At 42.5% G+C, this 72,089-nt stretch overlaps 1 protein-coding gene across 1 annotated transcript; it reads left to right on the forward strand.

Annotated features, from left to right (window-relative positions):
* Window positions 1-1,904: 1,904 nt before the first annotated feature.
* Window positions 1,905-40,240, forward strand: LOC309601593 (alpha-2,8-sialyltransferase 8E-like; the record flags this gene model as incomplete). The annotated part of the gene is given in 9 exon segments (XM_082334697.1): window positions 1,905-2,035; window positions 13,479-13,586; window positions 26,124-26,216; window positions 28,659-28,745; window positions 31,326-31,470; window positions 33,749-33,861; window positions 38,699-38,791; window positions 39,776-40,056; window positions 40,059-40,240. Coding segments are annotated over 9 exon segments (1,233 nt in total).
* Window positions 40,241-72,089: the final 31,849 nt, after the last annotated feature.

Below are 72,089 nucleotides of genomic sequence, written 5' to 3' on the forward strand. Positions count from 1 at the left end.
TTGGAGAAAAAAGGCTTCATCAGTAGGCTCCATGTCACCTTCTTGGAGGAACACCCCTTGGTTCCCTTGAGGAATTTCTCCGATATTTCCCTGTTGGCTCCTATTACCTCAAGAGCGCCCCACTTCGACAGACTTCGACTGTGCTGCAGTGTCTCCAGCACACCTCAGATCAACAGGCTGAGGGCCCCTGATAGCATCCCATCCCCTGCTAGTTAAGTGATACTTGATCCTCTGGTGATGGAAGAGATCTTATTTACTGGGTTCCTGTGCTCTGGTGTGATGCTGACTGGAGTATAGCGTGATGTGGCCTGGACTCCCTGTATGTTACCAGTGTCATTGTAGCTACATTGCCCATTGCAGGGTCAATGCCTACATGACTAGCAGTCAGTGCTGTACACAGCACATGAAGCCCAGTCATGCTCAGCAAATCTGTGTTTGCAACACAACTTACTGTAATGTCCTTTTCCCCAAGCCCTTCTCACAATCTGCAGGGGCTCTTTTGTTGCCCGTTGCTTGCTTAAGTGCAGGGTGTAAAATAATATTAAAAAATGTAAATTGTTCTCTGCAGAGGCCTGATGCTTTCAAGGAGGCCTGTAGTTGACAAGTCAAACTCTCAAAGGGTCCCTGGGAAGGAGTGCTGGCATTGCTCATTCGGCCCTTCTGCATATACCATGTGACTATTTTCACTCACAACAAATATTGCATGCAACCTTGAGCATCCTTTGAAAATTTGTCGATAGACATCCTATTTTTTTATGCTTGCACAGAGCTGCTCTGCTTCCAGTTCTGCAGTGTTATTTTAAGAAGCTAAGGGTTGGAGGCAGATTTTGCTCCTAGTGAAATCAGCAACAAAACTCACATTGATTTCCCTGTGAGCTGAATTGAGCCTCTCCTGACAATGGGGAGATTTTTAGAGGAGTTATGATGGCCATGGACAAGGTCTTGTTGCTTTGCCCTTTCAAAAGAGAACTGTTTCTGGTGGAGGAACAATCAGAATATTTGTCTCTTTAAATGAATGGTTCTTAGAGCCTGCACTGAGAAGCTGTCTCCCTTTCTGCAGCTGTGAGGCTACTCAGAGCCTCCAATAAATCAGCATGCAGGAACTGAGAGCTCTGTCCTTGAAAAGATGCACAGCAACCTTGCTAATGCTTACTCTGGAGGAATAACCAGGGGAAATATAGGAGCCCAAATAGTGAGCGGTCTATGACTAAAGGCACTGCATTCCACATGCAAATGCTACAGTACCGAAGGCATGGTACAGACGGCACACAGCTACACAAAATGCAGCTTTCCTGCTAGCCTGACCAGATTGCTGCTGCTGTTTTTTGCAGGGGACTGAATGAAATCCTCATGATAGTTACATGCCTGTTCAATAATAGCACACCCCAGTCACATCTCCTTGCAAGCACATTTTGTTGGAATCACTGAGCAGAAGCAAAGAAAAGCTGACGACTGTGTTTCCAACACAGGTTGCCGGAGCCCTGTGTTTGCCATTGGCTGTAGTTTTCTGGTTTATTTGCAGCTTCCCCCATCTGGAATATGAAAATGGGATTGAAGTAGATAATTGCTAGCAGTGGGTTTTCAAGAAAGGCTTAGAGGGAACAGAATGCCTCTTGCACAGCACAGGCTGCCTGTGCTGAAAGAGCTCTGAGAGATGATTTTAGATGTTACCCACATCTGAATCTCCTGGAAACTTTACCGTGGAAGCAAGCCATTGCACACAATCCTGGAGCTGACATCCAAAAGGGGCAAGGAAGGGGCAGCAGGGCCAAACAATGGGATACCTTGTCCTTGGATTGCTCAGAGAAAAGCCAGCAAGCGTTCCCCTCCACTTTCCAGCAAAAAGGGCATGAAAGCGACAATGAACTGAATTTTACCCAGCGGAGCTTCAGTGGCTTTTAAGGATGGGATACCCTGACCCTTCGTCAAGCAGGGATTTGCTGGGAAACAGAACTTTGTTCTTCATATTCATCTGCACCTTTGCTGTGGTCACCTTGCTGCAGCAGATCCTCTATGGGAGAAACTATCTCAAAAGGTAAGGGGGATTTGAGGGAATAGGAAAAAGTCTGATTGGGCTGAATGGAGACAGAGATCCAGCCATACCATTATAACGGTTCAAACCACTTCTCGGTGTTGTGCTGACAATATTAATATCTTGTCAATCTGGGAAGGTGCATCCGGCATCTGTAATGTCTGTTAGATTATTAATAAAGGAGAATGTTAGGCAGAATATAATGATTTGTGTGTTTCTTAGATTGTGTTGTAATCCTCAGCTATTGTAAAAATCTAGGTCTTTCTTACTTAACTTAAGATAGACTGACTTGTACCACCTGAGTATTTGCTCCTGATCAGACCCTGCCATATAGGCTTTTCACCCTATGTAAGTTCAAGCTGAAATGGCTTGAGAGGTTGAATTAAGGTAGCATGCTCATTGCCTAAACTTTAATGTCTTTAGAAAAAAACATGCAGATAAAATTCCTAAAATCAAAGTTGCAATATTAGTGTTCCAAATAACAGAGAGAGCACTTTATTTTTTCACTGCTGTATTCTCATGAATTTACTGCTGAGACTGCTTTGTTGTAGAGCACATCAGTCTTTCATCTGAAAATGGTACTGCTTTTTTTACAGCAAACACCAGTGGGGATCTTCAAGTGTTTAACCTTGACCCATGCAGAGTTAATTTTACTTAAATCTAATTTGAGGTGTTATGGCTTGTATGATTTTATAAAGGGGAATGTTTCTCTTACATGCTTTGAGGTAAGTGGGTTTCAATAGTGTAGGCAGCTGCTGTGGAATTTTTTACCGGAATTTAGCTTCATTTTGTCAGAAGAGATCCAGGTTCTTTCCTGGTTTGCAACTCATGTAGCTGTTTGCCTTGTACCAAGAGCAAGCAAAATGCTGACAAATCAGCAAATGTTTCTTGCTGGGGGGAAACAGCAAGCATGACATTAATATGTATAGACAGGAGTGTTGTAGTTTATCCACAGAGCAATTTGTGTGCCTTGCTTAGCAGTGAGGCCTTGGCTGGGGGACTCTGTCTGGTTTTGGGCACCTCACTTCCAGAAAGATGTGACTCAGTTGGAAGGAGCTAAAGGAAAGCAGCAAGAATGAGCAGAGGTGTAGAAAACGTGTTTGTTTGGCTTGGAGAAAATTGAGGGGAGATATGATAACTGTCTTGAAACACCCAAACTATTTCTGCCAAGAGGAAGGTAATAAACACATCATCACAAGATGACAAGAAGTCATGGGCTTAAATTGCAGCAGGAAAAATTTGGCTTTAACCATGAAGGGAACCTTTTAAAGAATAAGGCTACCTGAGGAGGTATAAAATCTCCATCTTTGGGGGCTTCAGGAACCTGTTAGGTAGACAAGGGTAGTACCGAGCTGCCTTGGTGTTGAGAGGATGTCTTTATGACCAGTTCAGGTCTCATCTTGCCTTATTTTCTCAGTTTTTCCCATTTGTCCTAGAGGCCTTGCAGCCCTACCAATACTTGCTTTTCTAAGTTGAAATGACTGCAACAGGATTACAGCAATGAAAAATAAATCCAAAGTATAGATTGAAATGAAAAATAGCAAAGTAGAGATAAAATGGTGAGAAGATGCAACTAAAACTCTTCCACTGAGTGATCTCTGTGGCCAGTCTCTGTCCTGCCTCGTGCCCTGGGAGCCTCTCCTGTCATCAGCGGGCTGGAGGGAATGCAGAAAAGGGTGATGTCCGATTCCCAGGCTTGCTAGGAGAAAATCTGGTTCTAAGCACTCTGCCATCAAAGAGACTCAAGCGGGGAGATGTGCATACATTTTGTCACTTTGACTGGAAAACACTTTATTTTTTTATTCCAGCTTGTAATGATTTGTTTCTTTTCCTTTTTTTATCACATGAAAGAGTCTCAAAGAGGGTTCCCCCCCACTCAATGCAGGGAAAAAGCACTTTGACTCCTTTCTGCTGGGAAGTGGTAGTTCCCATCTTTCATGGTAATAAAAATGCAGGATGTGGCAGTCTCAGGCTGTCAGTTATTAATGATAGAAAGGTGATTTACATAGCAGCCTACATCATTACCATAATATTATCATGAAGGTACTTTTTAACTTTTTCTTTCCCTCTCTCACTCTCATGCCCTGCAGTACATTATGGTGACCGTTCCTGGGCAGTTTGATTGCCAGTCCGCTCCGTGCAGGGGTAGCTGTAACCTTTAATTAGTCTTTTCTTTCACAAACCTCCTGTGTTAAGTCCCCTGTTAGAAGCTGATGCTGGCTGTGAGGTTCCTTGGACGTGTTATAGCTTGCACCTCCAGGGACCACGGTGGAGCTGGTGGTTTTAGAGAGCATCCTTTGCAGAGGAGAAGTGGGATATTTATAACTTTGGTGCCGCTTGCCAAGCTGGAGCTTGGGGACACTGCCTAAACCTAAAGCCATTTACTCACTAGGATTCAACATGCTGCTTGTTTTATGATAGCCTTTGCTTGCATCCCAACATCTGCAACAATAACAGGCCTCTGGGCCTCTTCCCAAGGCAGCGGGAAGAAATTCCCCAGTGTATTTAGAGAAACCTGAAAATTGTCCTGAAGTACTATTCCAGTAAATGTACAATGCTTTTAAGCCTAAATATAACACAGGGCTGGCTTGTTTTTCTGCAAGAAGATGGTGGAAATGGGTAAAGACCAGCAAGGCAGGGGGAATCTGACCTAAAACAAGCAGCTTGGGCACAATGCAGGGGACAGCATAGACTAGGCACTGGTCCCAATAAGCAGTGTGAACAAAGGTACCCTTTTCTGGGAGAAAGATGGAAAAGTTAGCTGTATGGCTATAAGCTGTGCCATGCCACTTGCCCTTACAAGCAGGGAATGGGCTGGTTTTATTGCCATAAAAGCCCACCTGAAGCTCTCTGTGGAGGGTACCATGGAAGCTTGTGGTCCTGAGTTTGCCCACGGCCATGCTCCCAAAGCCTGGCTGTGGGGGTGGCAGGACTGCAGGCAGGAGAGGATGCTCCAGGAAAAAAACTCTGCTCAGTGAAATTTGATAAGGGGCCCAGCCTCCGGTCAAGTCCTCTCTTTCCCCTTAATAAGATATTAATGAGCTTCTGGCATTGCTGGAAGAAGGGGAGAATGTAGAGATTGAATTTCTAGATATTCACACATTTTTTCACCCACCATATAATGTTCTCTGCTCCTTCCCCTGCTGTTTTGTACCGTGTCATTGGAAAGCAGAATCCTGCCCACCTTTTTTTTCCCTTTTTCAGTTTTCCCGCAGGTGGGATGGATGTGGGTGCTCTCAGCAAGGCCAATGCCTCATCCCCATAGTATCAGCTAAAGTCCTAACGAGAGAGTTAAACTGCAAGCTGGAGAATGACATTGGGAACCTCTGATCTCTGTAGCTCCTGATCCTGAGTAAAAAGGATGATGAAATGAGATATAATTAAGGGACTTTAATACAGATCTCTGGGGTAATTATTTTTATTTTAGGATTAATGTGATGATTAAAAATCCGCTGCATTGATCTGCTAAAGTAGGTTAAATGCTGTGGACTTCTGCTTAAATCCAGAGCTGCCACTTGCTTTTGTATTGACTCAGCTTTCCAATGCTCAGCTTTCAGCTGAATTTTCTTTTGAATCAGATGCTCAGCTGAGGGCTGGCCTTTTATTGTGAGCTCTTGTTTGGCCAGCAGGGAATAATCCTGGATTACATCAGGAAACTGCCACTACAGTAAAAAATGTTGAAATGGTCCCTGTCTTCATCTCCCAACTTATAGCATGGGAGAGATCAATAGGACAGTCCTTGCCTGCTTTGGCAAGGGAAAAATATCAGAGCAATACTTTGCTATATACCAATATTCTATTGGCAGGGAATTCACTAAATACTGTTTTTTTAACAGCCTGACTTCTGCACAGGGTGAGAGTCAGCTGAAGAAGGGAATCTGCCCCTTTAAAATTATTTTTTTTTCAGCCTAGTGAGAACACATTTTCAAAGCTATTAAATACTTTAAACAAAGATTACCCTGGGGTCTGTCAGAGGGGGCACTCAAAGAATCACACAGCAAGAAACAGCAAACCCTCCCATGCAGGCAGCCTGCATTATTTGAAAGCTTTGCATCTTTTAAATGAGAATAAAACATCACTCCTATGTGTGTGTACCCTATAATTAATACCAGACTCTCATAACTTGAGGTTATACCACCATTTTGGTATTTCTGAAGCAGCTTTTATTCAGTAGTTGCAAATCAATCCCCAGACATCTTTACCCCTTTCCTTACCTGCATAAGAAAGATAGCTTATGATAATTTTTTTTTTCTGTATAATAGTGGTTATAATCCAGAAGCTTCCCACCTATGTTTCCAATTTTTCTCTTCATGCTAGTCAAAATATACTCTTCCACCACTTCATTACTACCATTTCACTCTAACATGTAGAGCCAAGCTTGTCCCTGGTATAATACTGTATGGCCAAGTGTGTGGTGTAACCAGACGTGCCCATTTCCCACATCCTCCATCCATATTTGGCTTTTCATGTGACCCATATTATTTAATTTCTTTCTTTTGTCGTGAATATACCATTCCTGCTCTCCCACATATTTTCATACATTTTCAAAACCTTTTCTAAGGGTTTTCTCCCAATAAGATAGCAAGCAATCAGCTCAGCAGTTACCCACTGTCAGTCAACTTGCAAAGCCATAGGTCATTGAGATAAAGATTGGTCTCTATTAATGCAGTGAGCAGAAGTATGTATGTGTATGTATCCAGACTAAAACTTGCATTTTGCTAATTTTACTGGAGAAATAAGTATTTTTCTATACTGGATTGGTCAGATTCAACTCTGCTTCCACTGAATGCAAACGTGAGTTTTATTATGGACTCACATAAGAAGGGGAGCGTCCTGCTCAAGTACATGAATTGGCCCCAGAAATGTTTTATTTCTTTGTGCTATACCTGGTAGGGTTAGGCCCATGGTTTCTCCACTGAAAGAGGCCAATGCACACATGGTATTTTTCTGGCATTATAGCACAGGTGAATTGGACCTGGACTGCTACAGGTAGATTTACATTTCTTTCTTTCATCTGTGCTGTGTCTTTCTAGATTGCTGTGCCTTGAATATTTATTTCAAAATGGATTGGAGTGTTTGAAGTGATATTAAACTATTCAAATAAGCATTTGCCTTTCTCTTGTCATCTAACTTCATTGTCTTCAGGGACTGAGTCTGGCCCTTTTGTCAGGGAAGGGGAGGTTTTGGACACAGAGGCTAGTTTGCCTTGACTCTGCTGGGTTGGGTTTGATCTCAGTGTCTCATTGTTACCTAGTGGATGCTTTACTCCTTTCGAGCCCCTCTGACGTCTTTTCAAGTGCAGTGTAAATAAACTTGCTGTTTCTGGCTTGTGCAAAAAAACCTGGATCCTTTTTTTTCTCCAAAACTCCTCTTATTGTTATCTCTGTTGGCTCCTATGTTTGTCTTCACTTGTGCAGCAGTCTGTCACATTGGAGACTCCTGATATCCTCCTTTCTTACCCAACCTCCTCTTACTCTCTGATCTGAGTGTTTTCAATCATCACTCTCATCTGCAGGTCATTCATACATACCACTGTTTTCATTTTATTTTCCATACACCCTGTGGACACAGTGAGTCATATTTGCCTTATTTTGCAGAAAGAAGGAACTGGATCTTCAGCAAGATTAACCATCTGACTTTCCTATACCTCTGTGACATTCCTGTTAGTAGGCTAGGGGCATCACTTTCCATTTTCAAAGAGAGTAGCGTGATCATTTAACACTGAAGTCTTCAGTTTCTCCTCTCAAAGACACAGGAATTATGAAACGGGGAAACTGAGGTACAGGGAAAGTAAGTGATTTTCCACTGACTTTAGGAAGCCTATACATAGCCTGGACTGTCTGTTTGTCAGGGCAGGGACTGTATATGGCTTCTGTGTTTGGGTAGTATGTAACAGTGTAGTGCAGCACCATGACCATCATAGAAATATGATTATAAAATTATTAATGATGTATACAGAATTAATGTATATAGCTTATTACTTAAACAGGAGCCGGAGTCACAAAAGCTGGGCTTGCTGTCACCTCCTAGTGGCCTCTTTGCTAGGGAGAATGCATATAGAGAAGGAGTATGAGAACTGCTAGAAAGAAAGAGCAGGAATAGTGAGGACAAATAAGAGAGGGAGCTCAGAAAGAAAATGAAGTAATTTGCCTTGCTCTTGGGGACATTCGTGTCTTCCTTTCACCCCTTCAAAGAAGGAGTCTATAGACTCCTCAGTGCTTGGTTAACGGTTGGACTTGATGATCTTAAAGGTCTTTTCCAACCTAAACAATTCTATGATTCTATGATTCTATGACTCCTCTGCTTCCCCTTGCTTGACCATCTGTGGTAGGCCAGCAAGCTGAGTCAGATTTTGGCTTAGCTTCACCGATATAAAATGACATTGGTTTCTGTCTGATTTTGCTTGCTTTTGGGTTTAGTCTGCCTCTGGTAGATGCAGGATGGGGGTAGTGGTAGCTGTCACCTTGAAAGATGAGTGGAAATAGCCTTCTAGCTGGGATTAAATGAGATGAGCTGGTGATTTTTGGGGAATGGGTTGGCACTGGAGTGGCAGGTGCTCTTCCATGCCCTCTCCTCGCACCACCTGCATGATGCCCCCATTGCCACTCAGCCCTCGTTACCCATAGGTGCTGATCACTGTGTTACTCAGCTACTTGCACCAAACTGCCCTTATGCCTTGAAAGCATGTGGGTCTTTCCTGAATAAATTCTGCTGCATACATGGTCATGGCCTGCTCTCTGGTTAGAGCCCAGACAGGACCACCAGCTGTGCTTAAAGTCTTTTGGGTCTTCTCCATTTATTAGCTGTGGAATAGCTCCCTTTTAAAAGACTTGCCTTCTTGTCCGAACTGAATTTTCACCTTGCCTTCGCACTTTAGAAAGGCAATGAGACACCACTGAGGTGGGATCTCAGTGTGATGGCAGCATGGATATGAAGCTTCTTGCTGCGATCTATCCACTTGTTCATTCTTTCCTTATAGTTAAAAGCCTCATAATTGTTTGACAACCTCTGCTATTAAAACCTCTGCTTGTGCAGTTGTTGTTTCTTGTTTGGATTGTGGCAACAGGCTTTTTACTTTGCTTCCTGCTGCTTCTTGACAAGCCCTTCAGAATTACTGCTGCTTTGTTAATTTTCTGTTTTTTTCACCTCCTCACACTGTTCTTACATTACACCAGTGTTTATTTGACCGCATGCTAATTCAACATTTACAGTTACCAATTAGGATCAAAATATTGCTTTGAGATTTACCTGAAACTCAAGGTCTTTATTGCGAAGACATCCAACTTAATGGAGTTTCTCTAACACAAGGCACAGCACTGCTCATACTCTTATTTGTTAGGGGTAAGTCCTGTGATTAATGATGTCCATGAACCTTGATGAGAAATTTGCTTACAGTGAATGGGCAAAACATAGCATCTCTGCACTAAGAGTGCTTCTGGTTATTACATCTTTTATAAAGTCTTCCCTTGTCATCATCAGCATCACACGTTGGGGAAATGTAGTAATTTTAGAAGGAAATAACATTAGGGCAAATTGAGCAAATGGCGAAGTTCCACCATTGGTAATCATTGGTAATGATCCCAGGCTTAAAATTAGCTTTTCTTTTTTTTTTAAACACTTTGACATGAACTGTCTAAATTACATAGGAGACCTCTATGTCTAAGTAATTTCCTCTGCTTTCCTTCCTTTCTTTTAATCTTTCCTTACCCTCTTTTTTGTTCTGCTTCTTTTTCTCTTCCTTTTCTGTGTTTCCATCCTGCATGTGCTTTTCTATTGCAATTCTGATTCACAGAAGCTTAATTTACCGCTTCTTTGTTTACCTGTTAAAATGTAGTTAGTGCTGAGAGTGAACGTGTTAGAATTTAACTACCATAATATGCCAAAGAAATATACTGATGGAGCAGTTCATGTCTCTCTTCTATTTTCTCAGGCTGTTTGCAAATTTGGCCAGACAGCTTTTATGAACACTTACGACTCACAACTGAGAGGATTAGAAAATTTTATATTTTTAAAATTGAAATCTCCCAACTCAAGGCTGATTGAAATCAATGGTAAAACTCTCAGTAATCTTGTTAGGAACAGAATTAATTCAGGTCAGTGTTTTAAAATGTCTCATCCTTGATTTCTACTCAGTCCTAATACTACAAACCATTATTCATGGGAGTTGTTCTTACTAGGAGGAAGAGGTTTATTGTACCATCGTTCCAGAAAATGCAATGCAGCAGCTTGGTCTCAGTCTTGCAGACTCACAGTGAGACACACAGTCCTATGAGCTGTGTAATGTTTCTTTGGTGGTGTGTTTTGTGTATATATGTCTGTGTTGTTAACCTCTGGAGTACCTGTTGGAAGAAGAGCACTGTGTGGTCCCCCTTCCCTGTCTGGCTCAGGGTCGGACACTTAGCTTGCTCCTGACCCTAAGCTCAGCTCACAACTTTGTATTTTGTCCTTACCATGTAGAAGTGTCATACCCAGACCCTTGCTTGCCCTCATTAGATATTTTTGTACCTCAATTAGATCCCCCATTCTGCCATTTCAAAGCTAAGTATTTTAAGCTGTTCATTATAAGAGATATCTACCATTCCTCAGTGTTAGTCTTCCTGATCTCCTCTTGGATCTTACCCAAAATGTGCATGTCCTCCTTTAAACTTGGTGCCTCAGCTGCAGGACGCACTGTTCCCAAAAAAGGCTTGATGAGAGGAGGGCATTAAAGAGTGGTTTTATAATTTCTTTTGCTTTATGGACAGATTCACCCCCCTCTGCCTTTGAGCATTTACTTAGCTTTCCTTCCAGCTGTTACATGTGGAGTGAAGAGGTACAAAGGGAAGGGACTTTACCAAATGTTTTAATTCTTCATTTCATCTGCCTGAATATTGGCTATGCTTTAGGAGAGTTCACCTCTGAAGGACACACCGACACCAGCTATTTATCTGGATTAATGCTCTCTATTTCAGTTTGCAAGTAAATATCTAAGCCCAAAATATCTAATTTAAATCCAATTTAAAAGTATAATTCCAACTTGGTTTCCCCACACTTCTCTCTCTCCCCATGTATCATTCAGTGCTGCCCTTAGCAATTAAAACATATTTTTAAGGTCATATATTTAGATGCCTTTTACAAAGACATACACATTCAAAAGAAACATGTTTCCATACCAGTTACAGTGTGGCAAAAAAATGTGTTAGACTGTGGTACATGGGAGAGAATCACAAGTGTTTATTTCAACAAGCCTAAAAGTGAAGGTGTCTTACTAAAAGTCAGAATTTTCTCATATTTTCTTCACACCAATATTCTACTTGGAAGTCATACCTTGGGCAGCCTCAGATGATTAAAAACTGTTAGAACAATATGTAGAAGGTATGGGACGCCCTGACAAGCCATAGCACTGCATTACCCTATAGCCATTATAGCATAACCTATACACCCTTTGATGCGATTCTCCAAATTTATCACCAAAGTAGCTCTCTCCAAGCTGAATGTAAGATGTAAGTGTGCGATATCATCTTATTATGCTTATGGCAATCAATCAGGATAGTCTCTTCCACTTGTTCTAATTTTTTTGAAAACAGGAGAATTGCATTGATGTATTTAACTAAGAAGTAACCAGAATGGGTCTGCTATGAGCAAAAATTTGGCTTCTATATTTGAAATGTTCCCATGTTTATACTTAAAAAGTTTTTCTTTGAAAAAGCAAAATTTGAGCACTGGAGAACATGCAAGAAATGAAAATCCATTTGAAAGATTCAGAGGAAGATTTTCAATATTTTCATAGTGCCTTTTTCCCACCTTTTGTGGTGGGAGGCAGCTTGGGAGGGGAGGGGGCAGTTTAGGAGGCTAGCTCTTTCCTCAGTTCAGTGTTGAAATGGCTCCCTAGCTTCTTTGCAATCCCTTCTCCCTCAAAATGCCTTTACCAAAAAGTCTGTTTTCAATAAATAAATAAAAAAAAACAAACAAAAAGATTAAAAGGCACAAAACATACGAGAATAAACTTCTTAAATTCTTTCAAAATATCTTGGTTTTAGGTCAGAAAAACGTTTGTGGTGACATGCACTGCAGTTCACTTGGGTGGTGAGATTCTTCTTTCATGTGTGCCCATGCTACAAGCAACCCTGGGCTCCCTGTACTGCTGATGGAGGAAGAGTTTGGGGGATGGATCAGTTCACCCTAGGGTGAAGGCCAGCCTTTGACTGGGTGAATCTTTCCCTAAACTAACTGTACTGAGCCAATCTCTATTGATTTTTAAGAACAAAGACAATTAGCTCATGTGGAAATGCCTGCACTGCAGATACTTGAAGTTAGACAAGGTTGTCTTAAAACAACTATGACAACAAGAAGTTATGTGCACACATTTCCACAATACAGAACAAATAAACTCCTACTATATGTTTTTGGAGCTGTTTAGAACTACTCCCCTTTCCTGCTGCAGGAAGCAAAGAGGCCTTATTTTAACGCCCCATGTTGTTCCTTCTTAATTTCCTATGCTTATAGCTGCTGCCAATTAGACTAGAGGATGGATGTGGTCTGAGAGATTCTCCAGTCTTTGTAATAAGCCTGTTGACCAAGAAAACTAGAGGGGTTCTAGATGCCCTTTCTTTCGGGCAAAGCGGGCTGGCAGATTGCTTCCTGGCTGTCCCCACACAGCCCAGCTGGGAAGTTAACTTTCAGTATTGGCAGCACCAAATGTTCACAACGCAGCTGCCAGGCTTCTGAAATCATGAAACTGGGTTAAAATGGAAAAGATTAAAAATAATCTGCAAGATTCTTTTTCGTTGACTTCTGAGCTTTTTTAATGTGAGATTTCTACCCAACTATAGGTGTCGTTTCCAGAAGACTGCAGGCATCATGGGTCTTGGAATGAATTTGTGAAAGTTTGGAAAACAGGGAGTTATGATGATTGTGATATGCATTGGCTTAAAAAAATGTCATCTTCCCAAACAGAGAAAAGAATCAATACAGTGTGACTTAGAGAAGTCATCAAATGACAAATCCTTTGCTAGCATGGCCAACAAATCAGAGGAAGGACCCAGTGCCCACCATATTTAACAACTATTGTAGATGTAAAATTGAATTTTGGAGGGTTTACTTCTTTGGCCCTGCAGTTTTCCACCTAAGTCTCCAGCTTTTTGTACTTGCGTCTCTGGGAATGAAATTTCAACCTTGCTCCACATATATGTATGTTGTTTATGAGCACAGATGATTACAGGCCTTCCAATTTGGTTGGGGAATCTGGTGTTGTTTTCAGCCAAGGACTTGTAGAGTCTATGGGAACTGAAAATTAATTGTTTCCACTAGTAAAATGATGTCTTGTGGTTCTTGGTATCTTTTTATTGTTTTTGATGAATGTGTCGTAGTCACATTTCTGTGTTAAGAAAAAGGACATGAGAACTCATGCTGATAGACTTAACCTAATGAATGATATAAAATATCAACTGCCTCATTTTCTTGCTAGAGGGCTGCAGTTTAGCTGGCAGAATGGAGAGGAACTGGCAAATTGGACCGGCACCTTTAATTTCATGGATGATGGAGCAGTGAAGAGTGGCAATGACACAGGCACCAGGTACCAAAGCCCGAGGAAATGACTACAGAGATCTCTTTGTATGAACCACAAATGTGAGCACAGGCTGTATGAAAAATGAGATTTGCAGTTTGCTTTGGCTGCTCAGTACTGCTCCCCATAGCACAGAAGATGCCAGGGATGCCCAAGTGCTGTGTTGTTGTGGTTTAACCCCAGCCAGCAACTAAGCACCACACAGCTGCTCGCTCACTCCCCCCCGGTGGGATGGGGGAGAGAATCGGAAGAGTGAAAGTGAGAAAACTCATGGGTTGAGATAAAGACAGTTTAATAGGTAAAGCAAAAGCCGTGTGCACAAGCAAAGCAAAGCAAGGAATTCATTCACTACTTCCCATCGGCAGGCAGGTGTTCAGCCATCCTCAGGAAAGCAGGACTCCATCATGTGTAACGGTTACTTGGGAAGAAAAAAGCCATCACGCCCAATGTCCCCCCCTTCCTTCTTCTTCCCCCAGCTTATATACTGAGCATGATGTCATATGGGATGGAATAGCCCTTTGGCCAGTCTGGGTCAGCTGTCCTGGCTGTGCCCCCTCCCAGCTTCTTATGCACCTGGCAGAGCAGGGGAAGCTGAAAAGTCCTTGACTAGTGTAAACTCTGCTCAGCAAGAACCAAAACATCAGTGCGTTATCAACATTATTCTCATCCTAAATCCAAAACACAGCGCTCTACCAGCTACTAGGAAGAAAATTAACTCTATCCCAGCTGAAACCAGGACACCCCTTCAAGACCTTGGGGCCATTTTGGAATATGTCATAAGCATCCATGCAGTACACACGAGGATGACTTCTGTGTCCTCGCCTCTCCTGTTTCCATTCCCCCACCAATGCTATGTGTCAATATGTGACAGTGTGGGAGAGTGGGACTTGGGCGGGCAATGTCCCAACATGACAGTATTGATGCACACAGAGCACACTGGAGAATCTGGCCCAAGGCTTTCTTTATAATAGAATATGTATTCCAAGAAAACATAGTTTAACTTGAAATCTTTCCAGGGCCTAGTAGGGGAAAAGTGTTCTATCGAGATAAGAATGGAGTATTTCCTTTATTTACACTATTTTGAAAATATGAGAAGCACTGATGTGCCATTGCACTTTTTGTACTTATTAATTTGTAGTAGGATCCTTTTGACTGACACTTATCTGAAGGGTCATGAAGAGCCATGTGCATAGTCAGGAAACTGGCTGCAGTTGTACCTAAAGTGCTCTGTGGCTATTGCAGGTCATCTGCATAAATCTGGGTACAGGCATAGGGTGAATATTTGGGGTATCTTCCTGGAACCTCAGTTGTAGAGGTTAAAAATCCTGAGTCATGTAGTATCAAGTTCAATAAGTAGCAGGGTAATCTTAGAAAGACTGTAAGTTAAAGAAAAAATAAAATAATTAAAAGAAGCTTACATTTAATACCTATGTATAAATAAAACTCTCTTTGGATAAATTACATATTTTGTTTAAAATATCATCACAGTATATTTTGGTAACCGTATGCCACTACAGCCGTGGAGTTGATAGCATTTCAAAGGCAAGTGGAAGTACAGAGTCTGACCTGCCAAAAATCATCCAGTCTCACTGAACTGCAGCAACGCTGCAATTCCTGTTATGGCTCTTCGTTGTAATGTGATCCTGTATGAGTGCTACCCGTCACTCGGCTGGTTTAACTAGTTAAGGTTCTTTATAAAAAGAACCAGCTTAAGCTGCAGTTTTTCGCTCAGAGCAAGGAAAAATGGTTCATTCTATGTATGTATGTATGTATGTGTGTAGCTGTCTGTCTGTCTGTCTCTCTCTCTCTCTACTTTTGTTGCCTTTTTTGTGTATGCATCTATAGTCTGTATATGCAAAGTCTTCAGTTTAGGCACTTGGCATATAAAAGAACTGAATGTGGCACAAAGACAGATATCTTCTTGAAGACATGAGAGAATTAATAAATATAGATTTCCCCCTCTAGGCACCCTTGACAGAGACGATTGAACCATCATTGATTGCAGGATGGGGAACCAAAACCCTTGACTGCAAAATACATACTAGTTGTGAGGCACTGAACGACAGTACTATTCTCAATCTGTTTAGCCGCTTCAAAGACAAAGAGGTTCAGGATGCAAGTGTTTTTTATGCAAACAGGCTCAAACTGCACAAGTTAGGTATAAATTTCAAAGGTTATAATATCAATAAAAGATGCAAATTTCAAAGTCCATGTTATGTTAATGACTGTGGAGCTGAAAGATGAGGATTTTGAGTTAGGGATAAGTCTAGCTGCAACATATATTGCACATAAGTGTGTTATAGATATTATTTATCCATTTGTCTACTGTCTAAAAGCTGAGAATACAACAAAATAAAGAAGAACTGTATAAATATGGAGGTGAGACTGGAGATGAGACTGTGTGGTGAATAACTGCAGAGCTATGTCATAAATTGTTTACTGTTTACCTTTGATCACCTTTCTTACTGTGTTATCACTAGATCTCCTGAGAGTCTTAATCTGACACCCAACTTCAGGCTGTTGATATCAATTGAAAACAAGCCTTCCTCTAATGAGTAATTCTTTCCACCAAATGGAAAACTTGCAGATTACATTTTACCAACCTGATTTTACTTGTATATATTTACATGTCTCCAGAGAGATGTCTAAAGTGCACAAAACTAATTATATATCAGCATACGCACAGTAAATACATTTCACTGCATGGCTCTGCAGTTTATTGTGTGTTATCACCTCTTGTGAAAGGTTTGGTGTTTAAAGATATTAACTGAAATAGATATTAATATGCTTTTCATTAGCTTATATCATTTATATATCTATGTATATAGATACATGTTTATTCATACATATGTGGTATCAACCCATGTATATTCTATAACTACTCTTTATCTTTTAATCAAGTAACTTAATACATGGTGTAGAGACATTGACAACTCATTCTGTAGGAGTGATTTATTAGATGAAAATGAAGGATTTCCAAAGCAAAGGCACACTGAGAGAATAAGCGCATTAGAATTGCAAGACAGCCAGACTTCACAAGAGTAGTGGCCATATCAAAACCAATGAACAGTGAAGATTAAATATGGCATGAAAAGGATCAAGTAAGACAGAAACAAAGAATATCATGTTATCTGATTTCAGTATAAACTGATTCAGACCTTAACTAATGTACGAAGTTAAAGTGTAGCTTGCAATTGGAATGTTTTTTACTGTCCAGGGCAGTTCATTACACAGTTTCGGAAAATGAGCCCTACTCTGCAGACAGCTCCACTGTGCTGGAGTAACCAAGCTAACCAAAGCTTTTCATCCCAGTGCATAAGACACTTCTTCAGGTTGCGTAGAACCAGTCCATGGAGATAAAAGCTAATATCATGAGCTCAGCTCACTATGTGGTACAACTGAGAGTGTGGATCATGTTTGTGGCATCTAATATTGCTGTGGGTAGATGCCCAATAGCCCGCTGCAGTCCAGGAGAGCTCAAAGGGTCTCACTTGGTACCGCTGTTTATAGAGTCACGAGATAATTGACTTCAAGCATCAGTAAATTTCCATTTTACTTTCATAGCCCATGTTGAAGATTACTAAAGTTCTCAAAAACTCTTAATAAACATTTAGTAGAAGCCTGCAGGGCTTGGTTCATTTATTCTCATTTCTTAGTCACTGGATAATGTGTATTTTTGGAAAGATCTTTGTTTTTCCTGCAGGGTATGTGGAATCCTTCCTGCGATACTCTGCTCTCTTGCAGCATAAGTGCTGCAGCCTCACTGCAAACAGTGCAGAACCGGCACTGCAGGAACGAGCGAAATGGGAGGGTGGCTTGTGCAGGAGAAAATGGTCTTGTTTAAAAGGTGCCTGACAATTACAGTCAATTATATTTTAAAACCTTTGTTCAATATATCAGACAAATCAGTGCCTCGATCCAAGTGTCACTTGAAGGCAGGATTGAAGTCTCAGGCTTTTTAATTCATGTAGCATGATCAAGAAAAGCTTACTTTTGATCAAAGCAGGAGCAGCCCAACTGCAGATGATCAAAGACCTAAGAGTTAGCTGGTGTACTGGGAAACCAAATCTGTCTCTCACTAGCAAGCTCAGTAAGTTGCTCAGCTGGAAGTGAGGTTGCAATGGGAGACATGAAGGTTAGAAAGGAAGAAAGTCTCAGTTAGTCAAAAATGGAAAATTACAGAGTGAATAGCATCTCATTTCTGGGCATTCAGTACTGAGAGCCATAAAAAGAGAGTCCTCTCTGAGCACTTGCAGCTTGTGTGGTGTTCAGATACATGATTTGATCCTGGAAAAATGTAGATTTGAAAGCTACAATTGACCTGAATGGACATAGAGCAGTGTGTAGTGCCCGGTATCCTGGGAAAATGCAATCCCACATGCAACTGTGCGGTTTGTTGTGACTCAGTTGTAGTTGTGTTCCCTATTATAAAGAATCATGAATTCTTGTGTTGGTTTTCTCATAGACTTCTGACCTTTGAGGGATAAAAGTTATTTAGATTTCAGCAGGGGAAGCGAAGGCAATGCAGGGAGAGGACATTCTGGTGGTGACATATCAACTCTGTTTTATGGATATAAAACATGAATGTCATTCTTATAAATCATAGAATCATAGAATCATAGAATCATAGAATGGCTTGGGCTGGAAGAGACCTTAAAGATCATCTAACTCCAACTCCCCTGCCATGGGCAGGGGCGCCACCCACTAGACCAGGTTGCTCAAAGCCCCGTCCAACCTGGCCTTGAACACTGCCAGGGACGGGGCGTCCACAACCTCTCTGGGCAACCTGTTCCAGTGCCTCACCACCCTCTGAGTAAAGGTTTTTTTCCTAACATCTAATCTGAATTTCCCCTCTCTCAGTTTGAAACCGTTCCCCCTTGTCCTATCGCTATCTGCCCTTAAAAAGAGTCTCTCCCCCTCTTTTATATAAGCCCCCTTTAAGTATTGGAAGGCCACTATAAGGTCTCCCCAGAGCTTTCTCTTCTCCAGGCTGAACAACCCCAACTCTCTCAGCCTGTCTTCACAGCAGAGGTGCTCCAGCCCTCTGATCATCTTTGTGGCCCTCCTCTGGATCCGTTCTAAAAGGTCCACATCTTTCTTGTGCTGAGGGCTCCAGAGCTGGATGCAGTACTCTAGGTGGGGTCTCACGAGGGCAGAGTAGAGGGGGAGAATCACCTCCCTCGACCTGCTGGCCACGCCTCTTCTGATGCAGCCCAGGATGCGGTTGGCTCTCTGGGCTGCTAGTGCACATTGCTGGCTCATATCCAGCTTTTCGTCCACCAGGACCCCCAAGTCCTTCTCTGCGTGGCTGCTCTCAATGAGTTCTTCTCCCAGTCTGTACTCATGTCTGAGATTGCCTCGACCCAGGTGCAGGACCTTACATTTGGACTTGTTGAACCTCATTCGGTTCATATGGGCCCACTTCTCCAGCTTGTCCAGGTCCCTCTGGATGGCATCCCGTCCTTCAGGTGTGTCAACTGCACCACTCGGCTTCGTGTCGTCCGCAAACTTGCTGAGGGTGCACTCTATCCCACTGTCTATATGTCATTGATAAAGATACTGAAAAGCACTGGTCCCAAGACAGAGCCCTGAGGGACACCACTCGTCACCGGTCTCCACCTGGACATAGAGCCATTGACCGCAACTCTCTGGATGCGTCCATCCAGCCAACTTCTTATCCATCAAATAGTCCACCCTTCAAATCCATCTCTCTCTAATTTAGAAACAAGGATGTTGTGTGGGACTGCGTCAAAGGCTTTACAGAAGTCTAGGTAGATGACATCGATTGGTCTTCCCTTATCGACTGTTGCAGTCACTCCATCATAGAAGGCCACCAGATTGGTCAGGCACAATTTGCCCTTAGTGAATCCGTGCTGGCTTACTCGGATCACCTCCTTGTCTTGCATGTGCCTTAACATTGCTTCCATGAGGATCCATTCCATGATCTTCTCAGGCACAGAGAGGTCCTCCTTCTTACCCTTTTTAAAAATAGAGGTGATATTACCCTTTTTCCAGTCACCAGGGACCTCACCTGACTGCCATGACTTTTCAAATATGATGGAGAGTGGTCTTGCAACTACATCAGCCAGTTGCCTTAGGACCCTGGGATGTATGTCATCAGATCCCATAGACTTCTGTTTGTTTAGTTTTATCAGGTGGTCTTGAACTTGCTCTTTGCTTACAGTGGGAGGACCTTCGCTCCCCCAGCCCTCTCCTAGAGTTTCCGGTACTTGGTAGGTGCAGGAAGCCTGGCTGCCAGTGAAGACTGAGACGAAGAACTCGTTGAGCACCTCAGCCTTCTCCATATCCGTTGTCACCAGTTCCCCATTCATGTTTATCAGAGGGGGGACACTCTCCTTGGCCTTTCTTTTCTGACTAATGTACTTATAGAACCCCTTCTTATTATTCTTCACATCCCTTGCCAATTTCTGTTCCATCTGTGCCTTGGCCTTCTTGATCCCATCCCTACATGTCCTAGCCATTTCCCTGTACTCTCCCCAGGCTACGTGTCCCTGCTTCCACTGGCTGTGCATTTCCTTCTTACGCCTAAGACTGAGGAGGAGGTCCTTGTTCAGCCACACTGGTTTCCTTCTTGCCCTGCCTGATTTCTTACACAGGGGGATGGAGAGCTCTTGCACTCTAAGAAAAGTGTCCTTAAAGAGTTGCCAGCTCTGTTCCATTCCTTTTTGTCCTTAAGGACAGTTTCCCAGGGGATCTCATCCACTAAATCTTTGAACAGCTGAAAGTTTGCTTTTCTAAAGTTCAGGGTCCTGACTTTGCTCTTTGCCAGGCCCATGTTTCTTGAGATCACGAACTGAACCAGGGCATGGTCGCTACAGCCTAAACTGCCTCCAATCTTCACCTCTTTAATGAGTTCCTCTGCATTGGTGAGCACCAGGTCCAGCAATGCTTCTTCTCTGGTTGGTTTGTCTAATACCTGGACCAGAAAGTTATCTTCAGCAGACTCCAGGAGTCTCCTGGATTGTTTGCAGCCTGCTGTATTGCTTTCCCAGCAGATATCGGGGTGGTTGAAATCACCCATCAGGATGAGTGCCGGTGAGCGTGATGCTTCCTGCATCTGAAGCAAGAAGGCCTCATCAACAGGCTCCTCTTGATCAGGCGGTCTATAGTAGACCCCAACCACAAGGTGACCTTTATTGGTCTGATCCTTAAGTTTTACCCACAAGCTCTCAACTAGCTCATGGTTGGTTCTCAGAGGCAGCTCTTCGTAGTCTATCCATTTTGTAACATACAGGGCAACACCCCCTTCCCTCCTTCCCAGTCTGTCTCTTCCGAATAGCTTGTAGCCTTTGATTGCCATGTTCCAGTTGTATGAATCATCCCACCATGTTTCTGTGATAGCAATCAGGTCATAGTTATCTGATTGCACCATGGTCTCCAACTCCTCTTGCTTGTTACCCATGCTGCGTGCATTAGTGTAGAGGCACTTCAGCTGGACTGCTGGCCTTGTCACCTTTTGGGAGGAGCCTTCACTAGTTCCTTTGGGATGATTTACAGGCGTTTCCCTGCTGCCTCCTGAGGCGTTCCCTCATTCTTCCCTGTTCCTCTGAAGTACATCCCCTCCCCTCGCTGAATCTAGTTTAAAGCTGTCGTGGTTTAACCCCAGCCAGCAACTAAGCACCACACAGCCGCTCGCTCACTCCCCCCCGGTGGGATGGGGAAGAGAATCGGAAGAGTGAAAGTGAGAAAACTCATGGGTTGAGATAAAGACAGTTTAATAGGTAAAGCAAAAGCCATGCGCACAAGCAAAGCAAAGCAAGGAATTCATTCACTACTTCCCATTGGCAGGCAGGTGTTCAGCCATCCCCAGGAAAGCAGGGCTCCATCATGTGTAACGGTTACTTGGGAAGACAAACGCCATCACTCCGAACGTGTGTCCCTCCCCCCCTTCTTCTTCCCCCAGCTTATATACTGAGCATGACGTCATATGGGATGGAATAGCCCTTTGGCCAGTCTGGGTCAGCTGTCCTGGCTGTGCCCCCTCCCAGCTTCTTATGCACCTGGCAGAGCACAAGAAGCTGGAAAGTCCTTGACCAGTGTAAACTCTGCTCAGCAAGAACCAAAACATCAGTGTGTTATCAACATTATTCTCATCCTAAATCCAAAACACAGCACCATACCAGCTACTAGGAAGAAAATTAACTCTATCCCAGCTGAAACCAGGACAAAAGCCCTGCTGATAAGTCCAGCCAGCTTACTCCCCAGAACATTCTTACCCCACCTGGTCAGATGCATCCCATCTGTTGTCAACATGCCCCGCCTCTCGAAGGTACATCGGAGATCATAGAACCCAAAGCCCTGACCGTGGCACCAACCACTCAGCCAGTCATTCACCTGATCTATTCGCCTCCTTCTTCCTGGGTCCCCGCCTCCTGCTGGGAGGATAAAGAACACAACCTGCGCTCCTGATCCCTTCAACATCTTTCCGAGGGATATGAAGTCCCTTTTGATGTTTCGGATTCTCCTTGTTGTAGCCTTGTTCAACCCTATGTGAAAGAGTAGGAATGGATGATAAAGTTGAAACATAGCCCTTTTCTGTAGCAAAAGGAGTAGCGTAGTCAGGTGTGTCACTTGTCACTAATCAAGAGCATAAATCAAAATAAACTGCACTACACCCTTGCTTCTTAGCTGGATATCAGTCTGAGGAAGATGATGGGGAGGACAGTTTCCATTTGTGCTAATTAAGCTTTCTGACAGACAAATGTATCTTCGTTCACAGGGAACTACATGGTTTAGACTGGGAGTTAATAGGCAGAAGCAGCACTCGGAGCCCAGGGAGTGGGTGAGACTGATGCTTCCTCTGGGAGAGCGTGGGGGGCTGGTCTCCAAACACTCTCAGCAGGACCAGACCCTGCTGAGCAGAGGAGCTGGGTTTAAAGGACATCTGGGGGTTGAGGGAACCCATGTTCCTTGTGCTAGAGCCTGGTGTTATGCAAAAGCTGTATTCTGGGAAAATACAATGTGAAGCACTTCTGCGGGAAGAGGTTGGTCAGTGCTCCAGGGAGCTGCCTCTGCTAACTTGCCTCGGTGTCTATAGCAGGAGGAGGATTGCTGTGAAGCAAATAAATAGCATGAACAGTCCTGGGAGAAAGAGAGGAAACTTTTTTTTTTTTAGTCTATTGACAAGATACTGTCTTGCAAATTCCTTAATGCTGTTGTAGCATCATTAATGCTTGCAACCTAAGTGCTGCAGCATCAGTAGCATTAACCATTAACGCTAAGGAGGCTTAGTGTCTGGCTGTCTGCTTCAGATGTGGTTCAGGGCTTATGAATGACAGCCCAGATGATGATTATTCAGTGGCTCAGACACACTGAGTTAGTTTCAGTCGAGCTCACCCCATGGCCAGTAGCATCTTCTCCCCACTCGGTGCAGAAGTGACACCGCCGTCAGTGTCCCCTGCCTTTGCTGCAGGAGGCACGTGTCCCATTGGCAGTGTGTCATCCAGCCCGTTTCATGGGTCCTCCCTCTGCACTTCCACAAGGTGCCAAATGGTGAATTACGACACTCCCAGTGACTCTGCTGGAAAAGCTGGAGCTATTGTGAGAGTTAGAGACTTGCAGGACAGTCCTGTGCTTTTTGAAGCTGTAGGCTAATGGAATAACTACAAATGCAATGCTGCCTCATACATTTCCTTTCAGATCCAGAAGTGGTTTATTTTTACCTAATCCTTTCCTCCTTACCCTTCTGCCTCTTTGGTAACACATCCTTTTTCATTTCTATTTTTGGTTTGTGGATTGGGTAAACGAGCAATGATCAAAGGGAATCTCTGGGACTCAGGAAATTTCATCTCTGTTTCATAAAATGACATCTTTGTCTCCAGTGCCACGGGCTGAAACCAGCTTTCCCACGTGATAGCATGTGCTGTTTGACATCTGAGCTGCAGTTCTCTAACTTAGCAGCAGAGCCAGAAGTGTGCAGCAAAGATAAAAATACATGTTAATCTAGATTTTTGCCATTCTTATCTGTCCTGAGGCACATACAAGGTACTGAAATCCAGTGTTAGGTGAAAGGCGAGGATGAAGCTGATAGCCATTGCTATATCCCCCTTACGCCCAAAGAGGTAGGAGTGGTGTGTAACATGCTGAGTGTTGCATGGGATGTATATCTGCCTCTAGCTATTGTGTAGAACACGCACATTCAGGGACCCGGTCTTGTCTGACTCAAAGAACCAAAGTAAAGAATGGATACCACAAAATACAGTAAGAAAAATGAGTATTGCAGGAGGACAAAAAAGTTGTCTGGACTGGTAGCCAGTGGGAACTCCTTCACCCCTGTAAAATTCTGTGACCAGCAAGAAGTCCTATGGTGTTGACTCCACAGAGAGAAATTTCAGTTTAGTTTTGGAAATTTATCTGGAGTACATCTACACAGGGCTTTGGCCTGGTGCAACCAGGTGAGCTCTTAATCCAATTTCAGTTGGAGCAGCTTTCAAAATACACAAGTTGCTCAGCTCCAGCTCAACAAGCCAAGCACACAGGAGATGTGCCAGTGCAATGGATTTCAGCTACTCTTTAGTAAAGGCTGAATGTCCAGGTGAATGACTGAGTTCAAAGGAGAGCCCAAGCCTTTTGGTGAGAGACCAGATGAAGGTTCACGTTACATGAACTTTATCTCCCTTCTGGAGGCTGAGGAAGTCTTTTCCCAGATTTGTCAGTGATTATGGAGCGCTTTAAATACATAATTTCCTCTACAAAACTCATAAAAATATATTTGTTGCCTTGAAGACTATGCAAACACATTTCCAAATAGTCACATTTTTTAAAGATTTCTGAGCTATTGTTTTTTTCTGACAGTAATCAGTTTACTTCTTTATTAGGAATTTATGATGTTCTGCCACCTTCTAGGCATGGCCTTCTTCCTTTCAGTCTCAAGGTTTGTGCCTCTCACTGGATCACAGAAATGATTGGTTTGGGATTTGGCAAAGCTGAGGTGGCGAAAACCTCAGGGAGAGGTGAAGGAGACGCATCCTAAAGCAGCATTTGACAGGATAGAAATGTTCCCAGTTGGTAGCAGATTGCTTTGGGAAGCTCTTGGGCTTTTTCCAGTTGCATACTATATTCCCTTTCTCCCTTCTATAGGTTTGTCTCTTCCCCGCTTTATCAGATTGATTTCTGGATGTACTTACAAGGCAAAATTGAGAAGCTGTTTGTTTTTAGATGCTTCTGGCCTTTGGAGGCCCTGTTGGAGATACCTGGAGATGTTATTTTCTGGACACTCTCCCTTCCTACAGTTCCCCTGGGAGGTGTGAACGCTTAGCACTTCTCCAGAACAGATCAAACTTTGGATCCCCCAAAATTTTGATATTAACTATAAACATGAACTACTAAGGAAACTAACAAGGCTTTCCTACTTAAGGATTATATATTCAGAACTGAACAGACATTCAGGTCAAAAATGAATTTTTATGTTATTTTAAAATGACACAAAACCAAAATATTACATTTCCAATGATGGTTTAAATAAAGCTCTTCCAGGAATCTTGTATTTTTCTTTCATGCTGAAAATTCAAAAGATGATAGTTTGGAGTTACAGCGTCGTGAATTCTGAGATTTTAAAGGATTCATCAAAATAACTTGCTCTAGCCTTGGTCATAATACCTATTCCTCCAGGTCATCTCCTCGTATTTCTTCATTATGCTCATAACTGCTCTATGGGTATGTGCACTTCTTAGGTATTATTAGGTTTTAATACAGACTTCTAATGATAAGTGGTGAAACTGATACAGAGCTTGGTTTAAACCCTAAATCTGTTTTGTCATTTCAGTACAGTCTCATTGAATTCACTGGACAGCCTGGGCTTTCTCTGGCCCCTAAACATGAGTAGCTACCATTGTGTTTTGTTTTCCCTTCACTCCAGACTGATGGCTAAGGTGGAGGAATTTAACCAAAAAAGTAAATATTTATGTCTATATTTTAATTAAGAATAGCACTGTCATTTGTGCTGTGTCTGAGCATTCAAATCCTTTTGTTCTCAAAACCATCTCAAATTTTTTGAGAAGAAAATCCCAGCTTCCCTTCCCCTCCGAATATACCAAAAGCGTAAATCCCAATGAAAAGCTCGATTGCGTAGAGGTATGCAACAGTCTACACAGACAAGATGCAACCTCCAGCATTTTGCTTTCCACCTAAGAGCAAATTTAAGGAACTGATTTTTAAACTCTCAGCACATTCAGACACCCAAAGGATGGGAACAGTGTTCCTTAAGTGATTAGTGCTTTTCCCCTGACTTTCAGTGGCAGCTGCCATGTGCTGACTGCTGGAAAAGGTAGCTGGTCCTTGTTGGTGCCTACAAGATAGATGAACTCTTGTAGAGATGGGCAAACTGGACATGGGTGGCTGTTCTACAATCAGCAACGACATCTGTGTTTTCCTGTGAAGTAATAACCTGCCCATGGGCCAGACAGTGTAGTCTTGTTAGGCAGAAATCATAAATCACAACTTTAAGCAAATTTCCGTTGATCTGTAAGACAGACAAGTATTCCAGTCTAAGGCTTATTCGTAATCTTTTTTCTTGTCCTTCTTCAGGTATTTTGAGTTTTATGAAGGGCCTTTGGAATACAACTCTACAAAATGCCTGGAATTACGGCAGGACATCATTGAGGTGAAGGTTTTGTCTATGTAAGTATTAATGAATGTTTGCTAAAAGATTACTTCTCAGGCAGGATGAAAATGATAGCTTACAATAAGATTGTCAAAGATGCAAAGCTTAAGAGATCCCATCAATAGGGATCTCATTAGGGATTCCTGAGGTTCTCTTATATGTGCAAGTAGTCACATTTGAATTTGATCTGAGGTCCATTTGAAAAAACTGGAGGCATTTCACATACATTGAGGCATTTTGGTCAGGCCCAGTATCACTGTTTGTTTAGAATGAAATACAGTGTAATATTATTTGTAATATTATATTCCAAAAGTCCTCTACTGAGGGTAATTGAAGAGTAAGAACAGCCAGACTGACTCATAGCAAGTGTCCATCTAGCCTAAGGCTCTATCATTGACAGTGGCCAGCAGTGAAGGCTAAGAAATGAAGGAAAAAGGTTAACCCTTCCTGATAACAAATACTGTCATGGGGACTTGCTGAGTGGTAGGTAGTGACTAGACTACAGTAGTCAGAGTGGACAATAGATCTCTCTGTTAATTTGTTTAGATCTTTTCTGAGCCCATTTGTACTTTTGAAGTCCACAATTTCCTGCAGCAGTGAGTTTCACAAGTTAATAACATTCACTAAGAAGTAGGAAAATGCGATTCTGAGAAATAATAAAATATCTGTATTTTGTCTTTTGTGGTCCTATATGTACATCAGAAAACTAATGAGTTGAATGAGATGTATCCATGAAGCCATAGAGATGGAATCAGGCAAAAAAGTGAGGAGCTCATTGGACAGAGAAAAGCAGGGTATTTTTGTGTTACCCTTTTGCATTTTCAGCATTGCACTGAATTTAGGTGCTTAGATTATGCCTAATCCCTTACCATATCTAAACCCAGTGGTTCAGTAATCTTACTGACAATCCACAAGGCTTATTAAGGTCTGTAAAGTGCACTGAGAATCTCAATTGAAAGTGCAGCTATACAAGTGCATAGCATTAAGCAATCAAGGCTACAGCAAATACAATTTGTTGCTTCAGGTCTGCATGAATTTTGAGCATGTCTCCCTTGCTGACTTTGTGCACAGAAAAATGTAGGTTATGTCCTTGTCTTCTATATTTGGTACTGGATGAAGGATATACGAGTAACAACTTTGCACTGCTTGCTGACTTGCAGTGCTTAAAAATAAAAAGAAGGGGTGAGAATGTGACACTTCTGACAATGTTCTACCGAAGATGGGGAGTTTTTAATTGCTTTTCTGCATACTTATCAGATGGTACAGAGAATTACTCATTTCTCTTCATCTTATCCAATGGCACATAGAAGGTAGTGGACTCCTGCTCAACTGAATGGAGTTAGCCTTACTTTTACGATAGATGCCTTTGTCATTAAGCTCTTTTACTATGCTGGGTTCTTCTGATGTGCTTGCTTCTAACGTGCTACATTTCCTAAGTCAGCCCTTACGGTAATGGAAGATTTCCAAGTTAATGTGCTCTGGTGGGCTACAGAAAGTACAATATGACCTAATTTCTTCCTGTAAATTCCACAGCCTGGGAAAACCTAAGTTCTACTCACTTTAAATATATAAATATCTTAAAAGTCTTTGCTTTATTCAAAGAACTCATTAAGACCTTTCAGTCTTGAAGAAATCTCAGACTTCAAAATTTCCCAGCCAGATTATGACATTGCTCCCTAGCTCTAGATATTTGCAAGGCCTTCGTTATCTCTGTTGTCCAAATACAGAAGAATATGTATGAACTCTAAGGTAGAAGTGGTTGGAATGATATCACCAAAAATGTGTCATCCTGTATCAGCCTAGTGGAAGTAGGGATGTCATTTTTTGATGTAACTAAAAGTATATTTATTAACAGAGAGGGAGGGAGAGATCCTTACGTAAAGAGCTTTTCCTGTCCTCTTATCATCACAGATGCTTATCCCTATACGTGTGCTATTGCAGTTTATAAGATGGATTTACCAACAGTGCTGTTCTGTAGGATCTCACGGATTGAGATAACCTCACCCAAATATAATGGTAGTTGGCCAAATTATCTGAAGTATCCTCTTTTCCAATACCCCCTCTGCTGGGCCCTTCTGTTAGGTGCAACTTTTCCCCCCAAAGCCGCTGTAGTTGCCAGACACTCATTAGCTTCCCAGCAGACTGTGGACAGACTTTGGTACAGTAGATGCTTCTTGCTTGATATTGCATTTTTTATCCTGAAGAAATGGAGAATGCCTATCAGGGAACAGAAATCAGTCCCAAACATCTGAAAAGCTCCATTAGTACCTGTGTATACATGGCTTAAAGTTGCTATGTCTGAGCAGAAAAAGAAATAAAAATGATAAATTTTGCACTGGTTAGACTGACTGGTTTGCCCTATCAAAAGCCTACTGCATGGTACCCTGGCTGCAGCTGTTTTAGGAAAAGAAGCCCTTGTAATAAAGTGAATTTTTATTTTCTTTCTTTTTATCTTTTAGGGTGAAACAAACTGAATTGTTTGACAGATGGAAGAGCCTACAGATGTGCAAATGGGAGATGAATGTCACAGAAGCTAATTTATTCAAGTAAGAATGGTCCACATTAATGAGACTGAGTAAGGTTTACTTTAGTTTGAGTTTAGCTTCCTGTAGAGAGATCAAACCTTCATATGGACAGCAAGAGTAAGCATTATAACACTGTTACTGTTGGAGTACCATCCTTTTGAATAAATATGGACTTTTTTCTACTTTAAAAAAGTCAACAGCAAGAGTGAAAGAGAGCTCTTCTGGCATGCGGGACAGTCTTCCCAGGAAAAGCAGGGAATTTGGTATGGGAAAGACTTTTCCAGGTATGATTCAGGCAGACGTGAGGATGGAGCCAAGACTTAATGGCTGCACCTAATACATCAACCTAACTCTCTGGTGATGTAAAATGGTAGTATCATTGGTGAAATCACTGCAAATTTGGCCGACAAAATACTCAAATGGATTTTTTCTGTGGTGTATTAGGTACTGTCAGACCTTGTTTATCATTTCCTTTTTTTTAATGGCTTCTCAGCTATTACTCCCTGACTATCTAGATATTTTTTCTGCTCTCTGGAGACCTCTGCAGTTTGTTTCTGTAGTACTCTGTCTTTCTTCATGTAACTTCCTCTTTGCTGAAGGTCCTCCGTGGTCCTTTCAAGATACAACTTTTGAAATTGGTCTTGTGAAGGCAATAGTAGAATGAAGCCAAAACAATATTTGAATGTTGTATATTGGTATATTCAAGGGCCATATTTGAGTAGGTCTAGAGAAACTACGTTATTTCAGAGTAAGTGGAACATAGACTGGTTAAGTCTGTAAGTCACTGGCATGATTCAGAGCTGTTGCTTAGAATAAGGCCCCACAACTTTCTCCCAAATTCTCTTGCATAATTCCAGGAAATAGCTGTCATGAGTTAATGAGAGAATGTGAGAATGCATGTGCTGAGTTAGTCATTAACATCTTTAAAAATAACTAATTGTTAGTCCCCGGCTCATAGCAGTTTTTCCAACATGAGCTCCACACATATAAATTTTTTTAGGGATTTTTTAGTATATTTTTTTCTGGAAATTACTTGATGGGTAATTATCAGAGCCCATTTTGAAGACAGGAGCCATTCAGGGTTAGAGCCTCCTATCTTAAAGACTGCTTGGAGTAAGAGAACTAATGATTGTGCCCAGAGTACAAGGAGCACATTGAAGTATGGAGGCCAGCCCAGAGGTGGGAGCAATGAGAAAGGACTATCTAAAGACCATCAGGAGGACCATCTCTCTCTCAGGCCACCAACACCAGCACATTAAGCAAAGAACCCCTCTCCATCCTAGACAGTGCATTGAGAGAAAGAAGAGATGAAAGATTCCTGTCTCTGGCTATACCTGCCTGACTGATATATCACTGCTTAAGAAACTCCCACTGGCACCTAGATGTAACCTAACCAACCTTTGTTAGCTGGTTCCAGGAACAGCAATCGTGCTAGTCATGAAAAAAAAAGTTCAAAGTCTGCTTCATTTTTGTCTTATGGGACAGAGACTCCAGTGTGTGAATGTGTGGGGAAACTATAGTTCCTTAAAAGCAGACCAAAGTCTCTGAGTTTGGAGGTAGACTAGTAGGAGGCTAAAAGGTGGTGGTCTAACAACACTGAGTTGTGGGCTTTCGACCTTTGCCTGTTCTGGACCATCAGGTGAGATGGGGAGAATCCAGCAAAAGTTAAATGGCAGCTGCTTAAGCAGCAGAGAGGGAGGAAGCACAAAAATCACACTAGCTTTTGTATCCAGAGACTAAGGAAAACAATTTCCTTGACAGTCTTCCTCCATCAGATATCAGACATTTACATTAAGGAACGTGCCTCTGGAAAACCAGTTGGACATTAGATTAAAGAACAATATCTCTTTCAATTCCTTAATGCAGAACTAATGAAGGATTTTTTCATATCTCAAATATCACAATTCAATCCCACTACCTGCTTGTAATTATTTAATGATTTCGTTATTAGAAATTATTCATTGACATATTCAGTCTCAATTGCTACCTTGATCTGATCATCATATTGTGTCATTCTGCATGAGTCAAGTATATAATAGTAACTGGACATCAACTAAGACCTTTAAAAGTTTTTTTGTAATCAAAGCGTGCCATGCTCCACAGTAGTCTGGTAAGTGGGGTCTTTAGGTATTCCTGTGTTTAAGTCCCTGCTGTGCCAAGCTTCCACATCCCCAGATGAATACTTTAACCCCTGCGTTTCCTGTCCAGTGATGAGTAAATAATTTACAAAAAGTGGAAGACCTCTAAAGCAGGGAGGGACTAATTCATTAGGATGGTTTCCCCAGGATATTGGGGGCAGAAGCTCAGCTTTGGGGTCCGGAGCAGGGCAGAATTTTCACATGTATTTCCTGCAGCCTAGAAGAGACAGGTACAGGGATCTCATTTCTTCTGATTTTTTTTACCATAAGTTCCTCAATCAAGGAAAATTTCACTGAATCTGAAATTTTCTAAAGGAAAATCCAGCAAACCACCATTTTACCCCTCCTACAGCTAAAAAGTTTCTTTTTGCTGAAAAATGCCTTGTTAGAAGTGATAGCAATTGCAAATCCTAAAGCATGCTATCAGCTCCTTGATCTTATTTCTCTCTTTTTCATTTTACAGGTCTACTTTGTCGAGGTGTTGCAATGCCCCTGACTTTCTGTTCACCACCCAGAAAAATATTCCCTTGGGAACTAAACTGAAATATGAAGTGGATACTAGTGGAATCTTCCATATCAACCAAGAAATCTTCAAAATGTTTCCAAAGGTGCCTCATGCCTCTGTCCATTTGCAGAATCAACTTCACTCTACGTGCTGCATTAGATGCTATCCTATAGCCAAGCATTTAGCAGTTGGCTGTTTGACATTTCTACAAACTTCATTGCTTATACTTTGAAAATGTTTTTTTTTATGTGATATTTTAGTTGGTTATCCTATTTTCTAGTGGTCATCTGCTCTACTATGCAATATATATATATTTTCCTGCAGAATATTACTGACCTAGCAGCAAAGTGGCTAATGAAATAACTTAAGAAAGCTGAATAAAAGAGGCACTTACTGATCAGAATTTTTTAAAAGTACAATACTCACATACAATAAATCCAACATTTGGGGTAGGTCTGCTTCTTTAGGGGCATGATTATTTTATAATTCATATTCACAATGACTAACTATTTTTATACTTATTTCTGTTTGCAGATTATCTGTGAACAGGTTGCACAATTTTTAAATATATTCATCATAATGATCATTCAAAACCTTTTCAGCAAATAATCCTTGACCTGAGGGTCATTCAAAGTTATAACCAGTAGGCAATTCCCATTGCACATAGTGACTGATGTGCAGAAATGGGCTTATGTGACTATTGATTTATCATGGAGCACACCTCATGAATTTAAAATGGCATATTTGGAGGGGATAACTGAAATTTATCCCTTTCAGAAAGTCAGAAAAATATTCAAGTTAAGTACTTTTAAATTTGTGTCATTAACTTTGTCCTTCAGGGTCTAGCCACTTTTAATCCACTTGCTTTTGGAGCACTACTAAGAGGTAGGATAGTGCTGTTATCTAAACGTGCACATGGGAAACTGGGGCAGAGGAGGGGAAAGGCTCAGATCCAGGAAAGCACTTTGGCATCTGGAGATGTGCAAAGAATGGGTACATCTAAGTCCAGAAGTATTATCCTCAAAACCCTGCCCGATTGCGCAGATGAATGCATGAAAGACTAGACGCCTATGCTTTTGCTAAGTGTCCTATAGCTGCTGTTGTATTTATCCAGGTATGTCTTGAGGATGCTTTGCAGGCTCTATCCCATCCCAAAGTGCCTTTGGGATTCACTGGGCAGCACTTATGTGGCCAAAGCCACCGTCTGCCTAGGAGCAGGGCCGCAGCATGGCAAATGTAGGAGATGAAGGGCTGAAAGCATGGGACCAAGACTGTAAGGGCAAGAGCCTTGTGCTGAGTGTGGAGACCTGGCTTCTGATCTCCCTTTCAGGACTGCCGAGGCATTTTGTGTTAAAAAATCTCTGGATAAAGCACAGACAACTCTATATTGCCTCTCTGTTAGACAGCTGCTGCTTGTCTCAGACAGGTGTAATTGCATGCCCTTTTGCCTCATGGCTTATGAATGCTATGGAAATATCCTGGGAATAATCGCCTAGAAATGTCATGCCACTATCGCATCTCTGTAGTTTGCGGTATGAAATTATTGATAAAATATGTATGTACCAAAACGAGCGCTCTCATGCTTATATAAGCACATCTCTAAATATTCATAAGGTGTAGCATGGCTCAGTTCTGCGTCACAACCCTCTTACCCTAACGGCCCAGTTCTGTTCTCAGAGATGTGTTTTTCACTCTCTCTGGCTTCAGCAGCAGCTGCATGTCTGCATATGAAGACAGAATTTTGCCCGAAGATTGCAGAAAGATGCATCCTACACAAGTCCAAAAAGGTGCTTGACCAAAGGCTCTAGGCACTGCTGGTAGTACAAGTGCTAATTAATAATCATTAACACTATTAGTACAATTAGTGGTAGCAAGCACTAAAATTTGGGCTAGGTTCTGATAAATAGCTGTAATGTGCTGTCTGACTTAGACATCCTGGGCTTTACTAGCTGCTCTGGAACTATGCGTGCAGACTTCTCAAAAGCAGGACATCAGAGCCTGAAGAGCAAGCAGTTTGCAGGCAGCTCAGAAGGCAACACCTGGGGTACGCTAATTTTATGGTTCATGCCCTCATGTAGAAATCAGAAGGGAAAGCAAGTTTCTAAAATGACTTCTTCTGTTATTAAGTCTGGACAAAACCAGGTTATTGCTTTTTTTCCCTCCGAGTTAGTTGCCCATACTATCTTTAATTGCACAGAAAACAATCCCATCCATTTATATATACCATGGGAATATTGTGGGCCAGAACCAGTGTCAACTTCTTATGATTAGTGCATCTGCATCAAGATGCAGCTGCACAAAAAAAAAGGAAAAAGTAAAAAAGAGACTTGTTGCCTCCATGTTTTGGGATATTTAACTGTTTCCTTGCTGTGATGTTGCAGGATATGCCGTACCACCGCTCCCAGTTTAAGAAATGTGCAGTGGTTGGGAACAGAGGAATTCTGAAGAACAGCAGATGTGGCCGGGAGATTGACAGTACAGACTTCATGTTTCGGTAATCACCACAGCACTATTTTTCTTTTTGCCTGTTTTAATGACAAATAAAGGATTGCAAAGCTATTCTCTCTCACATGGAAACATGGGATTTGCCAAACTGGCCATATCAAGCCTGCTTCTTGCACAAAAAAGCGATGTTTAAAAAAAAAACACCTCACGGTATAATATTTATTTTAAAATTATGCTTTGAGGAATTATTTCTTCCTAACTCCATGTGGTTAATCATTGACTTACTGACAAAGTTTGATGTCTTCATTCAGGACATCCCCTGTTGCTCAGGTTGTGGATTTATCCTTCTGTGGACATTAGCCCAGGAGCAGTGTCCTGTGAATGTGGCCATAATTTTCTGGGGCAGTTCTGAACCAGAGGTGCAACCTCTATTGTGTGACAAGCAGCTTGGCCAGATGTTAATAGCTCCACGCTGTACAGCTCACGTACCTTGGAGGTGTGTTTCTGAAGTGGTGCATAGCTCAAGTGCTGGATAATGCAAGTTACAGTAATCAGTACCATAGACTCCAGGGTGTGCAGAGACACCTGAATAATTTTGAAGGTTGAGTGTCTTCATATTGTGCTCTCCACCATATGTGGAGTTATCCAGGTTTTGCATAGACTGGGATGTCCCACGACTTGCATCCCTGGATAACGGAGTTTAGCAGCACTTTTATCATCCTTAATATATATGGGAAAGATTTTTTATTATTATTGCATTGGGTTTGTGTGGCAAGGTTTTGGTAGCAGGGGGGCTACAGGGGTGGCTTCTGTGAGAAATTGCTAGAAGCTTCCCCTGTGTCCAATAGAGCCAATGACAGCCGGCTCCAAGACGGACCCACCGCTGGCCAAGGCTGAGCCAATCGGTGACAGTGGTAGCACTTCTGTGATAACATATTTGAGAAGGGGAAAAAGTTGCTACACAACAGCAATTGCAGCTGGAGAGAGGAGTGAGAATATGTGAGAGGAACAACTCTGCAGACACCAAGGTCTGTGAAGAAGGAGGGGGAGGAGGTGCTCCAGGCACTGGAGCAGAGATTCCCCTGCAGCCTGTGGGGAAGACCATGGTGAGGCAGGCTGTCCCCCTGCAGCCCATGGAGGTTAACAGTGGAGCAGATATCCACCTGCAGCCCATGGAGAACCCCATGCTGGAGCAGGTGGATGCCCGAAGGAAGCTGTGAGCCCGTGGGAAGCCCGTGCTGGAGCAGGCTGCTGGCAGGACCTGTGGACCCATGGAGAGTGGAGCCCACGCTGGTTTGCAGGCAGGACTTGTGACCCTGTGGAGGACCCACGCTGGAGCAGTCTGTTCCTGAAGGACTGCACCCCATGGGAAAGACTCACATTGGAGAAGTTCGTGAAGAACAGCAGCCCATGGGAAGGACCGATGTTGGAGCAGTTCGTGGAGGACTGTCTCCCATGGGAGGGACCCCACGCTGGAGCAGGGGAAGAGTGTGAGGAGTCCTCCCCCTGAGGAGGAAGGAGCAGCAGAAACAACGTGTGATGAACTGACCACAACCCCCATTCCCCGTCCCCCTGTGCCGCTGGGAGGGAGGAGGTAGAGAAATCGGGAGTAAAGTTAAGCCTGGGAAGAAGGGAGGGGTGGGGGGGATTTAGTTTTTATTTCTCATTATACTACTCTGATTTGATTGGTAATAAATTAAGCTAATTTTCCCCAAGTCGAATTCATTTTGCCTGTGATGGTAATTTCTGAGTGATCTCCCTGTCCTTATCTCAACCCACAAGCCTTTTGTTATATTTTCTCTCCCCTGTCCAACTTAGGAGGGGGAATGATAGAGTGGCTTTGGTGGGCACCTGGCGTCCAGCCAGGGTCAACCCACCACAACTATTCATATGCATGACTAATCTCTGTCTAAATCCTGTTAAGCTCTTTTCCTAGGTCATGGCACATGACAGCTAGCTCTGAGATTCATGACCTGTTCTGTAGAAAAGAAAAATCTTTTTAGTTATGTTGGCCTATTTTCTGATCTTAGGTACATTCCTGTCATTTTAGAATAACTGTGCATAAATCAATGAATTTCTCTTATTGCATACCAGCAAAAAATAGGTCAGATTTTGGCTCATTGCATTCTTAATTTAATTTGGCATCAAATGAGAAATAAAATTTTACTGGTCCTACCTTCACTATTCATTATTTTCAGACCCCTTGTGTCTGCCTCTTGTGCCCATTTTATAGAAAACTATTGCCTTATTTTAATTTGTGAAACAGTCCAGGCTTCACATAATTTGCTTCTTAAAAGCTTAGTGTACCCTATATACATTAAATAGTTATTGTAGGCTCCCTTCTATTGTGCTGGATCACAGCTATCAGTCTGGTTGAATTGAAAGGTACATGTTACACATTGAGGTGACAAACTGTTGAGTGGAAGTGGAAATATGGGCAGCAAATGTCATCATTTATGTATAAGAACTTTCAGCGGAGGTCCCTCTACCACTGTTGCTCTTTCTTGAACTGTACCACAACTGCATAAAAAGAGCAGATCAGATCAGTACAGAACTTAGAAATTGCTTTTGGTACCAGTAATTAATTAAATAGAGGCTTAAGTAGAACTGAAATATGAATAAGTACATCAGCATTTGTGCAAAAAAAACCCTGGTTCACCACCTCCAAAACATGTGGGACCAGCATTATGAGTAAGCGATGCTCAGTGTTTTCACACATACTAGTGTTTAAGAGCTTAAGGTCTGCTGACATCAATTTTAAAGTAAATCTTGTGTTTAAGGTCAGGTCTGAACACATCCACTTTCCAGTCTGACACCAGTTCACCAAACTGTCAGGAATCACCATCTTGGTCACCAACAAAACAATTCTTTAAAATGTTTCAAAAACTGCTTATGGAGCACTGCTATCATTCAGTGATACCTGCAGGACACCTGGGAAAATCTTTTATTGTCAGGAAGCTTGTGGCCAGCAGGATGCAACCAAGATTTTTCTATAAAATAAATTCTGATAGCAATTAATTATAGTTCAATAGAATGTATAAAATACACACACATGAATTGCATTTACTAGTTGTTACTGTCTATCTTCATCTACTGGCCAGAGTGGAGATCTGTGATGAAACATTGGGTGCATTTGTAGATGGGACTATTCTCTTTGCAGGGATGAATTTTTGAAGTCCTATGACAAAACTACAGTTTATGCAGATTGTATAATTTTTATAAGGAATTATCACTTTCAACAAATTCAGTCTTTCTTAATCCTGGTGGGAGTTTACTCTTTGTAAATATTGAAGCTGAATATTTGAAAACCTTTTCCAAATATAATCTAATGAGCACAGTGCCCAGTGCTAGGTGGAACTGAGGATGCTAGAGGACTTCAGAAGGGCATTGCAAGACCTAGCAGGGAAAAGTGCTGGAAATAACATTGCCTATGAGAAGAATGAGGTGGCTAAAAAAAATTCTCTGACCTGATAAAGAGGGACTCTCTGGGAGGTAGATGTGAACCTCCTAAGTCTGAGAAGGATTTTGAAGGACTTTTGTGCGTTCCTCTGCTCCCCCACTCACCTTCTCCCTGTGACTGAGAAATTATGATGGCAGCTGATGGTAGTATTGTGAAAACACTGAGCATCACTTACTCTAAATACCTTCATGGTTTTCTCCTATTCAGCCCTGATCTTCAAAAATATGGAGATGTTTGGGAATTAGGCATGGCAGTGTTTTTGAGACGTGGGGATCTTAACAGTGATGGATTTTATTGTGGCTTGTAGATCACTTCAAAAAGCTTTCAAACTGTCAGCAAGTATCTAATGCCAGCTTAAACTGAGTGTAAAACTAGTTGCAAGGCCACTTATGTTGCCTCTGATAACACATGCTGAAGCTTTTTTTTTAGCTGGGTTTCCTATGGAAGTGAATCTTGTGTGATGGCTTGTGTGTATGTGTGTATGTGTTTCAGTAACTTCAGCATCTCTTGAGGGATGCTGTAAATTTTGTGAGATGATGAATCTAGGTCAAGGCCAAGGTGAGTGGAGCCTGGGCAAAGTCAAGGTTTGCAAATCTTCACAAGTTTGCTCCTAATAGGAGCAAACATTGGAAAACATTAGGCATTGGAACAGACTGCCCAGGGAAGTGGTACAATCACAGTCCCTGGAAGTGTTCAAAAAACGTGTGGATGTGGTGCTTAGGGACATGGTTTAGAGGTGGACCAGGCAGTTAGGTTAACGGTTGGACTCAATGATCTCAGAGGTCCTTTACAACCTTAATGATTCTATGATTCTAATAGCTTTGACATCCTCTGGTGAATCTGTAGAGTCAGAATTGCTGCTCTTACACTGTGCTGGGAGATAGATACTTATAAAGGGAAAAGGAAGGGAAGCATATAGTTTTGGATTAATTAGGACTGGATTGATTGGTCTCTTGTGGAGCATTTCCCCTAAATTCTCTTGGGTATAAAACAAAACATGTTAAAGGCAATGTTATAGACATAGTTTATCTATTAATTATTGAATACAGCTCAGCTGTTGCTGAGGAAGTCTTTGATTGTCAATAGGCTGATTGTCCTTGGGGCTTCATCCTATTTCTCATCCTAAACTGCCAAAGTAAATAGCTGAACTGCTATCAAGGACACAAAATGAGTGAGCATTGGCTACATCTGCAAAAAGGGGTCATCTCTCACAGACTCAGGGAAGAAGGGAGGCCTTCATACAGTCCCTAAGAACTTGTTACTTTAATGCACAGTTTGGGCATCAACATGTTTTGATACAATTTTAAATTCTCAATCTGTTTCTAGATTTCTTGCTTGGAAGAAATGCTTAAATCAATTCTACTTTCTAGTCCTGAAAAGGTGCAAGGAATTTTTTAACTTTCTTACTAATTTCTTTCCTTTATAGATGCAATTTGCCTCCTATATCTGAGAAATACTTTATGGACATTGGGGTAAAGATGGATGTCGTGACTGTCAATCCCAGTATAATTACTGAGAGGTCATTTCTGTTTTTTGTATTTTCATCTCCTATTGCTTTTCCAAATCTACTTTTCACTAAACTATGTTACAGATAATTTTTTTCCCCAATATAACTTTAAACTGACACTATAAATCATACATTTTATTCTGAATTGAAGTTATTCAGTATATGGAATTTCTAACAACTTATAGAAATGTGTTAAACACTTAGACCTGCACATTGATAACAGAAAGTGGGAAGCTGATGAGCTAAAATCATAACAGCAGAGCCATCCTTCCCCTGGAAGTCCTGTAACGTGCTGGCAAGCCCCAGGCAAATGTATTGGACACATTAGGGTGGAAGCAACTGGTTCCCACCCTAAATGCTTGAATAAAGTAGCACACATTCTCATATGTTTTTTAAAAATGCCAGTTAAACTTTGTAGCCAGGATTGACTGAGTGATTTTAATTTTAAATTTGTTAATACCTTAATGCCATATTGCTGACAGGTTTGGGACCATGGGGCTAATTCCTGCTTTCCTTTCTTGCTGGAGGAATCTGTTTCTTTTCTCAAGCAACATAAAATCATTTGCTTGCATTGTGGATTTCTTTTAAATGTTACAGTTAGTCATTTTAGAAATGTTTTTGCTCTACTTTGGTATTTGCCACTTTTTATACAGTTCTGCACTGCACAGTGCACTATACAGCTAACCAAACCTTGGAAAAATTGCATACTTCTCATAATAAAATGAGAAGTGAGACATGATCAGAAATGTCTACAAAGTTTGTCCACTGTTTAATGAATGTATTGCCAAAAGAGGAGAGAAAATGTATTTTTTTATCCCCTGCATTTTTGCCCTACATTTCATACTGACACTTTAGCTACAAATCTAAATATATTCCCCTTTCAATTATGTCTGTATCAGAAATGTTTCAGTAAAAGCCCTTTGGAGGTTTCTTGTCTGCTGGGTCCAGACTGAGTCCGCGCTGGTCTGACCATCACTCACATCCTTTTCCCTTTAGATTTCATAAACTGGAAAAATGGAGGAAACCCTTCTACGACATGCTCCAGGTCTACGAGAACGCTTCTGTGCTTCTGCCAGCTTTCTACAACACTCGCAACACAGATGTCTCAATCCGGGTCAAATATGTCCTGGATGATTTTGAATCTCAACAAGCTGTTTATTACTTTCATCCCCAGTATCTCATCAACGTCTCACGCTACTGGCTCGGCCAAGGGGTGCGGGCCAAGCGGATTAGCACTGGACTGATCCTGGTGACTGCTGCCCTGGAGCTCTGCGAAGAGGTCTTTTTGGCTTTTGGGCCTTCCCCATGAACCCCTCAGGGATTTTTATAACTCACCACTACTATGACAATGTGAAACCTCGCCCTGGTTTTCACGCTATGCCCTCAGAAATCTTCAACTTCTTCCACATGCACAGCAAGGGGATCCTGCGGGTTCATACAGGGACCTGTAGCTGCTGTTGACAGGGACACTTCTTCTGATGCAAAAGTGTAACAGGAACTCAATGCCTGTTTATGGTGTAGGAGGTTTTATTACACCCTGAGATTACGCAATAATTGTTTGATATAAATTTCCTCAAGGCATTGCATCCCATAAGATCTAGGATACTAGCATCTTTCCTGCTAGCAGAGTTGGGTCTGTAACAGTGTGGGAGAAGCAAAACTCCTCTGTCCCAGGGTATACACTGCCCTGGAAAGCAAGTCAGATGATAAGAAGCACATTTCCAATAGGTTTAGGGAAAACCAGAGCACATTAATATTGTTATTTCATTATGAAGAAAAGCACCAAACTTTTGAGGAGAATCAGTGGTGGAGAATTTTAGCATAGACTCTGTGACTTTACATAGGTTTCTGAATTGAGTACCTTGGGGCATTGCCAGATTTTATTGAAAGCACTGTTCTCTGGCATTTGAGCTTTTGAAAATACTCTTTAGCATTATAGTTTTAAGGGGAAATAATATATAACTTGAGATCTTTGTCTGTAATGTCACAAAGTATTGGTGAAAAATAGCAGATAGATGTGATAGGAATAAACAAGATCACTTTATGAAAATTTTCAGCCAGGATAGAAGAGAATGTTAAACTCCCATTAACTGTGTTGATCATGGTGTGCAATTATTTTACAGCTTCTTTCTTTTTCCTTCTTGTGTCTTATATTTCTGGTCTTCTCTGCTGATCATGTTTTCTTTCTCATTGTCTGTAATGCTTTCCTTCTAGCTAATGCATGAGCAATGTGTGTACTTCCTCCTACAGTGACCATCTCAGCCTCAGATTGGAGTCCTTATTGAAGAAACATGCTCCTTCACACTTCTGCAAGCTTTTCTCGGGCCGAATAGCAAGAAGATTACATAGTTATATTTTCTGAGTTGATTTTTTGGTTCAAATATCACAGCATAAGATAGACAGAAAAGGGCATTTCCTCTTTGATTTTTATTAAAGACTTTGTAAGAGTATCTGAATGTTGATTCACTGTTGTGTAGGTTGGGCTAAATACTGTCAGGTATCTGTGATAAGTACTAGCAGGAAATGAAGTTAAAATACAGTGAAGATACTTTGTGGCTTGGATTATGATGCTTATTTTAAAATTATGCATCTCAAAATGTCAGATGTCTTAACGTGGCATTTTAGTATGTTGAGAATGTTATTAGGATAGTAAAAGGGCTGGTGTATTCTTTAAAAAGTTACTGATGTAACTCTGTGTAGTGCCAAGCTTAATTTTTCACCTGATACAGTTAAATTGGCAAAATCCTGATGCAGAAAAGATGCCACATATTGCTGGAGTTTATTTTGGCTGCTGAACCGTGGTGTAGTAGGCTGCCAGTATATGCCCTTTCATACTGGTATGACTGCGTACACAGGAGGGTGAGGTTTGCTGTTTCAGCTGTGCTGGCATAGTTAAATGGACAGTTTCCTCATGTAAGTTCTTAGTCTGAAGCACTTGGGCTGTTGTCTTGTCTTACTTAGATTACAAGATCTTTGATCAAGGATTTGGAATTTAAAGTGCTAGTTCTATATGAGGGATACTTTTTTTGGGGGGGAGAAGGTTTATATCCAAATCTGGACTTGGATTTTGATTTTGTAATGCATGAATGCACAAAGCTTCTTTTAAAAGCCTCTGTGCTATGCTGAGAGCTGTGAAAATTGCTCACGCTACAGATAAAATGATCAAAAAGGAAGTGAAGCATGATGGTCACCATTTCTAAAGTCCCTACTAACCAGCAGTGACGTGGATGGTATGTGAGAGTGTATTTCCTTAACTTTACACTAGACTCCAGAGGTCTGATTACTTTAAAAGCAACCCATATCCTTGATAAAAAGATGTCAGAGCTCACTTGGGAAATACCAGCCAGGGGTAGGTGAAGGACTTGTGCTGAAGCTTTATATATTTGTGGTGTTGTGCTTTTGGTCTTAGAGTTATACCATGTGTTAGCACCACCTCATATTGGCTAGCTGTGAAATATGCAGCACACTAAGAATGAACTTGTAGATGAAATGGTTTCCTTGATTTAATATGCAAAAGAGATCTTTCTCTTTGCTGTGTTTTGTAAATTTATGTGTAAAGGGCTTTGATAATGAAGTGCTGTAATGAAAGTGCTATTTAGAGAGCAATGTGACCCTGTGGGTTGGCCATCTTGCTGTGCATTAAGCTTTATGATAACAGTAACGACGCTGGAGCTGGCACCTAGAGCCCTTACTCCTTATTCTGCCTGAGTATGGAACTAGTAGTGACTTCAGTCTTGCTTTGCTGCTGCTGCTTTTCTAAGGTTACCTTCTTTAGTAAGATTTTTCTTTACTATGGTGATTGAAGTGAACAAAAGCAACCGAAAGGAGTCTGATATGTTGCGAAAGATACTTCAAAAAGATGGGAAAGCACCTGAGAAGCATGCATATGTTGGAAAGAAATGGTGCAAATCCCTCTTTTTAGCTGCAAAAATCCTTTTGAACTTTTTGAACGGACAAAAGGAAAAGCAAAACTGTAATTACAGTTAACCTGTAATTACAGGGTCACAGACATTTCCTTTCCTTTGCTTCATATAAATGAGCAATGTAAATTCACCTAGGCTATACTGTAATAAGTGCAGTTTTACTGTGGTTAGATTTTGATCAGTTATAAATCTATAGCTTCTATATTTTTTTAATTATTTTAAAATGTGTGTGCAGGATACTCGCACATATGCACCAAAGGCCAAATCTTGCCACATTTATCTGAAAAGAGCTCCCATTCAAGTGGATGGGTATTTTATTTGTGTAGGGACTGCAGAAACAGGCCCAGACATGTCTGTGAAGGCGTACATAGGTGTATAGTTAGATATAAGGAGTGATTTGGAAGCCAGAAAGATACTTAAAGAAATATATATAAAATAGTCCTTGAGATGAAATGCCTGTTGCAATGTGTTTACTTTCTGATTCATTTTTCAGGTGTTGCTCAAAAAAGGATTGAAAAACCATGGCATTTGTCAGAAATGCCATATGCAGAAGCTTTCAGATATTTTTTGGCCTCCTTACCTTGCACTGTGTGCTGGAAAATCAGATTCCTGCTGCCATACCGCAGCATCTGTGGGGCTGAGTGGAAATGGTGTGGTGGCAGCTTGCAGGAGCAGGGTCTGAGGATGGATCCTACCTGCTGCTCTGTTCTCTGTAGGTAGCAAATAAATACTGCCCAGGAGATTTTAGCTATACCTGAGTGATAAGAAGTGACTGTCAGGAAGCCAGGTGTGTTTGCTGCACACTGTTATGGCAAGTAAAGGGTGTGCATAGCATGTCGTGCTTTCCCACAGAAAAGGCTGCAGGCCCCAGAGAAATCCCTCGATACAAAAATCTGAACTGTCCAAGAAGAAACACTGTCAGCTGCCTGGTACCACATCCTGAGCTCAGGCTGTAATCCCAGCTCTGTTGCTGAGGATATGAAATCTGAGACAGGGAGAGAGAAAATTATATTATGGTTTAATCACCAACTCCCCATATTATTTAGGAGAATCTCTTAAGAAGTTCCTGAGATTTGCATACACTGGCAATGCAAATTCAGTCAGAAAAACATAGCTAGGACTGCTTCTCCTTTATTGTCAGGTCAACAGAGGAGGCTTATGAATCTGCCAGTGCTTTCATCAAAGGGAAGGAAGTATTTAGTTGAAATAGTTTAGCTGCTTGCTTTTGATTTATGAAATCCAACTTTGCCATTGGACAGAATGGATTAAATGGCGATAGGGCCATTATAATGTTTTAGCATATTTTCTGTGATTGCAACGGAGTTGTTAAAGCCAGCTCATGAATTGCAAAGGGAGAGCCATGCCATGGCAGCTCCTCCTGCTATGATCTCGGAGAGGAGAGGCACCGTGGCGAGTAGGTCCATGATTTCCTAGAAAAGTGATGTAAAGGGAATATGGGAGATGATTGCAACCACCACTCTGGTCCAGAGCCTTTAACACTGTGGAGTAACATGATTGATAGTGATGACAGATGAAGCTTCACAGCTTGCAACGGCCAGGAGTAGCTCCCCTAGTCCCTGACAAAGCTGCTTCCATGCAGCCTCAACTGACAATAAATTAAAGGTGATGTTCACTCAGGATGGTTAGATGTAGTAGACAGAAGGAAATCCTCTCTAAGAATAGTCCATTCTATGGGGGTTCGGTGAATCAGTAGAAATGTTGCTCAGACCTTGAAGGCAAAAACAGTGGTGGTGACATAGCTACATGGGTGCGCTGCCTGTGCTCGGCTTTACATGGCAGGAAGGAGCAATCTCTGGTTTGCGTGTGAGGGAAACTGGGGTGGATAAAACACTGAGACATGGAGTGAGAGGAAATCTGTCCTTTTTAATCTTCTGAGGCCTGGTGGCTTGTCAGCAAAGCTCTGATTGTAGAGAGCACAAGCTTGGGTAGTGAAAATTGAGAGCTCGGAAATGGTCCTTTCCCCAATCTCGCATCCGAGTGTGCAGAGAACTTTGGAGCTTTTACACATATATGAAGAAGGAAACAGCAAAATTCAGCAATCCCTAAGGGCCAAATTCCCTGGGAAATTCTGGAGTGAGCTGAGGTTTTAGGAATAAAGGAGTCAGTATTTATGCTTAGGGCCTTTTCCAAAATCCAGTGAAGTTTGTGGAAAGTCTGGTGTAGTTCAGAGCAAGCCTCCAGAAATGGGCTCTGATCATGGGCAGGAAGAGCAGCCTCTTGTTTCTTACTCACTTGATTTCAGATACATTTTTTAAAATATTGTAGATACAGTGCAGTAGCAATACTGTGTTTTTAATGGTGTGCATAAAGAACAAAATTATCTGGAAGCAGAAATGTTGTGACTTTTGCTCTCCCTTCCAGGTTTTCACACTTTTCATCTTTTCAAACTCATCTATGCAAAGCATTTCATCGTGGTAGTGTAAATCGCTATATCAAATCACAAATGAACCCTCTGTACCTAACTGTATGTATGCGAATCACACGCCTCAAGAAAAGAGGTGTTTTTCTGCTTGCTTTAAAATACCAGTGTGGAATTTGTCAGTGATACGAATGTATTCAAGACAGGATTCAGCCTGTTCCCTTTGAAGCCAGCACAACGTTCGCATTTGGCTTCAATAGAAAAAAAAAATCTGGTCCAATGCTTGTAAGTCAAGCCAATAACCTGCATCTCCCAAAAACCCCTCCCAGACTATTATCATTTTATGTCTTATTATCATCCTGTCTAATGCGGGTGAGGCTGCTGGGCATCCCTGTGTTTTCTGCATGGTATTCAAAATCTATAAGCAATTGTACTTAAGAGCTTTTTTAAATAAACTTAAGGGAAATCCAAATGTACGCTAGGCATTAGAATGAGAGAGCTTGAGTCCCAGGCCGTCAGCACCTCCAATGCTCCCTGAAGCCCTGAGCATCTAAGAAACATCAGAAATGTGGGACTGGGCCATAGTGGGAAACTTAAAGAAAGACAAATCTGCCTCAGTGCTTCAAGGACTGAAAGCTGTAAATGTTACCGACATGTCTGACTTTCCCTTTAGAAGCCATAAATGTTCTCAGTGTTTGATTTTTGAGTAAGTTGATGTACGTTTTTAACTGTACTAATCACTGTAAAATGTGTTACCATGTAAAATGGTGACAAATTAAGCCAGGGAAATCAGATACTACGTTGGCTAGTTCTTGAAATGTCTGTTCTACCTGAAACTGCCTGATGGACCAAGACACTGAAGTATCTATCTCCAATGCTCCATACGGCTTATGAAGACTCTGGTTATTACCCATTTTAGCAGAATTGAATTAATCCCTGTTTGTTATCCTTGTGTTGGCCAAGTGATACACACTTATGTGTGACACTAGAGCCTGTCCCCTTAGAGACAAGGAAAACTGCCTGTACCTGCTCCATCTGGGACAGGACATGGTGAATTTTGCTTCATTTTTGGGTCCTCCTTATTGTCAACCATGAGGTCCCTGAACCTCTGCATTCAGCCCATGTAAATTGTATTGAACAGCTGCTGCCTGTTGAATATGTATGATGTCCCCCATTTTCAATTGGTGGAAAACAAATGCTTAGTTTGGAAATACTGGAGCAAAACTGTGTGTCTTCATGCTAGGGGAGCTTGGGCTATTACAAAAATAAAGCTTGTTTCATGTTTGTTATTTCTGTAAGGCAGTGATGGTGGGGGTGGAGAAATCCAAGCAGAGTCATGGTAGTTTCATGCTGATGTTAATCCCTCGTGTCCATTGACTCACCTTTCTTTTTTCAACCTTCCACCCTGTAATTTTTGCTTATTGTTTCTGTAGCTGTATTATGGTTGTAATAGAAAGCTTCTCAATTGATGTAAGCCATAACTAAAACAGTAATCAGGGTACTGTTTTGGTCTGTGTCACTGCGCTTGAAAGATGATTTAATTTTATTGAATAAACCACTTTAACAGTTTTATGGGAAAGGCAGTCTTTGGGACACTTTTTGTGCCTTCAAACTCATTTTGCATTTTCTGCTGTTCTGTGTCTCTGAACAGAAAGAGTTGGAAGCTCAGCTGATAGAAATTGGTTCATATAACTAGAGAATACCACTGTAGAATTATATGATGATGTAACATCATATATGTATACAGATATGTAAAAGTATATATAGGGCTATATGATGATATAAATTGAGAATTTATCACTGGACGTTCAATGTTACATTCTGGATTGTAGCCTACAATATATATGGGCACAGTAAGGTAATTTATTACTAGAAGTAGCAATTTGTATGCAGACAAGCTTTGAAAAGCCTCTGCAATCCATGGATTTTGCCTACTTACACCTTCCTAACAGTTCTGTCTCTTACTGACCTCACCCTTTACATAAACTCATCTTCCTCGGGTCTGGTCTATCTTATGTAGCCACAGTCTTACAAGCTTACACTTCGTCAATACTCTCAGCATCAGGAGAATTAAAACATAAATGTAAAAATATTTGTGGGAATACAGAATAGCAGATGAAACAACCATATATTTTTTGAAATTCAGTATTTTCCTGTGGCATTCTATTGTTCCTAGATTATAAACTGAAATAGGAATAGGTAATAGAAATAATACGATCTTGATATTAGCACTGGTATAAGGAAAATGTAAATGACTTTGAAGATGCAGAGCTGTGGTGAATGCTGGAGGAATCAGTTCTCATTCTTGCTGACATTAAAACTGATGGATGTACTTCCTTCCCTCAGCTGCTTGTGATTATTGTTAGTGATTATTCAATCAAGAAGAGGAAACATGGAGAGGGAAAAATGAATAGACAAATTGACACTGGATGTTATAATTGCTATCACGTTGCAAATTGCTCAGCTAAGCAAGCAATCAAAGAATGGTTCATTTCCTAAAGACTGCAGCATCCGTCATTTTCCTTTGTGGTGTTTGCAGCCTTTCCTCTGAGAAAGTCCCAATAAAAAGCCGTAGTGAATTACAGAGATGTTTCACCACAGTCTGTCTCTGACAGTGCCCAGGAGGGGATACTTAGGGAAAGAGCAGAAGAAATAGGGAAAGTAATAAATGGCCCTTCTGCTGGTATTCCCTCAAACTGGTATTGCCAGTTTGTATTTTTGACCTCAGCAACGCTATGTGGTACCAAGTGTCAGATTTTAGCTCTGCGCTTGTGTGACAAAGTGATTCCTTTTGCTTTTGTGAGCTGCTCCTTTCTTCCAAGGGCACCCAGCAAGATGTCTTTGGGTTGTGAGACCTGCTAGGTGGAGCCAGGGAAGATACGGACCTCCCTTCTTCCACCACAGGCGTCACCTCTTGGAATAAAAGCCTTATGAATCTCTATCTTTTTTCCCCTTTCTTTTTCCAACCATCTCTAGAGCTGTGATAAGTACTGCTAAGCAGAATCTACTCCTGGGCAGTGAAGTGCTAGCCGTCAGGTAATTTTTATCACTTAGTTGTTTTCTTGCTCTAAGGCTTCAGTCATCTCTAAGCCCTCCCAGTGGATCTGGCTAGAGGAATAAACCATTTAAATCCATAAAGTAGCTATTGTCCATCACATAGAGGGAAAATATTCCATTAAGTGTGTATAACTGCTGCCACGGGCACCTTTTCAGGTGGAGAAGACACCCTGGTTACAAGGATGTCAATGCCAAAGCTTCCTATGTGTAGAAACTCAGACCCCACTATTTTTTTTTCTACTCTTGAAAACTACTGAGTTAGCAAGTTCAGGTCTTAACCAAGAGCTGGGAGCATGAGTATTTTGTTGAAGGTGGGATGTAGAAAATAAATGGCTATGTAGACCTCAGAGACAATAATACAGACCTCAAATCCTACCACTGAATCAACAGAAATGCTACAGGAGGTTGTCTCACTAGGTGTTTGATAGCAACTGTGATAGCCCTAAGTAGACATCTGTAGGTAGAAAGGCAGAGATGCAAAACAGAACTCTGTAATATTTAACAAAATAACCCTTTTCTTGCTCTGCTTTTGAATGTGATGTACACACCCCCAACACACTCAGATTATTCTTATCACTTAAGCCCACAGTTTTACCCAGTACACCGACACTGTCTTTATCTCTCTTGGATGTGTTGGATATCATTTTACAAACCTGAAAAATCAATGGGCAGTTATTTCAGCTTGTCATCACCAGCTTCATTTTGCATTTCTTTACAATCCATGGAGGTGAAATCAGAGGTTCAGAACACCTTGCCTGCTCTTTTCTGCCCAAAGCTGTAGAAAAACACCGTGGCACTAATGTCCTCCCTCCTTGCTGACAGCATCCCTCCAGGTGCTCACCCCTTTCTGCCTGCATCCTCCAGCACCTTGGGGCTGATGGGGACATCTTTGCCCACTCCATCCCTTGCCTGCAACCCCTCTTCCTCTGGCAGCAACCTGGCAGGGACTTATCAGAAAGATAATGAGGCCTTGGCACTGGAAAAGATTTCCTGGGGAGCCACTGAATTCTCTGTCACCAGTGGGTCAGAAATCAGGTTGTATGGAGGTCCTTGCTCTTGGGGTAGCTGGTCCTGCAGGGGAAGGACAAGGGGCTCTTGGACCCCTGTCCATCCCAGTTCCTGTGATTTGGTGCTGCCTTTTGTGACCTCCAGACATGCTGATGTATGAAGGGTCTCCCAGATGCAAGGTTTGCTGCCAGGCCAGGTTTAACTGGTCTGATAGAGAATGATAAAATTCATCAACAAAAAATAAGCTTTCTCTGGGCTTCTTTGCATCTTTGGAAAGAAAAAAGGACTCAAATCCACCGTTTCCCTTTCACAGGGCATCTTTTGTTTATTTTTGCAAGGAATAGATCTTATCAGATGTACTAACAGCCAGGACTGTCACACTGTCAGTTTTAGCAGTCTTTCTGCCTTGCTGGACTTTGAGTCAGTTTTTGGAAAATGAAATTCATACTTTTCCCAGATGAGGTGAATGAAATACCATCAAGGCATCTGAGCTGATGCCTAAAGTTTCACAGGAGTGTTTTCATCTCACTGCCTGTTTGCTTAGCAGCACTTGATAAAACTGGGCTGCAGTCAGGTCAGGCAGGCAAATGCCTTTCAGGCAGTGGAAGTTAATCTTGGCAACATCCATGTTCCTAAGCACGTTATTTCCCTTGAGAAGTGCTGAGGCACTGAGGGAGTCCAATAGTTTTGCAAATAATTTGCCATCTTTGCTGCTCAATGCAAATGCCATCAGGCAATAAAATAAAATACTTGAGTCCTTAATGCTGTGCTCTTTGGATGTTTCCATGAGCATGTGGTGCAGGATGATAAATATGGAACATGCATCCCTTTCACTTGAAAAGATTAATGCCATTTTTGACTTCCCGTATAGGTGTTTCATGAAGTACTGTGTACCGAGAATGTTTTTTTTTGTTTCAGAAGTGTCTCCTCGATAAATCCTTCATAATAAATCTCTCAGAAACTTTGCCTCACATGGCAACATTTGGGAAAGGTTATGCAAGTGATGGATTTCAGTATTGCACTACATGGAAAACTGATTGAGTAGGTTCTTTGAATGATGGTGAGAATGAAAATTAACCACCATCAGATATTTCTCTTTCTCCTTTATAGAGTATCAGTTACTTGTGCAGAACTGGTGCTATCCTTGCAACCAGAGGAGATGATGGTCTCCTTTTCCCCTCCAATTCTGATGGTCCAAGTATCCCATAGATAAAACTGGTTAAAGTCAACATATTTCGGAGAAAGGATAGCCATGTCTCTGGAGCACAGTGAGGGAAATTGGCTGAATATCCTTTTCTGATTCTGTTTACCTGACATGCCCATTTTATGACCAGCTCGCCTCCACTGAAGGTCCCATGGGTGGTGGGACCCAGATTTGCCACCTGCAGGAGGAGACCCCCGGGGGCAATGGTGGCTTTTTCCTCCTGTCCACCCCATGTGTGTGGAGCCCCCCATAACCAGGTGGTTCGACATGTGCATGCCCTCTCTCCTGCTGAGATTTAGGGTGGGTGACATGTGCAGCCACAGCCCCTCGAAGGGAATATCATAGTGTGGTGCAAGCTGCTTTGTCCACCACCTCCCTTCCCTTGCTGAAGTAGGATGAGTCTCACTGTTCCTACTGCCTTTTTCTGGGAATCTTGTTTGCTTTCTCTACAAGGTAATATGGAAGTGGCGAGGGGTCCCTCCTTGTTCTGCCAGACCACATAACTCTAGAAAAACTTTGGTCCACAGCAATCTTCAGGCTGCTGTTTATGGCCTGGGTGATCACTCTGCTTCTTTTTTCCCAGCAGCCGAAGGGAGGCAGGAGGATGCTGCAGAGCCTCTGCACATCACTAGAACTAGACTTGGTCTGATCTTCTGCCTTGCTGCCTGCCACTGAGAAAACTTAAAAGCCAGTCTCGCCTGGCACCTTTGCAATCTACCCCAGGAGGTTCCTGGTCTTGCTCGAGCCGCCTTATTTTCTAGTGAAAATGCATTTTTCTAATGTGTTTCTTTTTCTCCTTAATACTCACAGTTTTATGGCTCTTTAGTCTCTCTTGCCTTGCAACCATATACAATGACTTGTATGTAGCAATGCAGATGTTAGGATTAGATGGATTTCCCTGGATTTTCCATGCTCATGAGAGCAGAGAAGCCCTGCTGTCCTCCCATTGCTTCAGGATCAGCTGCGGCAGCAGTACATAAGCCAGTACTATATTTGTTGGTGAATATAAGGGTTGAGGGTTGTCCCCTTGCATGCTGGGGACACGTAGGCTGCAGGGGTACAACCTACCCTCCAGGTGCCTCACCAGCTCACCCAGGAACAAACACTCTTTATTTCCCCAAACCACTCACTTCTCCTAGAGCTATATGCCAATTTGTCATTCTTATTTCTTATAAACTCTTAGGGATAAAGAAAGACAACCATAATGACTAGCTCATATATAGTAGCTGCTTTAATTGGGGGTTCAGAGTTGTTTCATCTCAAATCACAGACCTATTAACACTGGCAGAAAACCACCTTTTGCCTTTCAGTATTTCTTTATCCACTGTTACAGACAGACTATCTGGTTCCATTTATATGATTATATCTGATCAGTATGTTACCTCACTCATCTGAATAAATGTCACGGATGGAGTGAGAGTGCACTTGTAAGAGCAATATGTTTATTGATAACAAAGTTTGATAATAAATGCGACAGCGACGAGATTCGATGGCAAGATACACTTGATTATTTACTGCATAGGCGACAGGATCAGACAAGACTGTCAGGGAGACCCTGCCGTTGAGTCATGAGGTTCAGAGAGGATCCCCTTGCTTTCTAAACTCCTTCTCAAAGAGGAGTCTAGGTGCGGCTGGATCCAATCCTAGTCCCAGACTTGGTCAATGGTTTATGTCTAAAGGATTATATATGCACAACCAATCCTTTATATCACTTAGCTAAGATTTCAAAGTTTAGCATGCTATTAGTCACTTACCGAGGACCTGTTGCGGCAAGGAATCTCTCAACCTCGAGGAGTAACCTTGAGAGGCATCCCTACTCAAGGGGACATCCTGGCGTGCAACCCGCTGCCGTGCAGGAGAGCTCAAAGGGCTCTTGGGCTGCTCGCTATTTATGGGGGTAAGATGATTGACTCATAGTCGTATTTACATACCAACTCCGTATGTTAGTTTCTTCCAAATCTAGCTTGAGCTGGACACTGACCAGCACTGTGGTTAGGTAGACACATTGCCATAAATTAGCCCTTGGCTGTTGTGTTGTTATCTGTCTCCCCTGAATCCACTTTGAGCTGGATGCATCCATCACAACTGCCACTGGTGATTATCACCCGAGCAGGGCCATGGGAAAAGGTCAGATGGGGGGGGGGGGGGGCAGGAGGGTACAGGGGGAGCACACCGCCACAATAAAGATTAGTAAAAATCAATATATACAATATTCTACAGAGAGCAGATCTTGACTCTGTGTCTGCACAGGCATCTCACTCTACAAAAAAAAAAAAAACAAACTGCTGGCATCACTTTATTTAGCCTGCTATCAGACTTAAATGTTTACACATCACCACAGGAGGAACCATGCATGTCCACAAGCATCTAAAACACATCCAGAACAGTTTTGTGAGCAGTGGAGCTGAGGGAAATGATCTTCTTCTGGATTTATGGATCATGGTGGGAAGATTATTTTTTTTAAATAAGTGCAGCAGTGGGTTTATCCCATATTAGACCTTGTAGGACTGACCCAGCAGAGAAATGTTACCAATGCTTAGAATCATAGAATCGTTAAGGTTGGAAAAGACCCTTAAGATCATCAAGTCCAACCGTTAACCTAGCACTGCCAAGTCCACCACTAAACCATGTCCTCAAGCACCACGTCTACCCTTCTTTTAAATACCTCCAGGGATGGAGACTCAACCACCTCCCTGGGCAGCCTGTTCCAATGCCTGACTACCCTTTCGGTGAAGAAGTTTTTCCTAATATCCAACCTAAACCTCCCCTGGCGCAACTCGAGGCCGTTTCCTCTCGTCCTATCACTCGTTACTAGGGAGAAGAGACCAACCCTCACCTTAAGTGAACAGAAGAGATTAAATCAGATTTTCTGCCATATTAGACACCAGAGACCTCCCTCCTTCATTGGGATTTCTCCCCTTTGCAAGTTCTCCAGTATAATGAAAGCACAAGTATATGTGAAAAAAGTATTTTTATGATTAGCAAACTTTGTAGCTGCATGAGCAAAAGATTTCATTTCTGGGGATTAATTAACCTATACCTTAACCACTTTTTCACCTATTAGCCTTTTGATTGTTAATTTTATAATTTTATAACCAGCAGGAAAAGCAAACAAGATGCATTCACTGAGCAAACAAATACATGTTTTTACAGTGGATGTTTCAGAAGACATTAAAATAGTTTGGTCCTACCCCCTTATCCTAGCCAATATTATTTTGATTAAAAAAATTATCATTTTCTGCTGCATAATTTTATACAATGATGATGGCTATTTAAAGGGGCTTGCTACGAAGGACAGGTATTTGTTAAAGTCTCCCAGTAATCCAACCATAAATCACATATAGACTTAGATGGGTCTTGTTGGGTTGTTAGCCTTGACCGTCTCTTTTTAAGCCAAATCATACTCTTTGCACAAGACGACTGAATGTGGCTCATCTCAGAGTGTTAAGTTTCATCATTTTTGAGTGACAAATGAGATCTCCGCCAAGTAGCAAATGGCTTTGTCCAAAGCTGAGGTCAAGGTCTTGCTTGTTGACCGTTTGAGATACAACCCCAACGTGGTAAGACCCTGACAAATGAAGAGGTGAGGACTTGTCTCTTTGGCCATTGATCTCCAACAGCATGAGTGAACTTTTAGCTGTATGTTATTCATATTCTCAGTTTATAGATGGAAAAACAGACAGAGAAAAGTTGAGTCTGCACCTCCTGCAAATACAAAGCAACAATACTTAGCGTGAAATTAATCTCTCCTAATTTTAGGCATCTCCAGTGTAGACCCTACAGGTGAGCTCCTTGCCAGGGCTCTGTTTGTAGAAACATGCACCAAATTTACCAGCTTAGGCCAGGTATTAGTTTTGTTCCTCCAAAATGGCATCAGACTGATAGCAGTTTTTCTAAGAGTGCCTCATCCTGCCTTTCCTCTCCCTCCTCTGCATCACCCAGGAGGGACTAGAGCTAAATGGAGAGGTCATCCTGCACCTGTCCAATGCCAAGGTTAGCTTTTGTTTTCTCTGAAAGATGAACTCATGTCCTTAAAGAGATCTATTAAAAAAAAAAAATAAAATCAGGCTGACCTTAAACTTGAAGTAGTCTCCTGTTTTGCATAACTACAGAAACAAAGTGAATATCTAGTTGACCTGTAACGCTGTAATTTAGAAAGGGCATTCATCCCAATGGAGCCAGATGTGTTGCAGAGCAGTCTGTGCTCATGATCTGGGCTCTGATATTGGGATGAAATTGCTTTTCTAATATCCATGTATTATTTACACTACGCTACTGTTGCAACCAATGGCAAACTCCTTTTGACTCCAGATCTGCTGTTGCTGTAATGTATTTGTTAGAGCAATACAAGGTCAGGCTAACCTCAGTTATTCGACTGTAAATGACCCAACTGAAACCAATAGTTTTAGTCCTGTAACACCAATGTAAGTGAGATCCAAATCAGGACTTTGGAGTATTAATTTACTTTATTGCCATATCTTGATGGTTATTAAGTACTTTAAGTATTAATGCTGCTGCTTTATTTATAATACAGAGATATGTCTTACATGTTTCCTAGGTATTTCTTCAGGAGAAGGGCTTGAAGGGAAAACAGAGCAAGACACACACACCAAAGATGATTGGATCAACGGTGACTGAGGCAACGTTAGTCTGCAAACTCTCACTAGAGTCGGTTAATAACTTTGCAATCCACAGTCCAGAAATTGTATATATAATAATATCACCCTGCAGAAAACTGTTGGTGTGGAATTTCGGATTACTCTGATTTTCTTCAAAGTGAAATTACAGACTGGAATGGGCTGGGGGGAGCGTGGGAGCTTCATTGGCTTAAAAGCTAACTCAAAATATCAATATAGTAAGCTCTCCATTACCTCTGGTGAGAGGAGGCAGGGCCAGCCTGGGCAAAGAAAAGCCCGGGGAGGGAAAGCAGCAGAGTGCCATGCTGAGATGTTTCTGGTCATCATTTGTAATTTGCCCTGTGCATGTTTGAGGTTGCTCACCGCTGTTGCGTTGTTTTCCTTGCTCTAAGCATGTCTTTCCTGCCTTTATCTTTACAAGGACTTGTCCTTCACCGTTCTGTATCTCCACCTGTGCTACTCAGGGAGCCCTGAAGCACACAAAGGCAATCATCACCTCTGTCACTGTTTGAGATGTTTGATTGTAGCTTGAGGTAACTGATACTTGTGTCGGATGGAGCTTACTCAAAAAAGCCCAATTCTGGCTGTATGTGAGACAGTTTGGGATGTCGGTACCCTCTCACGGCACTTGTGGGTCCATCAGTGTGGTGCTGGGCCACCCATCCTGGCTGTGCAGGCAAAGAGCTTGGCTCCCCATGGTCATTAGCTCACAACCATGCAGAAAGTCTGGCTTTAATGGCAAAATATTTAAGATATTGTCCCCAAGCCAGTCAGCTGTACTGGATTTAGGTGGGTGCTGTGTGTAAATGAGGGTGATGCAGCATAGTTCCTCTGCTCTTTGCTGAATTCAATAGCTCAAGATTGCAATGGCTTTGCTGCTCGTGCGATGAACCATCACCTTCACCCCACCATTATCTTGCTCTCTGGTTTGAGCGAGGGTAGTCTGCATGCTTTTCCGCATTTCTTTCTTTTTTGGGAGTTTTCTCTGGTGATGCACATATATCTAGAAGGGGTAACTGTTGCCAGATCAAAAGGATGCCAAACGAACCACATTTAAAACTTTCCCAAGGAAAAAAATTATGATTCAATGAGGATACTAATGCAGCACCTGAGTAGTATTTTTCCTCTTATTATCACATTCAGTGGGACTGATATGAAACACACCTAAAAAAGCAAAACAACCCAACCCAACCCAATGGTCAGCTGCCAGATAGGAAGCCCAAGGTGAGAAGGATGAGGTGGGCAGGCTGGTGCTGGTCCCATGTGCTCAGAGCTGCTCCATACGCTTGGAACATACTTTCATCCAAAGGAATGAAAAGACCTTTTCTTTCATATTGATGATTTCTGTAATTTTTTTTAATTAGGTCCATGCCTTTCATTCACACACATACACACTGGGTTTCCATTTGATAATCTCTGCTTCATTTATTCTCCTTTCAGCAAAACCCCTTGTCTCCCCTTCACTGCCCAATGATGCTTGAATCAGTTCACACCTTCTGTAGCTGAATTAAGTTATTTTCCACATTGCAACTTATTCCATAACATACTAACTTGCAAATACAAGAGAGCTGGCACATTTTCATTTCTTAAAAAATAGTCAATAATCAGAGAGAGAATTCAGTTTAGTCAGGCACCCTCTCTCTTTAGAAATCCATGTTGCAATATATCTTATTCTTTATTAACCTCCAAAGTCTAGCTCAGACTGACTTTTGGAATGTCTCCCATCACTCCTCCCTTTACTTATAGTTTAGATCTGAAACAATAGGCTTTGAACTTCTGACTCAAAAAAATTCCCAGCTGCCTCCAAACTTTGGTCTTTTAGCTCTTTGAAGCAGTTGAGTTCACTAATTGGCTCCATTATTTGTTTCAAGGTTTGTCTTTTTGCATTTACAAAAGCCAATAAAGCAAAGACTACTTCAATATGTGCTCACATATAGACAAGCTCTGAAAACTGGGGCATGTTAATACACAAACATTTGTGGAAAAGTGCTTTGCCATCATAATAAGTAAACCGAAACAAGGCCTAAATTCAATATTTTCTCTCTGAGGTATGGTATGCTGTAGGGTGAACATGCCTGGCTGGGATCTGCTGGTCCATGCTGCATCACAGGCTGGCAGTGCCACCCCAGCTAGTGCTTGAGCAGAAACTCCCCTAACACCCCTCGTAGTGCCCTGTGGCAGGGTTGATATGTTTAATGTCTTCAGAGTTCAATATTAAGCCTTAAAGGTTGCTCTTCCAAAGAGACTTCGTGAGACACCACTTGCTCTAGTTTGCTTTTGGCCTGCAGTGATGGCCGGATCTTCATGAAACCAGCTCCGTAATTCTTTATTTAGCATTTGAATTACAGTGAAAACTTTTCCTTTTCCAAAAGAAAGTGCATCTGATGAGTTGTGATCTGAGGAAGAACTGCAGATGGTGTCTTCAAACCAGGGTTTCTGGATCAGATTTTCCTAAGGCTTCTGCACTGAACTAATTTTGTTTCTATTGCAAAGCAGTGGTGACCTGCCCTTTGGTTGAGTGCAGGTGAAGCTGACCATCATGCACAGCTCTCCCCAGTCGTCCTATGTTCCTTTGCTCAAGTAGAAAATGCTTGGGAAAGAGGGAGGAAATCTGTGCTCAAGTCTGAATACTGAAAAGCAAAAAAATACCTTAAGGTCCATTTAACTTCAGGACTGAAGATATTCTCAGTTATATAGGATAGACTCCATCAAACAAACCTGGTCTGTGCCTTGAGAAGGGTATTTTACTGTTTGTACTGATGTTAAAAGTCCAAAACTGGAGGTTTTTTCCTCCTTTGTATGAAAAGATAAAATGGATCTAGTCTGTAGTATATGGAGAAAGTCAAGGTGAGTTAAATGGGAGAAATGAAATTGTGGGTGAAGCCTGCAATGGCAGAACATCTGCTTAATGTGCAATTAGTTATTCCTCCTTCCCCCCCCATGTTATCATCTCCCCACCATCTCTGAGGTCAATAGGTCCTTGCTGGCTTCATATTTTTTTTTTAAAGCCCTCATTAACTCTGATGGGGCTCTCAGATGACTGCCTTCGGCACGTAAATACCCTGTGTCCCCTCCCGGCTGCCTCGTCCAGTTCATCTGCTGAGGACACCTGAGACCTTGGGAAGAAAGTTTTCTCTCCCGGGTGGCTTCATTTAGCAATGTGCGACCAGCAGCTGAAGAGGGGAACTGTCTGATCACCGCTAGAGCAAGAGCAGTCACCAATTTGTTATAAGTTACTCTCGCTTAAATTAATTGGAATAGAGAGTTGATTAAACAATAGAAGCAGTTTATTGAATTAAGTAAGCAGCCACAAGCAAAACAGCGCTGGGCAACCAGGGAGTCACAGCTCCGCCTAGGCGCGCGCTCTTCTCACAACGAGTCCTGTTTTTATAGACCGCGGGTTCCGGGACACGTTGGCACATCCTGGTCCGTCTTGCGCATGCGTGGGCTGTTGCTAGGGGGTCGTCTCGAGTCTCCTGGTGGTCGCGAAGAGGAAGGCTGTAATCTTCCTCGGTCTTTTGACTTCTGCATACCTTCTTATCTGGCTTAAGACACAGCATGAGCCGTGAAGCAGGATGTTTGCGGTGGGCCGAGTCCCTCAAAGGATTACACGAGCTTATCAGGAAGTTAACATGGTTTGTTTGCCTATCCCCGTGTCTCCACTCTGGTTATTGTGAAACCTTGCCCCCCTCGGCAATCTCCCCCAATTTAAGCAATGAACAAACATTTACAAATTTATCATAATGTGGTGGGGGAAGAAGCTCCAGTCTGCTGGTGGGCATGCTGGTAGGGTAACGATTTTCACCTTTCTGTCTTTTATACCTGTCCTGGTTTCAGCTGGGATAGAGTTAATTTTCATCTTAGTAGCCGGTATGGGGCTGTGTTTTGGGTTTAGGATGAGAACAATGTCGATGATACACTGATGCTTTGGTTCTTGCTAAGTAGTGCTAAGCTGTTGCTAAATAGGTGCTAAGTGGCGCTCACACTGGCCAAGGACTTTTCAGCTTCCCCTGCTCTGCCGGGGGCACAAGAAGCTGGGAGGGGGCACAGCCAGGACAGCTGACCCAGACTGGCCCAAGGGCTATTCCATACCATATGACGTCATGCTCAGTATATAAACTGGGGGAAGAAGAAGGAAGGGGGGGACACGACATTGGGCGTGATGGCGTTTGTCTTCCCAAGTAACCGTTACGCGTGATGGAGCCCTGCTTTCCTGGGGATGGCTGAACACCTGCCTGCCCATGGGAAGCAGTGAATGAATTCCTTGTTTTGCTTTGTTTGCGTGCACGGTTTTTTTTTTGTTTTGCCTATTTAACTGTTCTAATTTATTTTACTTCAATTATTAAACTGTTCTTATCTCAACCCACGAGTTTTCTCCCTTTTGCCCTTCTGATTCTCTCCCCCATCCCACTGGTGGGGAGTGAGCGAGCGGCTGCGTGGTGCTTAGTTGCTGGCTGGGGTTAAACCACGACAATACCCCAAACTCTAGATGCACACAGACCCCTTTTCCCTACCTTCCTCCTGAAAGTGAACCCCAACAATGTCAATTTGAGGTATATCCAAAAGTTACAGTGTGACTTTTTTTTTTCTGCCATAATTACAGAGGGGAAAAAACCCAAAAACCTTAAGAGTCTTTTATCTCTGTAAGGAGAAAGTAGTTAAAATATGCAGATAAAAAGTCTTGAGGCTGGAGGCATGCAAAGGAATGCCATAACAGCTTCTGTTTATCTTGAACCTGATGCCAATATTTTGCTGTCAGGTAGAAAACCTAAACTGGCACCATTTTTTTAAAGTCTCACCACATTGTCCTCTGCAGAAGACAGATGAGGTAAAAAATGAGTGCTGCTCTTTAGCACAGGTGGAGGATATCTGTAAGAATATGCATAAATTAGGGCAAAGAGTAGTAGAGTGCTCTGTTCACTCCTCTGCTACGGCTTTGCCCTCAAAGGAGCTGAATTTACATAAGTTAATGGGAAAATAAAAGCTTACATGATGACTTGATAGGTTATGATTATAATAAGTTTACCCAAACCTATATGATTGGGGGAGTGCATAGGCTAGGCTGCTGCAGTATGAAATAAGAGGTTTATTGTTTAATATCTTGAATGAAATAACACAGACTAATACAGACTTGAAGATCTGGCAATGTTGTGGTTTAACCCCAGCCAGCAACTAAGCACCACACAGCCGCTCGCTCACTCCCCCCCGGTGGGGTGGGGGAGAGAATCGGAAGAGTGAAAGTGAGAAAACTCATGGGTTGAGATAAAGACAGTTTAATAGGTAAAGCAAAAGCCGTGTGCACAAGCAAAGCAAAACAAGGAATTCATTCACTACTTCCCATCAGCAGGCAGGTGTTCAGCCATCCCCAGGAAAGCAGGGCTCCATCATGTGTAATGGTTACTTGGGAAGACAAAACACCATCACGCCCAATGTCCCCCTTCCCCCCCTTCCTTCTTCCCCCAGCTTATATACTGAGCATGATGTCATATGGGATGGAATAGCCCTTGGGCCAGTCTGGGTCAGCTGTCCTGGCTGTGCCCCCTCCCAGCTTCTTGTGCACCTGGCAGAGCAGGGGAAGCTGAAAAGTCCTTGACTGGTGTAAACTCTGCTCAGCAAGAATCAAAACATCAGTGCGTTATCAACATTATTCTCATCCTAAATCCAAAACACAGCACTCTCCCAGCTACTAAGAAGAAAATTAACTCTATCCCAGCTGAAACCAGGACAGGCAATGAGGGCTGAAAAGGGTGAGGAGCCTCTTGTGCTTTCCCTGCTTTATTTCTCTTTATTTCTATGTGAAGTGGTGTGCGAGTACATCTTAAAAGTCTCTGTCAAAAGACCAAGAAGAGTTATACTTTCACAAGCCATTTATTAACTGTATATTTGAATTATTATGCTTTGTAGCTTCTCATGAAAAGATGTGTGTCTTTCAAATAAAGGTATGATTTGTCCTTTATGTGTTGGAGACGACATACTGTTGAATTTTGGAGCAATGCCTTATTCTTTGAACAGCTCTAATGTCACCACTGAAATCCCTAATTTGGACTCTGGGATCTGAGGCTTATTTTTAAGCACATCTCTGGTGTGCTGCTGGCCTGGAACCCAAGCAGAGGATGGAGGAGGCACAGTGTTGCATGGTCCTAATCACTGACCTCCCATGGTGGGTGGGGTGCCATGGTCTAGGTTAGCTAAAGTTATACTTTGATGATAGTTCTTGTTAAGTGTGTTGCAAAAATGTTAATGCTGAAGTATGCAGGTATGAGGGTTTTTTGATAGCTCAACTTTAAGAATTCCACAAAATATCATATGTTGCTTGTCACCTTCAAGACAAGGATTTTTTTTTTATGGGTTTTGAATATCTTGGTGACTGTTCCATGTTGCAGCAAGGGATAACAAGGGGGAGGTATGTCCTCAGCTCTGCCCAGAGCCCTTCAGGAGTGCACAGGCTGCTCTTCTAGTCACAGCAGCAGGCACTGGTGGCTTTTGTCTGAAGAAAACATCAGTCAGCGATGTCCTAGGGAATTTTTCCAGAAAACCTTCTGACTTGAAGAATTTACACAAAGGGAAAAAAATTGTTTGTCTTCTGGTTAAACAGCTGAATGCATTAAGTGGCTGCATATCCAACACTATTATGTGCTGCAAAGAGCATCACGCTCCCCACGAAGGAGGTAGCAGTGAACTTCATCTACCATAACACTTAAAAGGCTGTTTAGTTTGGCAAGTGCTAGCTCCAGTGAGACTGACATGTTTGCAGTGAAGGGAACAATCAATTATTTTGATAGGTTGATGAAATTAAGTCCCAAGTCACGCCACCTCTGAGATGCTAAAGCTGGGAACCACACCTGGCTGCAAGGTGCTGGCTTATGGCAGGATGGGTCTGAGAAGATGGGAGCTGCAGTTGTCCAGCCCCAATGAAAACAGTGCAAAACATGCCTCAGTTTAGGACACCAACATTTGGAAATTTTGGCCTTGTGCAACTTCTTTGTGAAGGGAATGGAAAGAAATTGCACAAATGCTTTCTCTGCAAAGAGCTGAAATTCCTGTCTGAATTCAGGGAAGCCTCCAAGCACTCACAAAGTCCAACAGGCAAAATCCTTCCTCAATCCAGTTCAGTAAGAGCTCGCCGCTAAGGCCAGGATTTTACCCTGCAGGTCTAATACACTTAGAGTTGATCAGCTGCAGAAGTGCTTTCTGAACTGAGCCTTTGCCCCCTAGAAAATGCTGGGGAATAGATTGCTTTCAGTTGGCTTTTCACTTCAATTAGTTGGCAGAGCTGATCTCAGCATGGATTATGACTTACTTATGACTCCCAGACCAGAGACATGCAGGAATAACATTTCCCTCTTCATCTCTTCTTGTAAAGGTGCCCTCTATGTGGTTTTTTTTGTAGCAGATTATTTCACCTGTTTGATATTGTACATCTGACTTGATCATCCGCATTCATCCTTCGTGTGCTGTAGTCCTTTTCAAAGACAGCACTGTCTGGGCTGGGTTACTTTTCTCTCCCCTTTCTATATAGGGGTGGGAAAGGAAAGGGAACTGCCCTGTACTTGCTTGTTTTGAGGCAGTCTTGCTTCCACTGACTACTTCAGGATGTGCTGTGAGCACAATGAGAACATTGTCTTGGACTCCTCAGGGTGGGCTGGGAACCAGTAGATGGGTGTATGTATACTGTTCTTACACCTTCTAAAATTGTGTGTGTGTGTGTTTTTTTTCTTTTCCCCCAGAGCCTCAAGTCTTGTTAAAGAGTCATGGTGTTCTAGACTGATTGTTCTGGTAGTCTCTTGCCATTTCTAAGTTTGTATTTTAAAATAAATAAATAAAATGTAAAAAAACTCTTCCAGTAAAGCACATCTGGAGCTGAGACCATGCCTTGCTAAGTCAAAATGAGCCTCCTAGCTCTGGCCAGGTGCTGCCCTTTGCTGAATCTGGTGCTTTGGAGTTACCTGCCTGGTCCCTGGAAAGGGAAGGCTAGGTCAGCCCAAGGTGCAAACACTCAACTCTTGTGCTGAGGAAGGGGGTGAGATTGGGCTCCTTTGCTCATGTCTCTAGCCCTGCTTTGCTAAATCAGCTTGGGCAAGTGCTGTAATAAATCCATTATCTCTCCAAGCCCCAAATTACCTGTTCAGAGGATGGCAGAGCTTTCTGGCTTGACTACTTGCTGTAAGGATTGATTTGTGTTTTAAGTTCTCTGATATGTTTGGAAGAAAACCAGAGATGCACAGCAAAATTACTAAGCTTGATTGTTTCCATTGCTTTTTACGTAGATGATGGCAAGAAAGTCACCTGGCCTGATTTTTCCATTGTTTCCCCAAACACAGCCCAGATGGGGCATCTCTTGGCAGGAACAACTGACCCAGCCTCCCTGTGCATTTAACGCTGCAAACTAGTCTGGGGATTTAAAACTACTATTTTTGTAGCTCTTGGTTAAATCAGCATTTCATGGGCATCAACATCTTTTAGAGGAATGTTATTTGAATTTTTATTTGCTCATGATTTCCCATGGCAAATTGCTGGCTGCTGGCTTTTTCTTTTTTCTTCTCTCTAAAATTATTGACTTGCTCTGTGTGGTGTCTAGCCCAGCAAAGCTTCTCGCCTGCAGGAGAGCACTGGCCCATGGCATCACTGGTGAGCTGGGAGACTTTTCCTATCTCCCTGGGGCAGTGCATGACAGCAATAGATATAATGGACTCATTTGGATAATTTAGTACTTGCTCAGTGTATCTGGTTTCTCTGGTGACACTCTGATGTTCATGCTTGACTTCCCCACCTCTCAGATAATAAATGAAAGAGGTTTCACCTTGTTGGCAGCACTGGCTTTTAGCCCATTATCTTTCCTGACATTGTGTACTTGAGAAATTAAATTACCTAGTTTCCTGGCTAGCTCCCTAATGAATGCCATTAATTAATATGTTTTTCAAAGGAGGAGGTGTTTTTATTCTTAATCCATGGGAGAATCTCTTTCCTTGGCCCTCCCATGAGCAGGGTGTTTGCACACATGGGAGCGGGTCGGTCCCTCTGCAGTTGGCTCTGCCCTGCAATATCCTGTAGGCTTGTGCATGAGGTTCCATTCCCCAGGGAAATGCTGACTGGGGATGTGGGAAAGTGAGATACTCAGTGAAGTAGAGGTGGAAAGTGCTAGCTAATTCCCCCTCCCTCCCCCATCTTCTCTTCTGCATCAGTCTCTAGTCTGCTATGAGCAACATCTGCCCTAGCGAGGACAGCAGACAGTTGATGTTTCTGCCCTCTTGACTTTATTGTTTCTCATAGCCAACCTTAAAATCCTCTTTGTGTGCATCTTAGGCTAATGCTGCTACACAGTGCAGTCACCATTTGCTCTTGGGTCCTCCTCCAGCCTTTAAAAGAGAAGGCAAGTTCAAGTGAAATGATTTGCAGAAGACTTGTCCACCTCAGTGCTCCCTAAACATGCCCTTTGGCTTGTAACTTGTTTTATAGCACTTTTCAGGGGAAGATCTAATCCCAGGAGCAGCCAGGTTAATGAAAAGGATGATTATCTCTTCAGGTGATGAGCCAATGTAGCAAAGATGTGCTGCTCATGATGCAGCTACAAGATGGGTGGAAATGCATCCTGGTCCTTTAGTAGGAACTAGCAGGAGAGTGTGGATCTGACACCCCTCCATCTCTTTTTTTTCTCTTTAAATCTCCTCTCCCCAGTGGAAGTGACAGCCCTGTGTACAGATGGGTATGGGGTTATAAAACTAAGCTGGGGAGAGGTGTGAAATGCATGTACCTTGGAGATCAGGGATGGCTTTGGTTCTTCTGGATGGAGAAAAAGGGACTGAGCTGGGGACACAGAAGATCAGGGCTGGGGCAATGGGCGCTGGGTTGGTTGTGGTGTCCATCTGTCCTTGCTGAAGATGGTACTGAAGTGAGAAGGGGGAAGCTTGGGGTGTTGGGGACATGGGACTGGGGTGGTGCCTGGCCTCCGCTGCAGGCAGTAGGTCATCAGGGTGGTATGGGATGACTTGATATGGGCTCAAATTCCCACTCCTGAGTCTTCCTGGTGCCTTGGCAAGGGAGAAGCTGAGTGAACTTAGGACCTGGTGCTGCAGCTGGTTTCTTGAGCTGTGGAGGCTGGGAGCTGGGCAGGGAGCAAGCAGAGCTGTACTTGGGCTCCGTGGGGAGAAGCAGCTACATGGATGCAGGCAGCAGTGACATGTTCTGTGCCACTGGGATGGGAGCAAAGCTCTCGGGTTTGCTTGGATCTGCTCTGATTCAGGTGGGGCTTCAAGCATCGATTGATTCAATTGACTTCAGTTTTTCTACTCATGCTTTAAATCTCACTGTGCTCAATGCCTTGCAAAACTGAACCCTTTTGGTTCTTTACCCCTGCTGCAGTGTCTGAATATAGATGCTTTTCTCCTCGTGTCCCTGCCACTTCTGCTGCTGCCTCTCATTATGATCTGTGGTGCTCTTCATTGAGGGGAAAGAACAGTGTCCTTTGAAATACTTAAAGCTGATATGACTCACAGTCTTTTTAAGAAACACTGGATTTTATAGCCTTCTGGCAGAACAGATATGTCAGAAAGTTTTAGGATGCAAGGAGGTAGGTTGATCCCTCCTGGGAGAAACTTAAAATAACTCCTATACAAGATGATGAAGGAGCCTCACCATCTGTGGGGATATGCTTAGTACTTGGTACAGAAGTGGCCGGTGCTCTGAATCCCTTTTCCCACTTTTGGTGATTGGGCTAATGTATATTATGATCAAAAGGAATAGATGAATTACAGTCTTGGGGCTTAATCTCTCATTCTCTTGGAATCAGCAAGACTCAAACTGTTAGTCTTTAAGGAAAAAGTCTCTTCAATAGGAAACCACATGCAATATTAGTAATTGTAGCTAATGCCTTAATCAGGGCTGGCTGCACAGCTGGTTTAAACAGAAATATTGTCCTTTAATTTGTTTAGCCGATGTTCTAGTCCCTTATGCATTGGAGCGTGTCCTGTTTTCAGCTGGGATAGAGTTAATTTTCTTCCTAGTAGCTGGTGTAGTGCTGTGTTTTGGATTTAGGATGAGAATAATGTTGATAACACACTGATGTTTTGGTTCATGCTAAGTAGTGCTAAGCTGTTGCTAAATAGTTGCTAAGTAGTGCTTACACTGGTCAAGGACTTTTCAGCTTCCCCTGCTCTGCCAGGTGCCCAAGAAGCTGGGAGGGGGCACAGCCAGGACAGCTGACCCAGACTGGCCAAAGGGCTATTCCATACCGTATGTCGTCATGCTCAGTATATAAGCTGGGGGAAGAAGAAGGAAAGGGGGGATGTTCGGAGTGATGGCGTTTGTCTTCCCAAGTAACTGTTACGCGTGATGGATCCCTGCTTTCCTGGGGATGGCTGAACACCTGCCTGCCCATGGGAAGTAGTGAATGAATTCCTCGCTTTGCTTTGTTTGCATGTGCAGCTTTTGCTTTACCTATTTAACTGTTCTATTTCATTTTACTTCAATTATTAAACCGTTCTTATCTCAACCCACAAGTTTTCTCCCTTTTACCCTTCTGCTTCTTTCCCCCATCCCACCAAGGGGGGAGTGAGCGAGCAGCTGTGTGGTGCTTAGTTGCTAGCTGGGGTTAAACCACCACAGAGTGTATCTATGTACACTTGAAATTCCTGATCTCTGTGGGTCTTATTTTCTTATTGCTTTGCAAAAAGGCAGTTGGAGAAGCAGGTGAAAATGCAGTCAGCTCCTTTCCTGTTTTCTGCTGTTGCAAAACTCCCTTGAACAAGAAGCCTTGGATTACATATTCTTCCCAAACCCATGTTGCACAGCTCCTTTGGTGACGAAGGTTGACTTCTCAGCTTTGAGACCCCTCTGTTTGTGCAGAAAGCTGCAAATAAAGATTTTGCGAATTTCTCATATTTGCTGAGTACACGTAGGCTCCGCTTGACTTTCTAAGGACGCATAATCACAGCCATAATCACAGTTCAATGTATTTTTAATTGTCACTAATTAATTCTTAGCAGTGCTTAAACCTTGTGAATTAAATTGATAAAAAAGAAGAGCACCTTTTTCACCAGCCTTACACACTTGTTCTTGTAAGGGCTCTGTTTTATCCTAGCAGCATTAAGATGCTGTTTTTTCCCAGGCTTATGGCTTTTAAAACAACTCATGGCTGTGAATAAACCTTAATGGATTACTGCATGCATAACTTGCCAGCTGTGGGTACCTGGAGCAGATCCTACATATCTGACAAGAGCCATCAAATCAGAGGTACCACCGCCCCAGGGAAAAGTAGACAGGGCATTGTACTCTCCCAGCACCTCCTCAGAAGGTCAGAAGCGTCATCAGGGTAAAAACCTCTGGGAAATGCTTGGGTGTTGAACCTACATTGAGCTCTGTGCTCCTGCAGCTCCTCTGGCACCTGAAGTTGGATAGGTAATGTTTAATGCCTGCTTGGCTGTATCCTAGGAGGTGCAGGTGAGCTTCAGGAGGTGCCAGGGATGCTGGTGGGGTCTGTGCTCTGGTACATGCTTGTTCAGGCAACGGGAGAGGCTTCATTCTGCATTGTGAGAGTCACACAAATCCCTATCTTGACATGGATTTAAGACCCCCAACTTCAATCACCCATTCTTGAAAGAGCTGGTATATATTATTTTTTCAGGCAAATTCTGTTAAGAGACCTCATGCTTTATTCCTGTTTTCAAGACTTTTTCTTACTACCTTGACTAAAGCAGTTTCCCTAGTCCTGAGTTTGAGATGGCTACAGGAGCTGCTGTTTCGAGGCTTTTGAGGGCTCAGGGTCTATAAGCGTGTCCCTGCTGATGGACGCCTGCAGCTCCTGGGGACCAGGGACTGCTGCTCATCTCCTTGCAGGACACTTAGCATCTCTCATAGCATTTGCTAGGGAAATATTTCTCTTGGCTAAACCCCATTTTACCGGCAGAGGCCGTCATGCCCATACGCTTGAAGGCAGCGAGCTTCCACTGGAGCCCATGGACATATTAAAACCTTTCCAGACTGTCTTTGAGATGGATTGGACTCTGTACCCCAGTATCCCCAACTGTCTCTCACTGAGCTGTTGGGCTGATGGGATTGCAATGCAGATGCAGATTTTGTTATTTGAGTTAAAAAAAAAAAACAACAAACCTACTCATTACAGTTTTTATTTTAACTGGGGCTGGAAGAAAAAGCAAAGCTCTTAGTAGGCACTGTGAGGTCTGATTAAATCTGTAATGACTGGTGCCGCAACACTGGCAAGTGGCTCCCCCAGCACCTCCTCTGCCCAGCCTGGTGTAATCTTGTGCATTACTCATGTACATGGGAGAGAAATTAAATGGCTCCACTGAAGGAATCCTTTGGTATTTATTTCTGTGGCATTAAATACATTTATTTTCTGAAGGAGGTGGACTGTGTGTATGTATATTATAAGTATATGGCGTGCTGGGCTGCAGGGAGCATTTTCAAGAAACTATCCAGAGATGGGGGTAAAATCTGCCCTACTGCCAAGTATATGCATAAAAAAAATATGAAATCCTGCAGTACTAAAGCTGAGGCAGCAGCTGCCAACCCTGCCTGCCCTGCTGTGCCCCGGGGGCTGGCAGGTGCCCTGGGCAGAGCTTCAAAGCCCCCTGAAGCTCTGCTACCTGTGGTAATTCAGCTGGAGTTCAAGGATGCCCTTTTTTTCTGGATTATACCCCAACCTGAACCCCACAGGAGCAGTAGGGGAGGCAGACTCAAACATCTGGAAAACTGCTTTGCCTATATCTGATCTGTGTCTTGCTGTCTATCCTTCACAGCCAGTTTCTTTACCCTCATTTCCATGGGGTTTGTTGGTCACCAAAAGAGCATCTAAATACAGATCATGCATGTGTATACCAACTTTTTGTTTAAATTGCCCCCAAACTGTGCAATGAGGATTACAGATTTCTCTAACCATAAGTGCAGAGTAGCATGTATTGAAAAATAACCTCTCCTGAATCAAGAGGCTTCACTGCATCTGCCTTGGGAAGGAGACTAGAACAAATGTTTCTTTGGGATATGTCAGCTGTGTTGCATGGTGCCTGGGTACAGGACATCTGGATTTTATAGTAATAAGTGCAAAATAGGAAAGACAGAAGGGAATGAACTAAAGAAAAGGTGTGTTCATGCCTTGCCTAATATCTACCTAATGATTAATAATAATCCCATTACCTAATAATGGGATAATTCCAGGTCAAGCATTGCACAGCTTTTAGCAGCCCAGGAAAAAAAGGTTGCAGGTGAGTTAGGACCTCAAAGAGCCAAATTCTGACCTTTTGTACTCCACCAAATCTGTTATAATTCGAGAAGTCACCCTGGGCGCATGGTACTCTGGTGGGTTTGGGCCCAAGTCTTTTTGGGAGGGAGGATTTGGGGGAATCTCTTGCTGAATGAAGGGTAAGAATATAAACTCATATAAATACTGTTAACAGTTTTAACTAATGGTTCTCACCAATAGCTTGGTTGCTTTCCCGGTAGTTCTTTATGCACCAATAAACCCCATTGTTCTTCTTCCAGCTGTTATTCACAAAAAGAACAAAAGTGAGCTGGATTGTTCTCGGCACATTTCTTTTTAATTAAAAAAACAGACAAAGGAAGTGTACAGAGCGAAGTTTGAATGAGACATGGTAAATATCTCTTCTCCCCCATCATTTTAGCCCATTTGATAGGAGTGATTTTTTTTTTTGTGGCTTATACCTGAGGTCCTGCTGCACCAGGAGAAAGCAAAGCGCAAGGCTAGCGGTAGCTCAGAGGGGTGGTTCTCACTGGGGCAACTACCATGGTGTCCCACTGGTGCCTTTAGTGCCTCAGATGTTTCTTCCTGACACATGACTCATTAATTGGGGTATCTCTGCAAGTGTATCTGGGACCGGTGCATGGCCTCAGCCCTTGCTGGGGCTGCATCAGCCTGAGGCTGCTCCCGGAGGTGTCCTGAGCATCCTAAAACTGAATCTCCCAGCGCAGGGGGGGGAAAAAGGCATTTCTTCTACCCCAACAACTCTGTTGTCAAAGGCAGGTAACTTACTATGGGGGTGGGGGTAAGCAGATATTAGGAAAACTATTTTAGGACTAGAAGGGACCAATCTTGCACCTGGATGATTTGTCCTGGGTGATCATAATGCTGCCTTTTGGCCTTACATGTTGATGCTGTCAGCATTTTGCTGCATAGAGCTGGAGCTGTTCAGAGCAGCAGTACTCAGGGACTCGGTGTGATGAACTGTTTACCTTGCGAAAACATAACAAAGATATGAGCTTTGCTTTTCTGAGAGATCCCATGATTTTTCTTTTTCTGAAAACGTGTTTTTGTTCTGTGGGATTTTTTTTTTTTTTTTTTTTTGAGGAAAGGGCTAGCTTTTCTGCAGCCAAAACCTAAATCTAGCTCCCAGCTTTAAGCTGAAATGCTTGTGCCTGTGATTGCTGCTGTGGGCTGACAGCTGTCCTGGCAGCATCCACGTGCCTGGATGGTTCCCTTCGGAGCAGTGTGCCCTTGGTGCCTGCTGAGCCAACCATCCCATGCTCGCTCTCAGAAGTGCCATGCAGAGATGCACTACGTGCCTTTCTGCTGCTTTCCAGAAAATAAAGACCTGAAAGTAAACAGGGGATTTCAGGCATGGTGCAGTCCTGTGGTGCTGATGTCCCAGGAGTTTGGCAAGTGAGAGCTATATCATAAGGAAGCACAGTGATTTTTTTTTTTTTCTTTATGATTTTAAGACCTTGGAACTACATTCTTGTGTTTCATCCCAAACCTGTGCTTTAACCTAGTTGGAAGCTGTCCCTGAATAATTCACTTTACGATGCTTAATAGAAAGATTTCCATTCAGCAACAGAGACCATAAAAAATACAGTGTGTTTTAAAAATTATTATTCACATTAAATTGTTGGAGACTGGTGCCAAACACCTGCTAAGGAGGGTGGGACAGACCCTCACCAATCCTCTGGGCCTGATGCTCTCCATCCGCTCTTGCCTGGGGCAATGCTGCTGCCATCCTGCTCTGGCTGTACATCCTGCCATCGAAACATCTGTTCCTCATGTTCCTGATAACCCACTGCTGATGCCATCCCCCCTTCCAGGCTGGCTGCTGGAAACCCCCAAATTTATCTAGGAAGAGTTTTAAATCATGTGCATTAAAGACTTAGCATGGCCAAACCCTCTGACTTACCAATGCTTATGGTATCATTAACTTGGGCAGCATACCATCAAGCAAATGGCACTTAATTCATCATTTGAGGAAGCTGTGGGCTGAGTTATCCCACAGGCAGGGCAGGTGGTAGCAGGAGGCTCTGTATCATCAGTCTACAGCCCTGCCATAAATTCAGCTCTTGCTTCCTCCATTAGTGTGATTTAGTGACAGGCTGACTGTCCTGCTTGGTTTATGTACACTTGAGCTACACCAGAGAAATTCAGTATGGTTTTCCATATCACAATTTTTAATTAAACTTCATTTTCTATGACAAAACCCATAACAGCACTTTTGAATAAGAAGAAATCTTTTTTCTTCTTTTCTCTTCCTGTTTGCAGTCAGACTTTAAATCATCTGCTCCTGACTGCAGCTGAGATTGACCCAGTCTCGTGGTGTTTGTCCTTCCCTTACCTGCCACGAGAGCCTGCCGGAGCCTCTGCAGGGCTGGATGCCAACCCAGGCTGAAGAGTTGGGGCTGTACACTTACACTGTCATGTGGCTTGGACCATGGCTGCACTGGTGGCTCAGGTGGGAAGAGAGAGATCGAAGGACTCTCAGTCCCTTCCTGTCTCCTGCTGGCATATCTACCTCTGGGCATGGGAGTTGCATGTACTAGATGTTGGGTGAGCCCCATACTGACATCCCTGGGCACAAGCTGGGTGTTGGGCATGCTTCATGCTGTGGTCCTTCCAACCATGATGTTACATCATTTATTTTTCCCATACTCCACCTATCTCACCTCAATATTTGCCCGTGAGAGCTGTCAGATTGGTATATTTGTGCTTGTGCTCAGTTATTAATCTGAGTTTTATTTCTCTTTGGTTGGCTAAGATGGGCTGTTATAAGGGCACCTTGTGTAAAGCGCATTCAGTGTCTTCTTCTGACTGTTGTATTTATTTATTGAGCATTGATTTTTCATTTGGTTGGAGGTGCAGCACAATAAC

Source organism: Platalea leucorodia (genome assembly GCF_965183815.1).
Source record: "Platalea leucorodia genome assembly, chromosome: W".
Taxonomy (NCBI): Eukaryota; Metazoa; Chordata; class Aves; order Pelecaniformes; family Threskiornithidae; genus Platalea; species Platalea leucorodia.